Genomic DNA, 72,089 nt, shown 5'->3' on the forward strand with positions numbered 1-72,089 from the left:
CGTCTTATACCTTATGGTTTTTCATTATTACAAGTAATATATTTTAACTCTTAAAACTGTTTGAATTCCAAAATATGGTTAAAAACCACACAAAGTAACTGTACAAAATCTCTGCAGTTAATAACCGAAACACAAAAAAAAACAAACCCGCACCCCAATAATAACCGCCTAACCACACCACAAAAATAACAGCACCAAACGGTTTTGAAAATGGATTAACCGCATTTGCGGTTAGTGGTGATGTTTTTGCTAATAATCATACCGAACCGCACTGCACTCACCCTTAGTTGATAATATTTAACATAAAATATATATACGTCCATACCAACAACATACTTATATTTTCTTTATCTGTGGTTATAAATTGATTGCTACGCAGAGTTATATTTTCTTTATCCATAATAGCAATTATAGCAACACATGTATACATCGATTACTATGCAAGCTTATATTTTCATTACACATATACATTAATTACTGGGCAAGTTGTATCTTGCTACTTGGATTGTCGCCATATGCGATATTGCCAAGTGGTTAGACTAATTTTGGTTTTTGAAATCAAAATTTGACGCTCTCAATTAAGAAGGGTATCTATCTACAGGTTGTTATATTTAAAAGACTACCGGACCAAGTGATGCATCAATTGCAAATGCTACGTATAAGAAACTATTTGTCTTGAAATTCTTACATATTTCAAATTTGACCTTAAAAAGTCAACTTTGTTATGTGGATTACTTGTGAACCTTCACCGTATTTTATAAACATCGAACCACATATTTCGTAAGTTTAAGAAATCTAAAACCTCTTATTTTGTAACTATGATACCAGATACTACACTACATGTTCCGAAATAGTTCTCGGAAAAAAGTATTTCACAATTTATAATGTAGGTCGAAATTGACCAAGTTCCAAAATTGATGATGAATTTCCCTTTAATTAAAAGTCTATAACTGTGCTAATATAATTAAAAAAAAAAAAAAAAAGTTGGTATTTTTGTGAAATTCACTTTTATTAATAACAATAAGCCATTGTTATGAATAAAGTAGTATTAAATTAAAGGATCGGGCACATGTCTTACATAAGAAAACTTGATGCATAATTGCCCAAAGAATTCATGCCTCCGGCGTAAACCGGCTTTATCTCTCCCTCTCGCTTAACCAACAATATCACTCCACTTTTTTTGGTTTTTGTATATGGGTTCTGGTTTTTCAAGCATCTTTTCGGACAACAATGACAAAGCTCCGGCGAGCAGCAGCCTGCAGTGTTTGGGAGACTTGCCGGAGAACTTTTTAGCTATGGTCCTCGAGCACTTTGACCCACCGGAGATCTGTCACTTGGCCCTTGTGAATCGTGCTTTTTATCAGGCTTCTTGTGCTGATTTACTGTGGGAGTCAAAGTTGCCGGAAAACTATGGTGTTCTTATCAAGAAACTGCTGATGTTACACGAGGATGATAGCAGTTTCAGATGTTTGCGTAAGAAAGATATATATAGTAGATTGTGTTATCCCATTCGCATATCAAATGGTACCAAGGTATATATTATTAATTACTTATCAGCTCCATCTCTTTGTATGTATTAATTAATGGTGTTTGGTTTGAATATTAGTGTGTGTTTTGATCGACGTACAGGAGGTCTGGAATGAGAAGAAAAGAGGTGGAATATGCATGCTTGTTTCTTGGAAAGGGATGAAGATAACCGGAATACATGATCGGAGATATTGGACCCATGTCTCTACTCTTCAATCCAGGTTTTAGTTCATTTTATAATTATAAATCTATATTCATCGTTATTATCATAAAATATATCGTATTTTCATTTTTAACGAATGAACTAAACAGAGACAACGTTCAACTACTTGGATGTGCTAATTATTAATGATTATCTTAGTATTTTGATAAAACTTCGATATGTGGAAATCAATTTCTTATTTTCTTTTAAGATTTTCTCCCGTAATTATTTAACGATCGATATGCATGTGAATAGTTCTGACTTCTGATATGCAGATGTTGACAAGATTTAACTTTTCAATTACAATTTTTATTTCTTATTCTTAATTATATGAGTTATATGTTAAACCAAACATCGTATTTTTTGTAAAAATGGAATTTTCGGATGAATTTAATTAGTACAAAACTATTTTGAATTTGACTAGCAATAACTAAACCAAATAAAAAATTATATCTCAAATAAATAAACTAATATTATCTGTTTAATATTCCTCGTAGTTTTCTTTGCCTTCCAACTCACGTTCTTTTTCCCAAACACATACGTATCCTCTTCTCCAATCAATACACAACAAGAGATCTTGCTTCAAAATTAAAATTCTCTTAATATTTTAATGATTATAAATAAGCTAACGCTTTGATTAAATAATGCCAAAAATGCTAACGTATTTATCTATTACACAAGATATATGTTTATTTTGTATGCACCTTCAATAAAAGTATTTTACGGATTAATTAAAAATACTTAGTTTTAAATTCATACACGAGTATTTATCGCTTTTAAGCTTTTATCAAATTGTTTTTATGGTAGTAACCACATCAAGAAAAATCTACAAATAAACACCCGAGGATTATAGTTGTTTTGACTTAAGGTTTTTAATTTATTCGTTATTATTGTTTTTTTTTTTTTTTTTTTGAAGGTTTCATACAATTGCATACCTTAAACAAATATGGTGGCTAGAAGTTGAAGGAGATATTGATTTTGATTTCCCACCAGGGAATTACAGCTTATATTTTCGTCTATATCTTGGAAAAGTATCTCCAAGACAAATCCAACATGGTTCATTTAACAATGATCAAGTCCATGGTTGGGCAATCAATCCAGTATGCTTTAGATTTTGGGTTTCAAATGGTGAGCATGCCATGTCTAAACATTTTCTAAACGAGCAAGGCAAATGGATATGTTATCATGTGGGAGATTTTCTTGTTGATCGTGACTGTAATTATGAATCAACGAAGATCAAGTTCTCAATGACACAAATTGATTGTACTCATCAAAAAGGAGGTTTGTCATTGGATTCTGTACTCATATGTCCTCGGGGAATTAACACGTGTCACTTGGTTTGAGTGAAATGAGTTCGAGCCTCGAACCTTGGTTCAGAAATGGAACACTTGTGGTTTTGTATAGAAAAAACATGTTTGTGAATAGTTTTGCTTGTAAGCATTATAGCCGTCTATCACAATCTGTTTTAATGTAGTATATTTGTTTATATATAAACTTAAGGTCTCTAACATAAAAGAAATAGATCAACAATTGTTGGTATATATTACAACCATCTAATACATAGATTGTTGTGTATTGCTATAAATTGGACTTCATGATTATGATTAACTACGGTATATCCCAACTCAAAATCCCTATTCAAAAACTAATTTTTCTTGATTTATACACTAATATAATCATAAAGATTGATTTCTTATATCAAGATGCATATATCTTTGGGGATTATATAAAAAGACCACTAACATAAGGTTGTGAGTTAGTGTGAACTCGCTTTGGGTTAAGTACAATCATTCTCCTCAATTTATATCAGGCATAACCGTGGGGATAGGACATAACTCTCATTGTTTAAGGGTAAAAGGTTTATAAATAAGGTAGTTGAGAAAAAAATTAGTAGGGGTTGGGAAGGAAAGAGCGAAAGAATTAGAGCTTTTTTTCAATAAGGTTGTAACATTCCGACTCCCAGGTATAAAATTAAAAGTTTATAGTCATGTTCTTAGACCCGAGTTGGATGCCCCAACTCGTCGTGTAGAAACGATTCAGCGCACGTGCATTTAAGGGGTCTACTCGACGAGTTGGAGGACCCCAACTCGACGAGTAGCAGTTGGACAATGAAACCCTAATTTCCAGGGTTTTGCACCCTGTTTAAAGGGTCATTAGCCTCTCTCAACCTCCCTTACCGTCCCTCTTAAGCTCAAAAAACCCTAAGAAGCTTGGAGTAAAGAGAAGCTGGTGGATCTGACTCTACTTCATCTTAGCATCATTTTAAAGGTAACAAGTCGTTACCTTGACTTATCTTTAGCTAGATCCCTTCATGTAAAGGTTTAGGGCCATTTTCTAGTTGGTTGTGGGTTATTTTGGGTATCGGGTATGATCTGAAGTTGTAACTTCAGATATGGACTCCTCTAAGTCCCTATAGTCATAAAGTTATCAGATTTAGCAAGCTTTGGCCCTTCTCCTTGGGTTAAACCTTTTCCATAGCTTGGTTTTGGCATTTAGGACCATGCATGTACATAAAGTTTGCAACTTTATGTGGAAACCATGCTCTAGGAAGTTAGATCTGCAATTTGGAGCTTTGGGGTAGCTTAAAATCGTCTGAATGAGAAATTGATTGAAGGGACTCGACGAGTTACATGGTCGACTCAACGATTCGGATGAAGAATGGTCGTGGTGGGTTTCTACATGGACTCGACGAGTCGGTTAGGGTTTTCCCGACATTTGGACACATATGGATTCAATGAGTTGTCTGGAAACTCAACGAGTCAACTAGGATTTTCACGATTTCTCAACTTCTGGAAGGACTCGATGAGTCAGTGGGCTGCACTCGACGAGTTGGGTCAACATGGACTGTTGACCTTGACTGTTGACTTTGACTTTGACCAAGGGTTAACCAATTTGACTTCTAGGGGTATTTTAGTAATTTGGGAATTTATGGAAGTGGATCATTGGTGGATGTAGGTGTTAGAGTTGGAGCTGTATTTAGAGGAGTTTGACATTATTATTCCGAGCTACTTGTGAGGTGAGTTGTCCTCGCTATACTAACAGGGTCAAAGGCGTCAATGCCGACCCTTTTCAAATTTGTATTCGGGTTCATTGCATGATATGCTTATTGATTTACATCCTGGTAGTTAGGATGTTGATATGTTTCGTGACCTGGTTAGGTCGATATCCTGGTATATAGGATAATGCTATGTTAGCCCGGTTAGTTCGATATCCTGGTATATAGGATAACGTTATGTTAGTGACCGGTTAGATCGGTATCCTGATTATAGGATGTTGCGATGATTAGTGATCTGTTAAATCGGTTTAACGTTATGTTACTAACAATTTTTTGATATATATATTTTTTTGACATTCTCATATTCATTGTGAAAGTTAATTGGCCCTTTTGAGAGATGCATTGAGGTGGTGGGACTTGGAATGACTATTGTGTTGTTTGGTTTTATATTTGATAGTGAATTTTATGAGAAAATTTTATAACTAATTTTTTTTAAACAAACTATTCAAATTGTCTTCAAGTTCCAACAAAACCAATTTATTATGTAAGAAGATAAGGAATTTAAGGTTTATCTAGTTTGACATGTTATAATTTTACCAACCTTGCAATGAAAGCCAATGATGTGTAGAATTCCACACATAAGACCCATTGTTCAAACACTGATATATTTAAGATATTGCTAATATTCTACGATTGACCTCTCATATAACCTTGAACAGGTTGACATGGACCGTTCAGATGTTGTAGTTTATCATTTTTATTATAAGTTTACTATGTGGTTTACATATTTATATTTTTTGCTCATGTTTTAAATTTGCTCCAAATATGTTTTTTACACATCTACTCCAAGCTTTATTTTTTATTTTTTAATTATAATTTGTTAAGACTTTCTGTACAATTTTTATTGACTTTTTAGAAAATTTCTTAAACTTCTTATAGAAACGTTTGGACAAAATATTTAACAACCTTTTGTTAAAAAAATTACAATCTTTTTATAATTTTCTTGCAACTTTTTTTTAATAAACAATCTTTCTAAACGTTTTTAACTCTTTTTAAACTTATTTTACACCAATTTCAAACATTTTTTTTCAATCCTTTTTCACTAACCTTTTTAATTTACTTTACAACTATTTTTAACTTTTTTACAACCTCATAATGTTAATATATATATATATATATATATATATATATATATATATATATATATATATATATATATATATATATATATATATATATATATATAAAATAGAAAAAGTTTAAAAGCTTTGAAATGTTATTAAGAAAACATTAGTAAAAAGGTTAAACAACGAAAGTTATAAAAAAAGATTTTTGAAAATTTTCAAACCTTAATTATCCTATACTAAGCACAAAGAAAGTAAGTAATTTTTATGTGTTTTTCTCGGTGTGAATAATGAATATGATGATCTTGTCAGAAGAGGCAAATGCATAGTAAATTGAATTCAGTAGAGGTTAGTAGTTCACACCACCGAGTAGTGCAACAACAATACTTTGTTGATAGTTGTTCACTAATGACAATGAAATCCCAACATGTTGAGATATTTTTGAGTTGTTTGTTAAATCAAAAGCAGAATTTAGAATATTAGTATTGATTCAATAAAATTGGATATATGTAAACTATATAAAACCAAATATCATTTAACAATTTATTTGGAAATAAATCAGAATTTTCATATGCATGAGTTTTGTTAACAAACATTTTTTAAAGAAAACATCAACTTTTTCGGAGGTATAAGAAGTTTATTGTTTGTCCTTGCCTCAATGTATCTTTATATACAAATTAAATTGTCGACTCATGAGTCATGAGAACATACCAAGGCGCTTTTACAAGGTTTTTCTGAAACATGTTGTACTTAAAGCAATTCTTACGAAAGAAATTGCACTCACAAGAACAAAACGAGTTTATTTTTGGGAAAGAAGTGATTGTTAACGTACAGGCCTTATTTCACAGGATAAGTGGTTTTTTTTTTTTTTTTTTTTTTTTTTTTGATAAATATGACTGATATGGTCATCCTGAAATAGCAACCCTTCGATTTTATAGTTATTGGTTATGCTTATATTTTACAACAATTTTCACAAAGCACGCGACAAAATGACTCAAACAAGCCCCAACAACGTTGGTTTTTGTTTTTTACGTTACATTCACAAGCAAAAGGTCAAGTACACCTCAGCTTATTCATGCCTACAGGGTGATTTTACAGCCCAACTAAATAACAATTTACATAAATTCTGCGTTGGCCACCCCACATGCACAGCGGCCCACATCATTCATTGAGGAAAAAAAAAAAAAAAAAAAAAAAGATGTCAACGTATAAGATGATAATAGTCCAATAGTCAAAATACAAACTGTACATTGATACAATTCCAAATTCAGCCCTTCCAACCACCATACTCCAATTCATCGTTATCAAAAAACCCACTCCCATTAAACTCACTCCCTATATCCCCAACAATATCATCACACAGACTCCCCAAATCTTTCCGATCCCCTACACCTACCCCCACCCCAACTACCCCTACACCCACACCCACACCCACACCCACACCAGCAGACGAATCACTCCGTGAAGCCCCCTTAAAACTATTACTTCTAGTCGGGACAGCTGGCGGCCGTGAAGTACCCGATGATGACATCCCGTATCTCCCCATACTCCCGCTGGCGGCACTTTGCCCAGAATGCGACGGCTTTGCACCATTACCACCGCCACCACCGCTACTCATGTCTTGAAGAAGCTGCTGGATCATGTGTTGCTGCATCTGACTGCCACTGTGAGAGGGTGACTGTTGATTGAAAATAGGCCTTTGTTGTTGTTGTTGTTGTTGTTGGATCATATGTGGGTTAGGGTTTAACAACCCACCCGACCCGGTTTGAAACAGGTAATTCTGTTGGTTTGAGTTGTTGAAAGAAGAAGAAGCTTCTTGTTGTTGAGATTGGGAGTTTGAATTCATTGAGTTTTGTCTCATTAGCATGTTTTGAAAGTTTGATAGTGCAACTGCAGCTTGGGTTTGGGTTTGGGTTTGGGTTTGGGTTGTTGCACCATTATTCAGTGGGGCCCGTGGACCCATCTGTTGTTGACTATTGTTGGTCAACGACACTAGTTTACTCAGGGTGTTTCGGTCTGGAATGCTAGATATTTGCTCCATTTGTGATTTCACTAAAGAGCTTGTTTGTCGTGGATAGCTTTTTAATCCCTCTGTTAAATATAAAATATTAGATTTTGGTGACTAACTGAAAGCAGACAACAAAAAAATAAGAGGACCAAAACTGAAGTTTTTGAAAAAACTCAAGGACCAAAAAGGTAATCTTATCAAGAATCGAGAAAACATTACCGATAGGGCCCGCTTTAGTTTCACGACAGAAATCCATCAAGTCTTTCATGCTATTGACAACCTCAGATATCTAACACAAATCCATGTTCCAAAATATTTAGTATATACCAAAAAAACAAGATTCAGAAAAAAAAATAATAAATTAATAATAATTAGAAGAAGAAGGAAGGTATTTCACCTGTAAGCACCTAACGTATCTTTTGGAAAAACCCAAGTCGTTTAATGATTGCAACTCTAAGCTTCTGGCCAGCTGTCGCCCAGCTGTCACGACCCTGTGGCAGTCATATCACACAAGTCAGCATCTCAAAAGTGAAAACATAACAAAATATTCTTTACACTCACATGTTGCTATTTGTCTGTAAATCTTGCTGGGAGACACCATCAGAACCACTTTCAGCTATTGTAGATTGGCATTTTTGCGCAACTTGTAACAACTGATTCACCTATGAACAACAAAAAAAAAGATATAAAGAACATGATAACACAGATTCATAAATTCAATCGTCAAGTTTTTCATGAAGAGCAAAGATTTAGTACCTGAGGTGCAACCAATCTACGTGGAAGAAGCTCCTCATGTCTTCGTGCACAGAATTCCCAGGTTAATATCTGAAATGATACATGTTATATATAAGTAAAATAAATTACACACCACAAAATATGATGAACAATATTATATATATATATATAATATATCACCTTTAAATCAGGGGTGAAAATAACTTTGAGTTGACCTTCACGAACAACACGAAGTTGCTCATATATACTTTCTTGAACAGCTTGTCCATATTCCAACACCATTATTCCAGAAGGAAATCTATATTCCCGAGGTAAATCAAGAAACAAAAGCTCATCGATTACACCACTTCCAAATTTTATTTCATTCAATCTGGGTAGAACTTCAAAAGTTGCCTCTGTTTCAACAAATAAAATCAACTTAGAAATCTTCAAAGCAATACAAAACTTTATAGTATAACATATTGATTGAATAAAGTGCAAACTACATACCAAATCCTCTTCCAGATTTCGACCCACAAATATCACACTGCCATGCATCCTAAAAATAAAGTCAATAAAAACTTAGTGACTTTTAGTACCACAAAAATAGAACATAACTTGACACAAAATACATACCATTGCTGCTTGTGGGAATACACCCAATGAGTGATGCCCTACATTATCATATAAAGATAAACACCATCTTTTTTTAGCACGTGGAGAGTAATACTCAGCTACAAACTTCCTCCAGTAGGAAATAACATTATCCTGTAAATATATAGATATAAATATTTTAATAATCAAGAAAAAAAGAAACGAGAAGAGAAATGTGACATTGAATTGTTGATAATCATACTCACAGCTGGGCGTTGCCTTTGATGATACAAGTACTGCATCAATCTTCTTGAGCATACACCACCATCATAAGGTCGTTTCACTGAAGATGAAGGTTGCAAGCTCTGTTGTTGAAGTTGTTGTCTTAACTGCAGCTGTTGCTGTTGCTGTTGAAGCAGATGTGCTCGTTGGACAGGTGGCAAAGACTGCAGCAACTGTTGCTGTTGTTGTTGTTGGCGTAGTCTTTGTTGTTGAATCAAAGTTTGTAGCTGTGGATTTGGGCTTTGTAACTCTTGTCTTTGTAATATCTGTTGTAAAACCTGTTGTTGCATCATGTCTTCTTGTTTGATGTCTAATCGAGGTTTCTTTTGTAAGTGGGAGATATTCTCATTATCTTGAATGAATGAACCTGGAATTCGTGGGCCGTTTGGGAGTGAGAGTGATACTTGTCGTGGGGGAGGCAATGACGTGGCAGTTGAAGCTCCCTGACGTGGCACTTGTTGGGATTGGGAGTGTGGATCTTGATTATCGATAACAGAAGAGCCTGAAATGCTAATATTGTTTGAGGAGAATGATAAGGGGGATGCGGGTAATCTCATGTAAGATTCTGTGTTGGCACTTGCACTTCTTTGCATGCGTGGGCCACCACCACCACCTCCTGAAAGCCCTGAATTAGCATCAGTAACCAATGAACTTGCACCAATACTAGGCCCTGAAGTGGCTACATTATTCATGTCCCCAGAGAGAGGTACCATGTTTGAACGTATGTTTCCTCCAAAAGACCCCAAATGGGGATTACCTAAAGCTTGAGACTGCATGTCTCCTTGGAAGAAGATTCCGGAACTGGAATTGGAATGTATCATTCCGACTCCGGCCCGAGAAGGCCCCATTCGTGAAAGAGCCGTTTGCTGGCTGGAATCCAAGTAGTTATCCAGCGCCAGTGCTTTTGCTTGTGTAATCAACAATTAGCAGGTGATTGAAATTGGATCTGTTCAATACCCCCGAAAGAGGCAGATGTTTTCCACCTTTGAATAAATTACACACCACCCTAGAATTTTACAATCACCAGCCTCAATGATGTCCCTAGTTAGAGATTCCAAATATAAAACAGACTCTAACCTCGAAGAATTTACAAATTAAAAGAATTAAGAGAGGCAAACATCAGTAGTTCTTCATACAAAACCTGGAATCAAGAACAAGGAAGACGAACTAGATCAATACCAGCAACAGAGAATAAAGAAGGATTTCTTAAGATCAGAGGAACATATATGATATACCACAAAAAAAAACCCTAATTTGATTCGGAAGAAAACCTAATGTATAGCATAGCAGCTAAAACGCAAAAAAGCATAAACATCGAATTTCCGCGAAATTATCACCCATGGAAGCGTAGAAGCAAAGAAAACCTCCAACTTAACAACTAATACCAAGTAATTAAAAAAATCACAAACAGCTTCATCACATTCATTGGAAACCGTAAAATTAGATCAAATCTCTAAAAAATAACGCTTCCGTATGTTACTGGAAGAGGGGATAGTAAAAACTAAAAACCGCATCGAACCCTACCACTTTAAATCAAAACTAAACAAGAAATTGGAGCTTGAATTCAAATTTTTAAAAAGAAGAAAAGCAAACAGATAAAGATCTGGTTTTTTGCACGGTTTAGGCATTGATCAATAAGTTGAAGCAAACGGCATTGAAGATTAGCACAAATTTAGCAAAATTAAAAGGTAATAAAAAAAATTGCTTACCAATCAAATCAGCTAACTTTCAAATTAATTCTGCGAAACCATAGATATGGAGCTAAAAAATGGCAGTGTTCGATCGGAGTTTATGTATCTAGCGGGAATCGGAGAGGGGAGAGTGACCGGAAGTGCCGGTGGATAGCCCTACGTGACTGTCTGTAGCCGGTTTGTGTTCGGGACGCGTGTGATCTAATAGATCGGGCGGTGATCAGGTGCATCGAGGACACGTGTCAAAATCTGATCCAATTGATGGATGGTTCTTGACAGGGTAGGTCTTGAGAGGAATTATCTAGTACAGGCGTATTTTCGGTTAGATCAGGAACAGCTGACTCGGTGGAGAATGAGTTCAACTCGTTTTCTCTGGCCCAAGACAAAGAAAAAGTTGAAGATAGACCGAGTCAGTCAGAAGTCGGCCTTTTGACTTCACTTTAAAACTGAATTACACAGATAGTCCCTATACAATTTGGATCTGCAACTTTTCTCTATTGAGAAATCTATTTATAATTTTCATCCTTGAGATAATAGTTGAATCTCTTTTAAATCCATCACATACTTCGATGAAAGTTTCAAATTACAACACATTAAAATGTGTCGTCTCAACATTTTTTTTATCTTTGTAACTCATGATTTTTGTATAAATTCAATATATTTTACATTTTTGTTTAAAATATTAAATCAGATTAATCTCTCGTCTCTTTGTTCTATATTATTGTAAAATTTTCTTTCTATTACGCTAAGGTAATATTTGGATTTTGGGTTCAAGTTCAACAGTCAAGAAAATCCATTCTTATTATCATATGGTGGGAAAAACAAATCCCATATAAAAGATAAATTTATTATAAGAAGGTTGTGTTAAACATATATCATCTTTTGTTAATTTTTTTTATAGTTTCCTACATATCTCACAAACAATTAATATAAATATATTAATTGTCAATGTTGTTGAAATTTTTCGTGTCTTTTGTGCTAACTCGTTTAAATTTTTCAATGAGTGAAATCAAATTATTGCAACTTGTATAATCAATGCCAACAAAATCCTCAATTCGGTCAAAATAACATACAAAACAATATATAATGTATAATCATATCTCAAGTGATGCATCCCACCAAACATACCACGATGATCATGAAACAAAATTGTGATTATATGTTACACGAGCAATCAAGGTAAAACAAGAAAAAAAAACATCAAAGAAAATTAACATGATACGGTCAATATGACATACGTCTACACAGACAAGAACCAAATAACTTTTCTATTACTCGATTGTTTTCAAAGTAATACATTGGAATCTTTAATTATGAATATTTATACTATAACCCTAGCAACTATAAAGTCGTACTCATATACATGTAAATCTGAAAAAACTAAACATGACCTATCGTAAGACTCTGCATCCCTACGAAATTGTCATTTAGGCTTCTTTACTTCGTTTTGTGTTATGTAATATCTTCAGAGTTCAGACCACCAAATTTCAAATCTCACTCTAACTTTATTGGCATTTTATTTTTTAGAAAGTTTAATGTGATTCTATTATTAACTAAAATGAACACAAAGATATTAATAAATTATACCAAAAACATTTTTTTTTATCAAGTGTCATTTTTTTAAAATAAATATGTAATATAATCTCCATTAGAGAAATTAAATATTTTTTTTATTTTTTGTTCTTACAAATCTTCATATCCATTAAATGATGACATGTGTTATATTAGTATATTAAAATATCATTAAATTTTTTTAAATAAATTTTAAATGTTATACATGTCACTATTTAATTGAATACACCGATTTATAAATATATATATATATATATATATATATATATAATTTCTCTTACGATTATTATCAGACAAAACCAAGAAAAAATAGCTAATTGGTTGCACAAGAAACCATATTTGTAATACAATTCCCCATTTAAGTATGGAAAATGTAGAAAAAACCTGGAGGGACTAGAAAGGCATATCTGTAATAGTGTAAGGGCTGTGAATATAGTTTTTCTTACTTTCGTTTATTGAATAATTTAATTGGTGGTGGGTCCCAATAAAATAATAACCTCTTGTTATATTATTATTTTATACGATATTTTGTTTGTCAAATCAAAGTTTTATTTATTTATGTATTTATTTTTGGGTACTCCTATATGCACGAAGGATTCGTATATAAAGGTCAGATATGACATTTGACAAGATAAAATTAATTTGTCCCTCAACTTGCAAAGATTTTTCAAAATACACCCTTAATGTTTTATAGTATTTACTTTAAACTTTATTATTTTTTGTTATATGGTTAAAAAAAAAGTTTTATTTTAATTTATAACTCTTTCCTATTTGTTTTCTATCAACCATCACCGTATAAATATATCATATTAGAAAACTTTTTTTCTTTTGTTTTTATAAACCATTTAATATATATTAGTCAATAATTTTTTTTTTTTTTTTTTATGTTTTATAACTCTAACGTTTTCCTAATTAATTATATTATATTTTATTATATTATTAATTTTAATTTTAAATATATTATTTTTTACTATTGGTTATACATGATTCAATGGGGATTGAACTTCTCATTCATTACATTCTAGCTATAATGCATTTTTATTCCATTCAATGTTATAATACCACTTTTTAACCTACTAATCATAAAACCCTCGATGGGGATGATCATACTTTATCATCATTTTTTATTTTAATATATATATATATATATATATATATATATATATATATATATATATATATATATATATATATATATATATATAACATTTTTTAGTTGGTGTTGAACACTTTAAAATTCTCAATCATTAAAAAGAGATAATGTTGAAAATAATAATAATAATTACCATGTGTTTTAGTATATATATATATATATATATATATATATATATATATATATATATATATATATATATATATAATAAGTTTAGTTAATAAAACAAATCAATAAACAAAACAGTAAAATAAAAACTATAAAGTGGAAAGTGGAAAGTGGAAGGTAGATTTTGTTACTTTAATAGAAAATAAGAGGCATTAAATGAAAAATGATAAAATATATTAAAAACTCAGGGTCCTCCTATATACACGAATTTTTCGTGTATTTGTTGCATTGAATTGCGTGCCGAATTATTTTATCGATAAATATGTGTGCCGAATTATTTTATCGATAAAATATAATATTACAATTTTATACCTTCGGTTTACATTGTAGTTTTAGAAAAGACCCTAGATTTTATCAATTTAAATCTTAAACCCTTAAAACTTTATTAATTTTGAAAACTAACAAGTAGAAACATATTAATTATTCATAAAAGTTGTTTAATTAAAATGATCTCATGAATACATTTATAAAAAAAGTAATAATGAATATTATTAAATATTAATAGAAAAAAATTAATTTGTTAAATAAGAAATATAAACTATGAAACATTAACAAAAATAGAAGGGATAAAAATGAAAATTTGGTTACAATTTCTTTCTATATATAGAGGATTCGTATTTCTTATATGGTACACTGAAAGCGACTTGCTGAAAGTAACTTTCCTTAAAAGCAAATATATGATATTTGTTAAAAATATAGATTTTATTAAATGACAAGTTGGAAAGAATGGATGGGTGACACATATTATGAGGTATTTGTACTTAACCTTTATTATTATTATTATTATTATTATTATTATTATTATTATTATTATTATTGTTATTATTATTATTATTATTATTATTATATATTTTTTTCTCTTTGTTATGTTTAGAGAGATGATATTCATCCAATGGAGACAAATGAAATAGATGAAAATAATAGCTTCAATGAAAGTAACTATTTTTTCAACGACACATCACCATTTGAAACGGATATTCATCCAATGGACACAAATGAAACATATGAAAATGAAAGTTTGAACGAAAGTCGTTATTTCTTTGATGACACGTCACCCTTCAAAACAAATAAGGTATAAATTCATTAGTATGTTGTTACTGTAATGTAAGCATCAAGTGGATTTGTCTGCTACTGATAATAATATAATTGTCAGGTGTTCAATTCTCGTCAAGAATTGATGGATTGGGTGCAAAATATGGCAAATACTTTAGGTTATGTCATCGTCATAAAAAATTCTAAACGTAACTTTAATGTTGTATTTCAATGTGACCGTGGAGGTACATACAAAAGTACACAAATCTCCAAAAAAAAAAACAGGGACAAAAAAAATTAATTGTCCATTTAGCCTACAGGGTAAATATTCGTCAGTAGATAATTCTTGGAAGATAAAAATGATATGTGAATTTCATAACCATGAGCCGTCATTATATTTAGAAAAGGTCATTGTGTACCGCTTCATTCAGTAGATAAGTTTTGGAAGAAACTTGATTTATTAGAATGCAAATCGTTAGAAGATGATAAATTGGGTTGTGCAGTTGAGGTAAATATGTTTAATGCTCATTACGAAAAACAATCAAGACCTGTTAAGTTAAGTTTAGCAAGGAAGTTACTAAACTTAATCACGCCGTCAACAACTTCAGTTTCTGAACCTGCTACTCACAAAAATACTCGTGGGCGCCCCTCCTTAAAGAAGAAACTTTTCAAGAAAACCCATATCGATTTAAACCACGACCCACCAACTCAACATCCACCACCTCAAGATCAACCGACTCAAGCGCCACCAACTCAATATCCGTCTCGACGTAGCATTTCTACTTATACGCCTGATTATATGCGGTCTAATTTGTTTGATCTAAACCAGGAGCCGGATAGGCACAGTACATACTCGTTCCGAGAACCTCCAATGTTCAACTTAACTTTTAATCAGGAACAATCGATGCATAGCTCGTACTTCAACCAAGAACAAGTAATTTATAATTCAGATCCACTTATGAATGAAATTCCGTATGAATTTCATCCATATGTCACAAACATACAAAACGTGAGGGGAGATGGAAATTGTGGATTTCGTGCAATAGCTGCGTGTCTCGGTTATAGTGAAGATAATTGGCGTCAAATCCGCTTAGATTTACAGAATGAGTTGTTAGCACACCCAGCTGAGTACGCACAGATTTTTTATTACGATTTAAACACCATACACCACTCATTGAATTTCAATGGATCACATTTCGCACCAACAGATCGTTGGTTGATTATGCTGGTCACTAGCTTTCTCATTGCTAACAAGTATAATGTAATAGTTATTTTTCTAAGCAAAGATAGTCCGTCAACATGTTTTCCACTATGGCTTGGTCCCCAAGACATCTCAACTCATAGAGTTGTTGTTATTGCTCTTGTTAGAAGTGATCATTATGTGAAGGTTGATTTACATGGAGGATATCCAATGCCTACTATTTTACCACTTTGGCGTCACAACAGATCATCACGGTCTGCTGGATGGGAAACTGTTTATGCTGCTCGCCTGAATTCCTACATTTCTCCATTTGCAACACACAATAATTGTAACAATTCTACAGTTATAATATCTGATAATTAGTAAAATCAAATTTATGTTTTGTTGTTTATAATTATTAAGATCTGTATAAATTAAAACAAAATTGTTATATATGTGCGATTCTGATGTTTCTAATATATATATATATATATATATATATATATATATATATATATATATATATATATATATATATAGAGAGAGAGAGAGAGAGAGAGAGAGAGAGATGTTCAAGACTAAAACCATTAAATAATAAAATAAATAAAAAATAAACATAAATTAGTAACTTTCATTAATTATTAAATGCCTTTAATTTCATTAATTATAAGGCTTAAGGAATATGTGGCTGTTATGTACCTAATATTAGGTATAGATCCATTAAAAACAATATAGTTTTAATAAAATACAATCAAATCTCTCTACTATCTTTCTTGTATTCATTTTCCATATAACTCTTACCTATATATATATATATGCTAAAGTTTCAAAAAGTATAAGGTATGATATGAAAATCAACTATAAATATAAGGGCATTTAATGAAAATTGTAAAGTAAACATTGATTTAGTTTAATATATTAAAACTTCCGGTGATGTACATCAAGTCAATCAAAAATTCGTGCATTTGGAATTTAATTCGTGCGGTTAGAATTACCCTTATTTTTTTGCACAAAAGGGACTATTTAATTTTTTCTTTTAAATGACCGAACTAATAAAATTTTCTACATCAAATTATAGAAAGAATTTGAGCTCGAGTTTAACAAAACAATAAGTTATAAGTTAATAGGTAAAATTTTAAAGTTTTGATGCATATCTTTATTGTGTTAAAGAGATTTTCATGAAGTAGAGCTTAGAATTCTATATTAATCTATAAATGCATGCTGAAATCATGTGGATATTTTCTAACCTATTCATTTAGCACATGGTATCTAGAATACATCTTGGAACTTTATTTCGACATTAATCTAAAAAAGGAAAAGAAAAAAAATTAATTGTGTTGGTTTATATCCATTGCAATTTTGTCGAGCAAAATTTAAATGTCTACACATGATGTAACAACATCCTAATATTTCTGTCTTTATGGATTTTTAAAAAAATCTTATCATCAATTGGACAGATTCGAAAAGCTAAACTTCAAATACATATTTGCTATCGAGAGAGTTCATTCAGAAAACCTATTTCTACAAGGACTTCTCTAAGCGGTAAACCAAATTTTGCAAATAAAGAAATAAATGATTAAATTGATTAGAAATGAAGTTTGTTAAGATCGGAATCCTACTTAAGATCGTTTTTTGGTTTGCAAAATCGGGATCAGGATCCTAAGATCCCACAAAATAAAATATAATTTTAAATTATAATTTTTAATCATAAAAAATATTTAAAACATATTATTTTTTGTTCAAAAGTTATAAAAACTTCCAATCCAGCATTGTTGGAACTGGATTGGAAGGCCAAGAGCTCTAGATTCAAGGGTTCTTGCTATAGCCGAACACAAGGGAGAGATTATTTATACCGATACTGACAAGATCCTTTTATCAGGTAATGGGGATACTCTAAGGATTCCATTAGTTATGTATCAACGTTCCAACAAAAATACTTGTATGCATCAAAAACCCCAGGTTCAGCGGGGTAAATGCATTAAAAATGGACAAATATTAGGGTATGGTGCTGCTACAGTTGGTGGCGAACTCGCTTTGGGGAAAACGTATTAGTAGCTTATATGCCATGGGAAGGTTACCACAATATAAAATGATAAATGGTAAATTAGTAAATGATAAAAGACATAAAGTGGTAAAAAATCCATTTGCAAAAAAAAAAAAAAAAAAAAAAAATCAAGGGAAGGTAGGATCGGATCTCGATCTTACGATTCTACCTGCGATCCTACCCCAAATGCGATCATTTTACGATCCAGATCGTTTTTCATACCTAGGATCGTACGATCCTACGATCAGGATTGCGATTTTGACAACCATATTAGAAACAATAAGAAAAGAATTTTCAAGAAATATGGGTCTAAAATGAGTACCTTAAGACGTATGACTTGTCTAATCGCTAGAAAAAAATCTTGGCATGAAACATTGGACATTCGTGATATCGTGTTTGATAGAATACATCTCGCAATCAAAATAAAAATTCAACCAAGGTCCACAATATAATAAAATTACATAAGCTGTATATTTTTTTTAAAATCTAAATTAGGGGTGTGATCTCTTGAACACAATTTGATAAACAGAACAGATGAACAAAAACAGCTTCTTATTATAACTCAAGAAAATAAATCAAATATGGGTTGTAAACAATGGAAAGGAGCTCTCTTAATCAATCACACCATAGACAATACATGGCTCCTATTTATAGGTTCTAATCCTTGCGCACCAAGAAAACTTGATCATTACCATAATGAGTAGTATCGTACTCGAACTAAGATTCCTAAATGTCATTTATACACCGACTTGTGCATAAGGGTATATTCAGAAATTACGCAATATTTACCCCTAATTTCTGATTAGAATTTGAGAGATCCTCTAATCCTAACAACTTGCGCATTTCAGTGATTTTTGATCTTAGCAAGTGCTTTTGTTAGAATGCCGGCTCTTTGCTCCTTCCCGTTAATGTGCTCCACCATGATTTCCTTTTCATCCACCTTTCACGTATGTAGTGAAACCAAGACTTGATGTGCTTACTTCAACCATGAAAAACTGGATTTTTGACAAATGTTATTGCAGAAGTATTCCCAATTCGTAATAACGCCTCTTGTATCTTCTCCCCAATTATCTCAATAACAAGATCATGAAGCCATACAGCTTGATAAATAGTTGCACTTACAACCATGTACTCAGCTTCACACGAAGATAGTGCAACAGTTTATTGTTTTTGTGAACACCACGTAACCGGTGACTTGTTCAAATAAAAAAAAATATATGACCAGTTGTACTCCTTTCATCATCTTCATCAATGTTGTGATTGTTATCATTATAACCAACAATGTTGATAGATCATCCTCAAGTGTAACGTATCCCAAACCCAAGAGTTCATTTTACATAGCTTAGGATCTTTTTGATGGCTTCCATGTGAGACTTCTTTGGTTCTTCCATATACCGATTTGTGATGCCAACTGCATACAAGAGGTCTTGCCTTATTTGAATCAAATATCTTAGTCTTCCTACTAAGCTTCAATATTCAGTAGCATCAACATCTTCTTCACCTTTTCCTTTGGAAAACTTTACATTCGAGTCCATTAGGACTAAAGTAGAGTTACAATCAAACATACATACGTCTTTAAGGACATTCTTCGCATACCCTTCCTGAGTGATTGTAATATCTTTCTCTCTTTTATGCACTTTAATTCCAAGGTAATAGGTAAGAAAGCTAAAATCAATCATATCAAATCTTATAGTCATTGCTTGCTTGAATTTTGATATGATACCAGTGTTTGATCCTATAATAACAAGATCATCAACATATACACCAAAAATGATTAAGTTTGTCTCTGTTTTTCTCGTGTATACAGCCTGTTCTTGTACCCACCTTCGAAACCTCATGTCTTTCAAGATTTTATCAAGCTTCATATTCCATGTTCATGGTGCTTGCTTTAATCCATATAAGGATTTCTCAAGTTTATACACCATGTTTTCTTGTCCTTCTTTGATAAACCCTTTTGGTTGATGAACATGTTAGATAATGGATTGATTATTTCTCAAAAGACAATTACATAATATATATATATATATATATATATATATATATATATATATATATATATATATATATAGAGAGAGAGAGAGAGAGAGAATACCTAAAGCCTAATGGTTAAACCCTAAAAGGTTTGGGCCTAAATCCTAATCACCAACATCCCCACATCCCCTGCAGTTTGATTGGGTGGAGATGATTAAATTGGAAAAATAAACAAAAGAAGAAAACATAAAAACTAGATGAAGATAGTGGCATCGACGATGGTAGAACTCTAACAATGGCAGCTAACATTGACTGCTCGTTGGAGAAAAAGAGAGAAAAAGTAGCAATCATAGGTGATTCTGTTGTAGAAAAAGAGAAGACCGGAGGCATCAACAATGATCATGCAACCAGCAGCAGAAGAGTCCGGAGAAAGGTAGCGAGAAAGAAAAAGGGCAAGCTGGGGCTGGCGGAACCAATTCCAGCGAGATCATAAACTGCAATGTTGATAGAGAAAGAAACGACTATAGATCAGAGGCTGCCTAGCGGAGAAGGTGCCATCGGAGGGAGGCAGCATCAACATCAGAAGGGGCTGAATCTAGAAAATAGATCTAAAGAAATGGCCAGCCGAGGAGGAGGCAGAAGGCTTGGAGACAAGGGTTATCTAAGGATGAGATAGAAGTAGACGAGGTAGTGGAAGAAACTGATGAAAGAGCTCTAGTTTGGTGTCGGTGGTTGTTTTACTATTTAGGCGGAAAGTAGAAGAAAATGAAAATATGGAACATAATGAAAGCACCTTCGATGGCTATTAGATAATATCATCGAAGGTGGAAGGCGGTGACTGTGGGTTGCGGTCACCAGCCGGGTTTTAACCTAGAGCTCTGATACCATGTCATATAATAGATTGATTGATTCTCAAAAGACAGTGACATAAGAATATATAGAGATTACTTAAAGCCTAATAGCTAAACCTTATAGGGTTTGGGCCTAAACCCTAATAACTAACAGAACATACACAACTTCTTATAGTTTACCATAGAAAAATGTTGATTTTACATCAAGGTGATGTAATTCCCATCCTTTGAGTGTTGCGAGGGAAATAAGTACTCGGGTTGTCTCTGGTCGTGCTACTAGAGCAAATACTTCTTCAAAGTCAACTTCTTGTTGTTCCAGGTAACCTTTTGTTACAATCCTTACTTTGAACTTGCTGATGGGCTCGTTTGTGTCTCGTTTGACCTTAAAGACCCATTTCAAACCAGTAATGGATGTATTGTTTGGTCTTGGGACTAGCTTCCATGTTCCATTCTTTTTAATTGAATCCATCTATTCTTTCATAGAATCTACCCATCTTGTATTTTCCTTGGCTTCATGATAAGTTGATGGCTTTTCTTCAAGTAAAGACAGTAAGAATTCGAGATTTTCAATATAAAAACTATCTCAAAGTCTTTAAATCTCTTTGGTAAGTGAGTGATTCGACTTGACCTTTGACGAGTTCCATCTACTTGTGTTGGCTCTTGATGTTCGATTTCTTCATGATTCGTGTTTTTGTGTGTCTCGATGCCACCATCTCCATTGTTAGCAACCTCATCTTTCTCGCTATCATCGATTTCTAATTCTATCTGCACATCGATATTGTCTAGGTTATGTGTTACTGAGTCGTCCCCAGTATCTACCAGATTCGACTAGTGAACCTAAAAAATTTCGGGTTTAAGTGTGGTATTGTCTTTTTCTATCCAATTCCAGCTTGATTGTTCATAAAAAACAATGTCTCTTGACACTATAATATGTTGTTTTTTGGATCATAGAGTCGATATCCTTTGGTTCTTGGTTCTATTCTAAAGTGCATTGTCTTTATCAAGCGATCATCAAGTTTCTTCACATGTGGATCTAATATATTTGAATAAGTTATACAACCAAATACACGTAGATGCTCAATATTTGGTCTTCTTTTGTAGTAAGCTTCATATGGAGTTAACTCCTTTACCTCCGTGGTTAGAAGTCTATTTGTAATGTGGGATGCATGAAGTACAGTTCACCCCAAAATTTATTAGGAACTTGCTTTGCTTTCAGCATACCTCTGGTCATCTCAAGAAGGGTACGGTTTCTTCTTTCCACCATGTCATTTTGTTATGATGTGTACAGTGTTGTGAGGTACATTATCATCCCATGGTCTTTGCACAGGTTGTTAATTTCATGAGAAGTGAACTCGCCGCCTCTATCTATTCGAAGTACTAGCATCGTGTTTTTGCTTTCAGTCTCCGCTATTGTGTTGAATATCTTGAAATGTTGAATTGCATCACTCTTTTTCTTCATCAAAAAACACTACATGCACCATGAGTAATCATCAATTAGTACAAAAATATACATGTGTTTAATTGGGGGTTGGCGGTGATATAAGTCCACATAGATCACCATGAACGGGTTCTAGTGGTATTCTTGCTCAAAAATGTGATTTCCTGGGAAATGGATTGTGAGTTTGTTTTCCAACTAATAATGAATCTTTGAGTCATTTCAAAGTATCAAAATTATGTTTAATCTTATAAACACAATCATATTTACTAAAGCATCAGTAAATCATGAAGAATAGAGTTACCATCCCTTTGTGGTGGATCTGAAGAGTCTATATCAACATGTGCTAGATCCATTAGTCACTCACTTGCCTCACATAAGAGTGTCATCAATGAATTAAGTCATCATTTTCCGATGAACAAGATTCTCATATATTATACAACTCGACTTGTACAACACCAAAGTTCATCTTTCACGATCAGATTTAGCTCACTTCGATTAAGCTTTCTTCTTTATTTTATATCCTGCAACACCGTCAAAATGTGATCATCACATTATGTATTAAGAATCTAAGAATATGAACTTATGGAGTTAGATAATGGATGTACGTGAAGTAGAGTCATACAAATTGACTTTAACATCTTTAAGATCTTTCAGGTAGTTTGGGCAGCTTCACTTCCAATGTCCCTTCAATTTATAGTAGGAACAAATCGATTCATTAGGGTCAACATTAGGAATGATTTCAGAATGATCCTTTGACTTTACCATATGATCAAATGGTTTGACCTTGGCCAACCCTTCAATTGGGAAGATAAATCTTTTCTAGATAACTAATGTTACCATTTCAATGTCCATGGAATTTGTAACGCCCGATTCCTGGTATGTAATTTAAATTAAACTTTCATTTTTGCAAAGGGACTCGGCGAGTCGGAGGCCCCAGAATCATCGAGTAGGAACAAATGACTGGATGCGGAATTGAAGCCTACTCAACGAGTCGAGATGCCTCGACTCTACGAGTAGGGATGCCAGAGTGAAACCCTAATTTTCAAGGTTTGCACCCTATTTAAACACCTTAACTGGCATCAAATACAACCTTCATCACCTCCAAGCCTTATTTACAAAACCCTAATCCATTTTGAGTGTTCTTGAGCCTTTTTTTTGTGTTCCTGGTGACTTTAAGCTTGAGAAGGAAGAGGAAAGCTTGGGGATTCAAGAGGAGGTAAGTAGATCTAGAGTTTGTGCTGCATTTCCAGCTCATTGGAGGTATAAAGTTTATACCTTGTCTATTCATCTATTAGATCCCTTCATGGAGTAGTTTAGGGCTTTAAGGAACCATTTTTGGAACCAATCATGGATGCAAGCATGTTTGGGGTCAAAAATTTAGATCCAGAGTTTTGAGGGACTCCATGGCATAAAAGTACCAACTTTATGACCATGGGAGTCCCATGCATCATAAGAACCACTTTTTAGGGCTATTTGAGCTAAATAGCCCATGCATGAACATAAAGTTTGTAACTCTAAGTGTTATATCGAACCTAGGAGGCCATAACTATTTTTTGGATGCATTAAGTCCGACTAAAATCGGTTGTATGGAATTAGACTTTCGGGGACTCGACGAGTCGTTCTTAGGACTCGTCGAGTTGGGTCGTGGTTCCCAAACCTTTTTTGTTACTGGACAAACTTGTTGAGTCTGGAATAGTACTTAGCTAGTCGGACGTATTTATGGACTTAAGGCTCAAAGAACTCAGCGAGTTGAGAGAAAAATGTCCCAACTGATATGAAGAGGAACTCGATGTGTTCAAGAATGAACTCTGCGAGTTATGTGTAAAATACCTCGACTCTGTATGAAGGAGAACTCGACGAGTCCAAGGAAGGACTCGACGGGTTCAAACAGAAAGTCTCGAATCTATCATGAAGAGACACTTGGCAAGTTAGAGGGTAACTCGACGAGTTAGATTGCGAGTTCGAGATTCTATGAAACACGAAACTCGATGAGTTGACGAACCAACTCGACGAGTTGAGTCAACCAAAATGTTGACTTGGACCAGAAGGTTGACTTTGACCAGAGTGTTAACCTTTGACTTGACCATTGACCAGAGTTGACCCTTAAAGGGGTTATAAGTTTGAAAGAGTAATTAAATAGATGTTATGTGTAGGAGTTTCAGGAGAGTTTATTCTAGCACCGAGGACAGTTCGGCTACTTCACGTCATTGAGGTGAGTTAATTTCCAATAGAAATGGCTCGAAGGCACCAATACCGTCCCACTAGTAAGAGCTATAGTAGAGATGATTGTCTTTGTGAGAATTATTTGGTATGTATCTATCTGTTATGTTCATGTGATAGTATGTAATGATGTTTTGTGATATGTGATAGGAGGGTTAGGATAGACCCAAGTACCGGTCGATGACCGAAGGGGTATACCAACACCCGGATAAGCTAGGTTGTATATGACTTATATGTTTATGCACTAGGATGCTATGTAGTAGAAGTAGGGGTGAAATAGTCCCCGATACCGGTCGAAAGGACTGAAGGGGTAGGCCAGCACCCTGATATGCTAGGCGAGGTACTGGTCGACAGGACCGAAGGTGTAGGCCAGCACCCTAATATGCTAGTCAAGTTACCCATTGAAAGTGACCGAAGGGGTAGGCCAGCACCCTGATATACTAGGCAAGTTACCAGTTGAAAGTGACTGAAGGGTAGCTAGTACCCAGATATGTTAGACAATATGTGTTATGTATGGTATGTGGTATGATGGGGGAGCGCACTAAGATTTATGCTTACGGTTTTTAGTTTTGGTTTCAGGTACTTTTTCTGCTAAGGGAAAGGAGCCGACACGGTAGCAGCGCATCGCACACACGTATTTCCGCATATGAGATTCTTGGGATTTGTATTCTGACATTGTTACTATTTTATGATATGATTTTGAGACATATAATCCATGGTTTAATGAAATGAAATAACTTGATGATGTTTCCTTTAAATTGTTTTATGAATCATTACATCAAAAATGAATTTTTTGGTCTTGAATTTTGGGATGTTACAAGTTGGTATCAGAGCCTTGGTTTGAGGGATTCAGACACAACTTCGGGGGTGTCTGGAATCAAATCAAGGGTTTGAAAGATTTTTACAAGAAAATGATTTTTCTAAAATTTAAAACAAAGATTTTTGAGAACGAACAAGGTGTGTGATGCGTGCAATCGGCCGAGCTCTAGTAAGTTTTCCCCAAAATACCCATACATGTTTGTTAAGATATATGACATGATGATGAGAACTGCATGCTAGATTAGGGCTAAGGATCTAGGAAGGATGCCTTATATGCCTATTGTATGTGTATGATAACTGCATGCTAGATTAGGGCTAAGGATCTAGGAAAAATGCCTTATATGCCTATTGTATGTGTATGAGAATCGCATGCTAGATTAGGGCTAACGATCTAGGAAGATGCCTTATGTGCCTACTATATGTTCCTATTGAATTACATGCTAGAACTGATTAGTCAGTGATATAATGGCACGATTAGGATATGCTTGGTTTTCGGTTACTTAATGCCCGAATGCTGATTGCTTTGTGATTATAGGAGTTCTAGTTATCTTTAACTAACTAGTAAACGAATATGTTAAGCTACATATTACGCGGACTAAATAATTTTAGAAGGTTAGGTTTAGCCCTATTTTGCAGCTTTCGTTTGAGTTTAACTGCTGTAGGGAGAGACCTCTCGTTCGAAGAATTATCTGGTCTTAGTAATATGTAATAGTATTCGCGAGCTAGTTAGGGAAAGGTAGCATGGACTTCTTATGCAGCTGATGACGGAGTGTGGGTCAGAGAGTTACCCTAGGGTAAGCCTATGATGAGATTAGTGCAATAAGTAGTAGTAGTAAAAGGGACTTGGTGAAGTCAAGGCAATCATTGAGGAAAGTACGGATAGATGTGGAAGGTAGTATGGGCCGTACTACTGAAAGTAAAGGATCCGTACTCCAGTCAAGGAGGGCTGAGATAGAACCAGGGAATGTGTAGAGTGTGTGTGAGACCTCTCAAGATTATGTATGACCCTGACGATTATGTGTTTTGTTTCAGAATGGTGGTGACACATTTCGGAGCAGGTGGTTCAGGGTCAAGATCAGGTTCAGGTTCGGGTGTAGGTTTTGAGCCAGTTGATGACAGACTATGCGAGTTCATTGCGTCAGAGATTACGAGAGGCATCCTTGAGGCAACCCCGGTGATTTTCGGGTCAATCAAGGAAGGGATCATTGAGCTGACGGGGGAGCATCTCAGGGAGTTCAGGAGCAACATGACACCTGGCCAGACAGGGACACACACACACACTATCCTTCAAAGACTTCAGGGGATGTGGTGCGCCAGACTTCCAAGGGGTGAAGGACCCCATTGTTGCCAGGAGGTGGATTGCAGACATCGAGTCTTCACAGTTGACGAGCTTCTGCCCTGAGGGGTCGAAGGTATTGTATGTTACAAGTTGTTTTTCAAACCAAGCTCGAGATGATGGGAGGTCGTAAGTGATTCTTTAGGAGCCCCAACCATTGAGGCTATGACTTGGTCGGATTTTGTGACCAAGTTTAGGGTTAAGTTCACGCCATCTGTGAAGATTCGGCAGCTGGCCAGGGAGTTTATTGACATCAGACAGACGACTGAGTAAGTGGAAAATATTATCGCCAAGTTCATGGAGAGGGCCTTACTGGTACCTCAGAACGTGGGTGACGATGAGATGAGGAAGACCCAATACTATGACATGTTGAGAGCTGACATCCGAAAACATGTCAGCTACTCAGCATGCCCGACCTTGGAGAACATGATAGCCAGGGCGAGAGAGAGGGAGATTTATATTGAGCACATCCGGAAAAGGAAGGCATAGGCTGGGCAGGTTACTAGGGTTTTAGGGAAGAGACCCAAGGGATCCAACACAAGGTCGAAGGGCCAAGAGGGTTGGAGCCGTTGCGGGAAATGCAGAAAACTCATGAGGGAGTTTGTAGACTGGGATCATCAGGCTACTATAAGTACGGCAAGCTTGGGCACTTTGGTAGGGATTGTACTCCCCTATCCCTACAATTCAGACATCAGACCTGATTTTCTTCCATTGCAATCAAAAGGGCCATAAAAAGGCCAACTGCTCGAGGTTGACATCGGGAGCGCCAGTGCCGGCGCCAGCTCCCACGACCCTGCGGATCACGGATGGCCGACATGGCAATACAGATGCTCCAGTGGTGAGGAGCCGAGTCTTCTAGCTAACTAATTAGGAGGCACATGCCACACCAGATGTGTTGGTGGGTATGTTTTCTTCTCCCTAAATCTTGTTATATGTCGTTTATGATATTTATGTGCTATGTTTTATGTGTTGTTTAGGATCGTTCAATGTGAATGGTATCCCAGTTCAGGTGTTATTCTATTTGTGGGCCACTCGATCATTTGTCTCCCTTGCACTTAGCAAGAGGGTTTATGAGTCTTCGGGGATGTTGGATTTTCCTCTAGAGGTCGAGATTGCCGATGACCGATCTGTCCAGGCATCAGAGGTTTTTAGAGTTTTCATCTTGAGGTTGTACGACGAGCGATACCTAGTGGATTTGGTTCCCATTCCGTTTCATGGGAACAAGGTTATCATAGGCATGATTTAGCTAAGCCCTAATAGGGCGACAATCGACTATGCTCAGCAGTTGGAACGTGTTAGGACCCCGAGTGGGGGAGAGCTGGTGATCCAGGGTAAGAGGCCGTAGCGTGGACTAGCTATGTGTTCAGCAACGAGGGTTAGGCGCTACCTTCAGCAGGGTTGTGCAAGGTATGTCGCCTACGTTTTGGATACCTAGGAGGCGGGTAAGGCGACTGTGAGTGATGTATTAGTGGTGTGATAGTACCCAAACGTATTTCCATAGGATCTGCGTTAGATACCTCCGAAGAGATAGGTGGAGTTCAGGATCGACCTAATCCCTGGTGCAACTCCGATAGCCAAAGCACCATATCGGTTGGCTCCTCCCGAAATGCAGGAGTTGTCCACACAGCTGCAAGAGCTGTTAGACAAGGAATTCATTAGGCCGAGCAGTTCGCCCTAGGGATCCCCGATCCAGTTTGTGAAGAAGAAGGACAGATCGTATCTGATGTGTATAGATTACCAGGAGCTAAAAAAGGTAACGGTGAAGAGCCGTTACCCACTCCCAAGGATTGATGATCTCTTTTACCAGCTGCAGGGGGCATCTTGGTTTTCCAAGATAGATTTGCAATCAGACTACCACCAGATGCGAGTTAGAGATAAGGATATACAGAAGACTACTTTACGGACTCGCTATGGCCACTACGAATTCGTGGTGATATCCTATGGTCCCACCAATGCTCCTACCGCGTTCATGGATCTTATGAACCGTGTATGCAGACCGATGTTGGATCAGTCTATGACAGTTTTTATTGATGGCATCTTGGTTTACTCCAGGATGCATAAGCAACATGAGGAGCACTTGCGAGAGGTGTTGGATACCCTGAGGAGGGAGAGCATGTACGCCAAGTTCTCTAAGTGTGAGTTTTGGTTATGCGGGGTGCAGTTTCTTGGGCACCTTTGTCAACTAAAACGATATTTTGGTCGATCCGGCCAAATTGGAGGTCATGATGAGATGGGAGGTTCCGAGCTCTCCATCTGAGATTCGTAATTTCCTTGGGTTAGCAGGCTATTACCGGAGATTCATATAGGACTTCTCCAAGATAGCAGTACCCTTGACCCAGCTGACGAAGAAGGCCGTAGTTTTTCGGTGGGGGCCTGAGCAGCAGGCAGCGTTTGAGATGTTGAGACGGAGGTTATGCAAGGCACTTATCTTAGCCCTGATGGAGGGTATAGAGGATTTTGTAGTATTATGTGACGCATCCATCTTTGGTTTGGGTGCGATATTGATGCTGAGGGGGCACGTCATTGCTTACGCCTCGAGGCAATTGAAGCCTTACGAGGCGAACTACCCGACACACGATCTGGAGTTGGGGGCGGTTGTTTTCGCCCTCAAAATTTAGCAGCACTACCTCTATAGGGTCCGTTATACCATTTACACAGACCACAAGAGCTTGAGGTACCTCATGGATCAGCCGAATCTGAACATGAGGCAGCGTCGGTGGCTAGATGTGGTGAAGGATTACGACTGTGAGATCCTTTACCATTTGGGGAAGGCCAACGTTGTGGCCGCTGCACTCAGTCACAAGGCAACCTCGATCAGATACATTTTCTTGAGGATGACGGTGGTGACTCCACTTTTGGAGTGGATCCGAGAGGCACAAGTTGAGGGTATGAAGGAGGAGCGCCAGAAGTGCGAGCGGATCATAGGCCATGTGGCCTCGTTTGTCGTGGGTTGTTGACCGTGCATGGGAGCATCTGGGTTCCATAATGGGGCGGAGTGCGACAAATTTTGATAGATGAGGCCCACAAGTCCAGATTCTCAATCCATCTTGGGGCGATGAAGATGTATAGGGATCTTCTCCCTGACTAATGGTGGCCCTACAAGAAGCGGGATGTAGCATGATACATCAAGAGATGCCTGACCTGCAGGAAGGTCAAGGCGGAGCACCAGAGGCCTCACGGCAAGACGCAACCGTTGTATATCCCTATGTGGAAGTGGGAGGACATTACTATGAATTGCATCATGAAGCTTCCCAAGACCGCATGGGGAGTGGATTCGATTTGGGTCATCGTGGATCAATTGACCAAGGTGACCATTTCATTCCGATCCATGAGAGCATTTCAACTGAGAAGCTGGTTGACATCTACATCAGAGAGGTAGTAGCTCGACACGGAGTGCCAGTCTCTGTGATTTTTTATAGAGATGTGCAATTTACTTCCAGATTCTGGAAGAAATTTCATGACGGGTTGGGTACTCATCTGCACTTTAGCACGACTTTCCACCCGCAGACGGATGGTTAGAGCGAGCAAACCATCCAGGTGTTGGATTAATGTCTAAGTCCATAACTATAATTGGTAAGACTTGACCCGACCCGACATGGTCCATTTGGGTTGCATGGCATCATGCACTTGGATAGACTATAATGAGAGAAATAAGACACTTATGGTTATTAATATATTATAAGTTCTAGTATATTAATAATAAGAATAATGAGATTATTTAATTAGTATTGATCAAGAATTAATCTAGGATTAATTAAGTGATCAAAAGAAGACTGATTAAATATATGGGTTAATTGTGTAAATCATCCATACTTGTATAGTGGGCTAATGCTCCATGGTGTATTTGAATGCGAAATCTTCGACTCCATCGGGTAGAGAAAGTATCGGCGCTTCACATAACTTCTTCTTTAGCTTCTCGAACGCCTCATCATGTTTCTCACTCCATGTATACGTAGCTCCTTTATGGGTCAAAGCTGTTAATGGAGCAGCTATCAAAGAAAAGCCTTGGATAAATCGTCGGTAATATCCGGCTAATCCTAGAAAGCTTCGAATCTCCGTGGGATTCTTCGGACGTTCCCACTTCATTACAGCTTCGATCTTGGCAGGGTCAACCATTATTCCTTCTTGGTTAACAACATGACCCAAGAATTGGACTTCCCGTATCCAAAAGTCGCATTTGGAGAACTTTGCAAAAAGCTTCTCCTTCTTTAACACCTCCAACACTTCTCGTAGATGCTTGCCGTGCTCCTCCTGGCTTTTCGAGTATATGAGAATGTCGTCGATGAACACTATCACGGATTTATCGAGGAATGGTTTACAAACCCTATTCATCAAATCCATGAATGCTGCGGGAGCATTGGTTAGTCCGAACGACATAACCAAGAACTCGTAGTGTCCATATCTTGTTCTGAATGCAGTCTTCTCAATATCCTGCTCTCTCACCTTCAGCTGATGATATCCTGACCTAAGATCGATCTTTGAGAAGTAGCTCGAACCTTGCAGCTGATCGAATAGATCATCAATCCTCGGTAATGGATACTTGTTCTTCACCGTTGCCTTATTCAACTCTCGGTAGTCTATGCACATCCTCATGCTTCCGTCCTTCTTCTTCACGAATAACACCGGAGCTCCCCAGGGTGATGAACTAGGTCGAATGAAACCGCTATCCAACAGCTCCTGAAGTTGCATCATGAGCTCCTTCATCTCCGTCGGTGCTAATCGGTAAGGTGCCTTTGCTATCGGTGTTGTTCCTGGTAATAAGTCTATACGAAATTCTACTTGCCTATCAGGTGGTAATCCAGGAAGATCTTCGGGAAAGACTTCCGGATAATCGCACACAACCGGTATATTCTGCACCTCTTTCTTTTCTTTCTTAGCATCGATTACGAATGCCAAGTACGATGCACATCCCTTGGACAAACATTTCCTAGCTTTCATCAAGGATATGATTCCAGAACTCACTCTGCGTTTGTCCCCGTACACCATAAATGATTCCTTTCCGGGTGGGTTTATCCTAACTATCTTCTTTCGGCATAATATCTCGGCATCGTTGGCGCTAAGCCAATCCATACCCAAAACGATGTCGAAATCGTTTAACTCTATGGGTAATAGTTCCTCCTGGAATTCGTTTCCGTTTAGGTCAATGACGATGTTCCTAATACGATTACTAACAGGTACGAATTTGCCACTGGCAACTTCTACAATTAGGGCGTTATCAAGTTTTTCTACAGGTAATGCTAATTTCGCACTAAATTTATGCGACACAAAGGAGTAGTTGGCTCCGGAATCAAACAATATATTTGCAGGCAAACCATTTACAAGAAAGGTACCTGAAGCGACGTCTGCTGCCTCCTTTGCAGCCTCGAGCGTCATCTGGAAGGCTCTCGCCTTCGGCTTTGGTGGTATGTTGGGTCTTCCTGCCTCCTTCTTCTTCGGGCAGTCCTTCAAAATGTGCCCTTCTTCATTACACCCATAACAGGCCTTCTGGTTAAGGGTGCATTCGTTGGCATAGTGCCCAGGCTTTCCGCATTTGTAACAAGTGACCCCTCCATCACACTTCCCAGAGTGCTTCTTCTTGCACTTGTCACACCACTTTGCTTCTGATCCTCCTCCTCTCGAACTAGACTTCGAGAATCTACCTTTCTTACCGGACCTCGAGGATCCGTCAAATTTCCGTTTCTCTCCCACTTCCGCTCTCTCCAGACCCTTTTCTCGTATCTGGGTCTCCACATTCTTAGCAGCCCAGATGGCAGCTTTTAGAGTGGTAGTTTGCTTGACCATTGTACCGAAGTCCGCTGGTAATCCGAGGGCAAATTTGTTAACCTTGGAGAGTTCAGTTGGGACGAGGTGAGGAACAAGCTTCATTTTCTCAGTAAAGCTTGCAGCGTATTCAGTAACGCTCATTCTTCCCTTCTTCAGATTCTGGAATTCGTTGCTGATCTCCAGAAGATCCTGCTCAGAGCAGTATTGCATCTTCAACTGTACCAGAAAATCCTCCCACGACATTTTGCTTGCTTCACCTTTGGGCATTGAATCAGCTAATAGCTTCCACCAGCTTAGTACTCCAGATTTCAATAGAGGAACTGCAAGAGCAGTCTTCTGCCTATTGCTACACTCGCAACTCTCAAACATTGTCTCCATCTCAGAGATCCAGTTCATGACTTCCACCGGCATCGGGCTTCCGGATAGACTCGGTGGCTTGGATGCCATGAAATCCTTGTATTTGCATCCACGTCCATCATTTCCTCCATCCTGGTGGTTTTGCCTAACTATCGGTGGGTTGGCTTGACCAATAGTCCCACTGTAGTTTCCTTCTTCAGTCTGCCCTTCGTTCAACTCGGGCTGTTCGAGCTGAATAGTCGCTTCCTCTCGATTTTGCTGGAGCAAACGCCTGGTTTCCTCCATTTGACGATCCAACATTGCCTGGATCATCGCTTGCACTCCGGCCATCGTTATTGGTCCGGCAGCGGCTTCCACAACTGGTATTTGCTCGATCACGGGGGGTTGGTGTCCGTTCCCATTTGCGTTTACGTTTCCACTACGGGTCCTTACCATCTTGATCTATATACCGAATAAGGTGGATTTAGATCTTTATTTAGGAGAGACGTTTTAAATCGTCCTTATCACTCCGAAACGTTCACATGCTAGTTCTAATATCGTAGTCGTACGTTTAGAATCCTAAACACATAAGGTTCCAGATCCGGTCGGCAACAGACCATAGATCCCGAACAAAATAACAGCATATCATGCATAAAACATTTAGCACATAAAAGCATTTTAGGCACAATTCCTAAAATAAGCTAGTGCTCACACCTCACAATCATCGCTTAGCATTCTAAGTTTAAGTCTAGAAATCCTACAAATTCCTAGTTCGCTTAAACTAATGCTCTGATACCAACTGTGACATCCCCAAAATCACGGCCAGAAAAGACCGGTTTGTTTATGCTTTGTTTAAAAATCAGAGTAACATTTTAAATAAAAGTGTTGCGGAATTTGTCCCAAAACAATAACATGATAAAGATGTATCAAAAGCATTTCCATAGAAATGTATTTCATTAAAAGACTCGGGATGTCATGTTCGTACAGATCAAAAGCATAAACAGTACAATACAAGCCTTACTACATTATTTCATATCTACAGGCCTATATCTGTAATCCCTCGTCCAAACATCATATATATGCTCAAGCGCCACTACCTGTAATACATAAAACTGAGTGGGTCAGGCTTGGGAGCCTGGTGAGCACATAGGGTTTTCAACCCACAATAAATAAGTTTATTAATTTCATCAATCAACAATAACCCGATTACCCGTTCCCGTTATCCTCACTTTACGTCCCTAAACACCTATCATAAGGGACCTAGCCTAAGGATTATCATCGGGACGGACACTACTGCTAAGGGGATTCCTCAGCAATAAATGTCCTAATAGGCAACCATGTGGGGGATGGAGTACACCGGTGAACACATCGTTCACAATACCTACAGGTTGCGAACCTGCTAGTGTTCCACTGGACTGTCTAGAAGAGTCCGTGGTCGTCATCTATACTCCGCTAGATGACTGGATCAACAACAACAACATCGAGGCCTCTCATCATTTTATCACACATCACCTATTACATCTACCCATGTTTTACCCCAACATTTTCGTAGATATAAAATACATATACAGTTTAAATCATTGAAAACATGTATAACAACGTTCATCTAGCATAGATAGCAAGTATTCAGATAATATGCACACATAGCACGTAATTTATATAAAATACTTCATATCTATGTGTAAGTTGAAGGTAACTATGCACTCACCGGAAAAGGTGGTGATTCCGAACTCAGACAGCGCTTCGCTTCTTAAAAAGAATTTTTTTTTTCTTCGACGAAACCTAGTATTATTACCACTAGAGTTTAGTTTATTATTCGTCGAGACTAATTAATAGTCTAGCTATTATTATTATTATTATATAAGCGTCAAAAAAATACTTATATAACCCATAATAATAGCCCAAGTATTTATTATAAGTTCCTAATAACGTTACTATAATTAAATAAAAGTTATATTAAAAATAGCGTAGGCGTAGCTCACTTACAGCGGGTTTTATAGAAAACCGGGATTTGCTTGGAGCAGCGTTCCCGAGCCGAAAAGCTATTCTTCTCGGAGCCTTCAAGCACTCCGGGGCTTCCGCCTCGTGCTAGGGAGGTTCCCTAGGCTTTTCGGGGGATTTCGGGGCTAGAGAGAGGTTCTAGAGAGAGAGAAAGAGTAAAGAGAAGAAAGAATGGGAAAGGTGTGAAGAAAATGAGGGTGGGAGAGGTGGTATTTATAGGGTGAAATGTGGCTGAACTTGGTGCCACATGTCACCATCTGGTGGCAAGCCTTGGGGAGAAAGCAATGGCCAAGATTGTGCCACATCACCCATTTTCGCACAGCACACTTCCGACTTCTAAAATCCGTAACTTTCACATACGACCTCCGTTTTTGACGTTCTTTATATCCACGCGTAGGTAATAATAAGATCTACAACTTTCATTTTGACACCGTCAGCTAATTCTCGACCGATCTTAAATTTAACAGTACAAGGAGATTATACTGTTAAACGTCTGCGTAAAATTAATAACTTCTACATACGGACTCTGTTTTTGTCTGTCTTTTTACCGTTGATTTCCTATTAATGAGATCTTCAACTCTCATTTATGTTGCGTAAGCCAAAAACCGCTCGAACTAAAATTCGAGTTTCAGGCCGTGCACTGCTAAGCCGAATCTTAGAAAAATCATAACTTCTTCATACGAAGTCAGATTTGGGCGTTCTTTTTATCGATGTTCTTAGTTTAACATATTCTACGACTTTTGTTTAAATTGCTAAGGCTAAAAAGTCTTCTATCGTAAATTCACTATTTACGTCTCCCGGTGTCGTGCCGGTTTTGTCGTAAAACTTCGGCGGGCCATAACTTCTTCTTTATAGCTCGGATTTCGGCATTCTTTATATGCACGGAAACCTTGAGACATATTCTACAACTTTATGTAGAGATATTGGGATTATCTCACACTTTAATTTTGACGCTCATTTTTTATTCTTTATTAATTATACAATAATAAACACATAAACACACATAATTCACATAATACTCAAATATTTCTTATTTATTACTTCAAAAAGAGTTACAATAGTTGACCTAGACTATTACATTGACAAAAATGCTTAGCCCTGAAAACCCGGGCGTTACAATAGATATCGGCCAACTTTTCGGCCGAGATACTCTCCTGAATCGGAATAAAATGGGTGCTCTTGGTCAATCGATCCACGATGACCCAAATCGAATCTACTCCTCGCGCCGTCGTGGGGAGCTTCGTGATAAAATCCATCATAATATCCTCCCATTTCCATAACAGGATATCCAACGGCTGCATCTTGCCGTGCGGTCTCTGATGCTCGACCGTGACCTTCCTGCAGGTCAAACACCGCTCGACGTACCACGCCACATCCTGCTTCATGCAGGGCCACCAATAGTCTAGGCGAAGATCCCGATACATCTTCGTCGCCCTTGGATGAATAGAGAATCAGGATTTGTGCGCCTCCTCTATCAAAATCTGGCACACGCCTCTGTGATACGGCACCCACATCCTACGGTGTAGTGTCAATAACCCTCGGCTATCATAATCGAAGGAGGTGACTTGACCCACTATATGCGCACTCTTCCGATGTTCCTCCTTTATAGCCTCCTGCTGAGCTTCCCGAATCTGTTCTAACAATGGGAGTCACTACAGTCATCCTCATGAAAATATCCCTGATCGGTGCCGCCTTGCGGCTAAGTGCATCGGCCACCACATTGGCCTTCCCCGGGTGATAAAGGATCTCGTAATCATAATCCTTCACCACATCTAACCACCGGCGCTGCCTCATGTTCAGATTCAGATGATCCATGAGGTACCTCAAACTCTTGTGGTCCGTGCAAATGGTACATCGAACCCCATAGAGGTAATGCCGCCATATCTTGAGGGCGAAGACCACCGCCCCCAATTCTAAATCATGCGTCGGGTAGTTCGCCTCGTGAGGCTTCAGCTGCCTCGAGGCATAAGCAATGACATGCCCCCTCTGCATCAATACTGCGCATAAGCCCGAGATAGACGCATCACAGTACACCACAAAATCCTCTACGCCCTCGGGTAGGGCAAAGATCGGCGCCTCACACAATCTCTGCCTCAGAATCTCGAACGCTACGTGCTGCTCAGGCCCCCGTCGAAAGACCATGGTTTTCCTAGTCAACCGTGTCAGGGGTACGACTATCTTGGAGAAATCCTGAATGAATCTCCGATAATATCCTGCTAATCCTAGGAAACTCCGAATCTCGGATGGAGACTTCTAAATCTCCCATCTCATCACGGCCTCCACCTTGGCCGGGTCTACTGAAATCCCGTTCTGGTTGACGAGGTGCCCAAGAAACTGCACCTCGCGCAACCAAAACTCACATTTGGAGAACTTGGCGTACAAGCTTTCCCTCCTCAAGGTTTCCAAAACCTCTCTCAAATGCTCCTCGTTCTCATCCTGCATCTTGGAATAAACCAAGATGTCATCAATGAAAACTATCACTGACCGATTCAACATCGGTCTACACACGTGGTTTCATGAGGTCCATAAACACGGCAGGAGCATTGGTGAGCCCAAACGGCATCACCACGAACTCATAATGGTCATAGTGCGTACGAAACACGGTCTTCTATACATCCTCCTCTCTGACCCTCATCTGATGATAACCTGAATGCAAATCGATCTTGGAGAACCAAGATGCTCCCTGTAACTGGTCAAAGAGGTCATCAATCCTCGGGAGTGGGTAACGGTTCTTCACCGTTACCTTATTCAGTTCCCGGTAATCTATACACATCCGATGTGACCCATTCTTCTTTTTCACAAACAGGATCGGGGCTCCCCAGGGTAAACTACTTGGTCGAACAAATCCCTTGTCTAGCAGCTCCTGCAGCTGCGTAGACAACTCCTGCATCTCAGGAGGAGCCAACCGATAGGGTGCCTTGGCTATCGAAGCTGCACCAGGAACTCGGTCGATCCTGAACTCTACCTGACACTCCGGAGGTATTCCAGGAAGCTCCTACGGAAAAACTTCAGCGTAGTCTTGCACCACTGGAACCTCGCTCACCGTCGCTTTACCCGTCTCCCGAGTATCCAGAACATACGCGACATATCCGTGCAACCCTGCTGAAGGTAGCGCCTAGCCCTCGCTGCCGAACATACGGCAGGTCCATGCTGCGGCCTCTCACCGTGGATCACCAACTCTCCCCCACTCGGGGTCCTGATCCGTACTAGCTGCTATGCTCAATCTATCACCACCCCATTAAGGCTCAACCAATCCATGAATATAATCACCTTGTTCCCCCGCAACGGGATGGGAACCAAATCCACCAAATAGCGCTCCTCGAATAACCTCAGAACACAATCCATGAACACTGTTGTTGCTCGTACCGATCGATCATCGGCAATCTCTACCTCTAAAGGGCAATCCAACATGCCCGAAGACTCAGTAAATTTCTTTCTAAGCGCAAGGGAAACAAATGACCGGGTGGCACCCGAGTCAAACAACACCTGAACTAGGATACCGTTCACATGGAACGATCCTGACGCATGAACACAGGGCACATATCAATAACACAACATCATAAAAATAAAGATAGAGGGAAAGAATCATACCCGTCACCACATCCGGTGCGGCGCGTGCCTCCTCTGTAGTCAGCTGAAACGCCCGGCTCCTCACCATTAGAGCCTCTGCCTTGTCATGCCGTCCATCTGTAATCCGCAGGGTAGCTGGAGCTGGCGCCTTAACCGGCGCTGATGCTATCAACTGGGGGCAATTGGCCTTCTTGTGGCCCTTCTGGTTGCAATGGAAACACAAAAACTCAGCCGCCAGCATCACAGGTGCAGGGGCAGTACAATCCCGGATGAAGTACCCTGACTTGCCGCACTTGTAGTAGCCTGACGATCCTATCTTGCACGCTCCCTCGTGCGCCCTACCGCATTTCTTACAGCGGTCCCGTCCCTGTTGGCCTTTCGGCCCCGCACCCAATCCCTTGGGCTTCTTTCCTGAAGCCCCCATAACATGCCCCTCTTCCGCCTTCCTCTTCCGAATGTACTCCAGATCTATCTCCCTCTCCCTTACCCTGGCAATCATAGAGTCCAGGGTAGGGCAAGCTGAAAAACTGACATGCTCCCGAATATCAACTCGTAGTAAAACATATCTAAAAGGTGTCACATCATTCATTATCCCAAATATTATGTTGGATACTTATTCTACAAGCCTATTGAGAACAAGATCTTTTTTTTTTATCATAGGGCAGTGTTCCATGAAAGGGAGCTGATATTTCAAGAAACTAGTGGGAGCCCGATTTATGAATCAACTAATGAAGATGTAACACCCATTTTCCAGAATGGATTAGCTGATGACTTTATGTGCCATCCCCAAATTCAAAACTATTTTAAAAAATATATTTATATTTATTTAAAAATCAGAGTCCCTTTTAAAGAATGATATTGCGAAATTTGTTCCTACAAAACATGATAAATATATTATTAAAGCATTTCTGAAGAAATATATATTGTTTATATTAAAACTTTGGGATGACATCGTCAATACAAAAACATAAGCATTAACATACATTACATTTATATACACTAATGATCTACATCTATGTTAATCTCTCAGTGTAATGTAGCTTCATATCGACACATGTGATACAAATAAACTGAGTGGGTCAGGTTGGGAAATATGGTGAGTACATAGGGATTTCAATCCCACAATGTTATATATATATATATATATATATATATATATATATATATATATATATATATATATATATATATATATATATATATATTAGAACTCACAATACATACAATTTCATCTCATATAAGCAATTTTACCCCCACCCCGTCGATCCCCACAACGACACGATCCATACTCTTGGATCTAAAATTAATAGCTTTACTTAATCCATACTCCCAGATCAAGTATGTCTAATCCATGCTCCCGAATCAATGACAAATTACTATGCCTACTCCATACTCTCGGACTAGGGACGAATGACTATGTTTAATCCATGCTCTCAGATTAATGACAATTTTTAAAGTTCCACCCTCCGTGTATATCTCACCCGTACTCATAATAAGATACTACCCAATACTCCTCTTAATTAATTTATGTTTACTTTGTATCCTAAATCATCATATATTGTAAGGTATGCTCTTAACACGTAATTCAGGCAATATCAAATATTTCACACATAAACACATATTTATCAGTTTAATTAATTCTTGTATTAAAATCATATTCGTGAAAGGGACTACGCACTCAATTGTTAAAGTGATGACTCCAAACTCAGACAACTTTCCTTCGACGAAACCTAATATCAATATCACTAGATTTTAGTCTAATATTTAATGCAACTAATTATTAGTCGAGAAATATTTTTTTTCTTGTATTATATAAGTGTTAAACAATACTTTTCAACTATTATATATAGACAGGGGTCAGACATGAAAAACCAGAGGGCAAGACCATTTTGGCATTTAAGCTGTTCTGAAATCCAACAATCTTATGCAGCCATTCAAACCAGATTCCCCGTATCGTGAGCAGTTACAAGGTATTATAAAAACACTTTGTATAATTGATAATACTTAGCAAATATATTGTTTATAGATTCATAATAACGATAATGAACTTATACATAAGCTATACTTAAAGTACGGTATGTATAACTTACTTACAATGGGGGTTTTAACTAGGAGCCGGGCTCTGCAGGGGCAGAACTTCGTCGCTGAATCTTTCTAAAAGTATTCTCGTAGAACTTTAGCGCTCAACTTACTATACTAAAACTACAGAAAGAGAAGTCGAATCACGAGGGACCGAAATGCTCGGGAGATAAGAAGAGAAAGACTCTTGAATCAAGCAAATGATGCAAAAAATATAAGAGCCTACAGCATTTTATTTATAGCAATTGAATTTTAAAAAATCACCATCTATAGTTACTTAACGACTTTATAGTTATTTAAACCACTAAAAACCCCTTTATACTACAATTTCAAATAGATTTAATGATATTTGTACTAAACTAATGTCGAAAGTACTAACATAGTCTTATAACGACCGCATCGTCAATACCTTTCTAATGAGATATATATATATATATATATATATATATATATATATATATATATATATATGTATGTATATATATATATATATATATACACACACACACGCATATATGATTTATACATTATTTTAATACATAAATATGCTATTAAAAATTATAACTCGTTCATACGAACTATGTTTTTTACATTCTTTATATTCACACATAGCTATCGACAAAATTTACAACTTTCGTTTAGAATCTGTCGGCTAATTTTGAAATTATTTTTCGTCCATATTTTTATAAAATTAAATGATTTTTCTAAAACCATAATTCTCTCGTACGGACTCCGTTTTTGATATTCTTTTTCTCAAAATTCTTATTTTAAAGAGTACTACGATTTTCTTTTTTGTGGCTCGGTTTTCTTTTTTTACACTGTACATCCGTTGTGACCGACTGACTTTTATATCTTATAAAAATCATATCTAATTCATAATATATAGTAAGACATGTACTTTCCAAATATATAATAATATATATTTTGTGGCACACTTATTTTTACGATTTAAGGATGATTCGACTTACTTTTCCTATTTTATTATATTATAATAATAATGAAACACATAATATTCATATAATTCTTCTTTATTACGTAAAATTGGTTACAATTGTTGACCCTAATTATTACTTTCGTTAAGATTATTTCTACTAGATAATATTCTATAAAAAAATCATTTGTAACGCTTAATATATCGTAATTGACTAGCCCGCATGTAACAACCCGAAGTTGTCCAACGCCAAAAACCCGTTCTACCCGTAAAAATGCAGCGTTTATCAATTCGTTTTGATTTTGTTTTGGGTTAAATTATTTAAACTTATATGTTATTATAATCTAATGAGTGTCCAAACCCCTTAGGAACTCATGAAATTAGCCCAAAATGTTTATTTCAGAAATTATAGAAACGTCCCCGCCGGGTTACGAAAACTTAATCGGGTGCGACCAAAAGCCCCGTTTAATGCCGGTATCGGGTAGAATTCCACCGTGTCCAAGTTTTGAGACCTATTTAAACGTGTTCAAGCTTTCATTTGAAGCTTTTGCTTCATCTCTCTACTCTCTCTCTAACCTCTCTCCTCAAACCAAGTTTAAGGGTCCAAAATCATCAAATTTAAGCTCCAAATCACCAAGGTAACTACCCTAACTCCTAGTATAACATCTTAGGCCTTCAAATTCGAGTTTAAATAATGGAATAGGACCATATTCATGAGTTTACAGCCCTAGAACAGTCATAGGCCGTGAACTCACATAAAATGGGTTTTGGAGCCCAAAAACCCTTCCAATCGACCTTTGGAGCTTAGATATGGCTTAATGGCTTAATGGACTGGACTTAGAATGCCTTAAACGTGGATTTTGAAGAGTAAACATGAGTTTACTGTCCAAGAGCATGCTTGGGCCGTAAAGTCATATAAATGGGGTTTTTATACCCTTAAACTCTTCCAAAACTCCATTGAAGCTTAGATATGAATTTTAGAATATTGGATTTAGCCTTGGAACACCTTGAACATTAATTTAGAGGAGTAAACTTGAGTTTACTGCCCAAGAACATGCTTGGGCCATAAACTCATTATCTTGGGGAGTAAACTCCTTTTAATGTGTTAAAATGCCATTAACACACACCATAAGCCTTGGGATAAATTCTAGAAGTAACTACAAACAAGATTTGGACCTTAAAACATATTAAATCCCCCATCTAAGGAGTTCACGGCCATGAGGGGGTTCATGGGCCGTAAACTCCTAAATCCATGCCAAAAGTCCCTAAAAATCCATACAAGGCTTGGGAAAAATCATTGGAATCACTTGTGATTGTTTAAGGACCAAAACATTAAGGATTCTATGTGTGGGGGAGTTTACAGCCGTAAACTCCAAGTTTACTGCCGTAAACTCCAATAAATGGTCCCTAAGTGAGTTTTAATTCCTTCCAAAGCCTAAAACCCAAGCCTAGCATTAATCCCAAATGTTGTGAAGCCATTTTGCACCCAAAAACACCATCTATGAGTTCACGGCCATGAACTCATATGGATGAGGTGTTAAGGGGCCGAAAACTCCTCTATGAGTTTACTCTTGAAGAGTAAACTCCATATACAAGCCTTATGTGACTTCAAACGCCACCCGGGTCCTTCCAAACACTTGTAATGAGGTGTTTCCGCAACTATAAGTGTTTGTCCCTAACAAATTAATAATCTAAGTCCTAATTAGATACAAATGTGCATCTTTTCATAATTCATAGGAACCTCATGCGTTTGCAAACCCAGAAACGACGTTTAGCATCCAAACCGACACATTCCGCGATTGGTGAGTTCATACCCCTACCCTTTTTAAATGGTTTTTCAATGTTTTCAGGGGGGGGGGGGGGGGGAATACAAGCAAATTACAAATGTTTTCAAAACATAACATTGATAAATTTCAATAAATATCTGGAAAATTATAAATATCTTTACCTCTTATGTATTATGCTGAGCATAAGGGATGATTTATCAACCACAACTAAATGAATATGCAGTTAAGGAAATAACCAAACTAATCAAATTATTATGGGAATAATTTGGGGTTCTTTAGTTCTTGTTTAATCATGTACTGATATATATATATATATATATATATATATATATATATATATAAAGTTATTAGATAAACTATGTCTGATTCAGTTTATCTCCGTTTCGTTTAAATGTATTGCCAGATAGTTTCATTGTATGTATTATGTTTCGTAATCTTTTGTATGTTTGATATCATATGAGAACCCTGTGAATAATTTAGTACTAGCTTGTGAGTTTCGTCATTACCCTTTGGGTTATCAGTAAATCCTCCCCGGAAGTGTAACCAGAGTCTCCTGGAGGGAGAGCGAGGAATTTGTGAATAGATCTATTCGGGACTGACAATCCCACACCTTAACTGCTAGCTACAGTTAAGCGGGCACGCCTGGGGTGACAAATTCTTGGGTAGAGTTTCGACGTCTGACAAACGTCAAGGAGGTCTCTTTGTTATATCAGCATGGTTACCCGACTCACAATACGTATTAATATAAGTTTATTCACCGTATCGCTTTGGGTTTGGTTTTGACTTTGTTTCGATTCCATATCTACTTTTTATCTATAGTTTCCATATCTAGTACGAGATGATAGTCCCATGGTTTTCAGTCTATTGATCTTATATCTAGTACGGGATAATAGTCCCATGATTTCAACCTATATCTTGTACGGGATGGTAGTCCCATGGTTTTGAAACTATATCTTGTACGGGATGATAATTCCATGGTTTTGAATCTATGTCTAGTCCGGGATGGTAGTCCCATGATTTTCAATCTATATTTTTCATGTATATCAAACTATCTTATATGTAGTACGGGATGTTAGTCCCAAGGTTTTCAAACTACTTTGCATCTACAATTCACGTATATTAAAGTATTTTATATCTAATTCGGGATAGTAATCCCATGACTCTCAATATATAGTTTTGTGTATTAAACTATACTCTGTGATATTCAATCGGTCTTGCATTTAGGAAAATATGGGATTTTCCTAGGGTAACATATAACACATAATTGAACTGGTAATGAAAGATAACTAAACTGTTTTACATAAGAAAATATGGGATTTTCTTGGGTAACAAACCTTTTCGGAAAACTAAAGGAAACTGGTACATTTTTCAGAAAACAAACATCTTATGGACTCACCAGCTTTATGCTGATTTTCAAACTGTTTGTATTCTCAGGTCCGCATTAGACAGGTACCCGATGATCTCTTTTGGTGAAGACGGAGTGCGTAGAAGACACATCTTTCTTTTGTTCATATATACTATGTATCACAATTGTACAACTTACTTTTGAAACAAATGTAAACTTTCATATATGTAACGTAATGGTTGTTTACTTTGATTACTATGTGCATTGGATTTGATACTCAACGTGGAGTCAACCCCGAAAATGTTTCCGCCTTCGGTTTTCGGGGTGTGACACCGCATATGTGGGTGTTACACTTTAAGGGGCCAAAGTTAAGGTTTTTGAGGAAAACCTTATGCCACGACATGGTACATGGATGACCAGGACGTGACATGACATATAATGGAATGCATGTTCTGATGGACACAACAAAGTAGCATGAGGCATGCCACTATGTGGTGGTTGTTGCAGCTCAAGCCTGCGATTTGTTTATGGTTTGTTCCATATTTAAAGCCTCAAAATCCTAGATTAGGGCATCCTATTTAGCCTCCAACCTTCCAAAATGAAACCTTAGCCTCCTTTGAGTGATTCTTGTTGTATTCTTGATGTTTGAAGCCTTGGTTTGCATTTTAGGAAAAAGAAGAAGGTGTGCTTGCTAGTTGGAAGAGCGCATTTACTTCAGATCTTGCATCTCCTGCATCTTTTGGAGCTTGGGACGGTATAAAGCTTCCACATTTATCATTCTCTTCTCTTATTTATGTTGGGTTTAGATACAAAACAAAACCACCAATGATCCATTTATAGAGGTTAGAATGATATTAAAACCATCCATAGTGTGTTTTAGAATGACAACCTTTGGAGACTTTAAACAAACTTGGTTTTAGGGTGTCGATGAAGATGAAAAGATATATTAACATGGACCATCAAACGTGACTAAAATTGTTGTGATATTAGGTTTACTTAAGGGATGATGGTGGAAAGACTAAGAGGTCAAGAGCCTATAGACTTGGGTTTTGACTAAATGATATGTAGATCATAAGTACACAATGACTCTTGTTGACGAAATGACATGTAGGCTGTAAGTACACATAAAATTGTGTTGACGAAATGACATGTAGGCAATAAGTACACATAGACATGTGTTGACAAAATGACATGTAGGCCGTAAGTACAAATAGACCCGTGTTGACGAAATGACATGTAAGCTGTAAGTACAAGTAAACCCGTGTTGAAGACGAAATGGATGTGGCGTAAGTCTAAAATACACATATCATTGGATAAGTAGTATAGACTAGTTCTTTGAATACAAACAATTAAAGGAAAAAAAGGAAAACACATTACAAAAAATTAAAATGGTCCGGTCGATACAACATATGTCTACGGACAAGAATCGAAGAACTTTCTATTTCCTTATTGGTTTCAAAGTGATACATTGGAATCTTTAGCTATGAATGCTTATAACTGGAACCCTAACAACTATATGATTGAACTCATATACAAGTAAATCTAAAACAACTAAAGATGTCCTATTGTGGGATTTTGTATCCCTTTGGAATTTTCATTAAGGTTTCCTTACTTCATTTTGTGTTAGGCTACTTATTTGGATCGCCAAATTTTAAATCGTACTCTAACATTATTCGTATTTTATTGTTTGGAAAGTTTGTATTTTATTGTTAACTAAAATGAATGGAAAGAGGCTAATAAATTATACCAAAAGCATTTTTTCTATCAAGTGCCATGTTTTTTAAAATAATTATGTAATACACATTTTTATCCGTAAATGACATAGTGAATGTGACTAAACCAAGAAAAATAGCTACTTGATGTTGAACAAGAAACAATATCTGTAATACAATTCCCCATGTAAGTATGGAAAATGTAGAAAGATTCTGGAGGGACTAAAAAGGCATATCTGTAATAGTTTAAGGACTGTTAATATACTTTTCTTACTTTTGTTTATTGTATAATTTAATTGGTGATGGGCCCCTATAAAATAATAACCTCTTGTTATATCATTATAATGTTTTCTTTAATTTTTTAGATAACTTAATGAGCTTGGGTTGAACAAAAACAATAAGTCATACGTTCATTGGTAAAAAATTTAAATTTGATGCATATCTTTTTGGTTGTAAAGATATTATTAATTTATTATATACCTTCATATGTTAACCGTGATATCGCTCGATTAAACGTCCGATGATGATGTTTGAATTAAACTTTTTTCATGAAACAGAGCTTAGAATTCTATATTAATTTATAAATGCATGCTAAAAATCGTGTGGATATTTTCTAACCTACTGGGATTAGCACATGGTATCTAAAATACATCTTGAAATTAACTTTATTGCGACATTAATCTAAAAAAGGAAAAGAAAAAGAATTTTTTTATTATGTCGGTTTATATTAATTGCAATTTGTCAAGCAAAATTTAAACGTCTCCATGATGTAACAACATCCTAAAATGTCATTTTTTAGGATTTAACAAAAAAAATACTCACATCATTTGGACAAATTCAAAATCCGAATTTGAAATATATATATTTGTTATCAATAAGTGAACTTCATTTAGGAAACCTATTTCTACAAGAACTTCTCTAAACCATACACCAGATTCTGCAAAGTCAAGGAAAAAAAAATAAAAGATTGGGTCAATTAGTAGCAAAAAGAAATTAATTTTAAGAAATTAATGCGGGTACATAATGAGTACCTTAAGACGCACAACTTGTCTGATCGCTAGAATAAGTCCTGGCATGAGACATTGGACATTCGTGATATCGTGTTTGATAGAATACATCTGGCGAGTTTTAGAACAAAATTCAACCAAAGTCCACAACATAATAAAATAACACAAACATACACTTTTTTAAAATCTATATTTAGGTATGGGAAAATTCAACCAAATCCCACTACCAAATCTACTTTAATGCAAAATACCTCTCCAGATCCCGAAAAATAGACCGCTGTACTAGACACAAGCCCAGGAAGAACTAAACTATGCACACGAACCCCATCTTCTCCTAATCGTTGTCCTCTTGCCTGACACAAATAAGATCTTATTAAGTTTACTTTTAGTCGTTTAACTTTGGAATAATTAGGAGAAATAGCTACTCCTTTTACCAATATATGCAATTGTTTTTACCCATGACATCAACTTTCTTGTCTTTCTTTATCCATAATAGAAACATAATTGTTGTATTTGCGGATAAAAGCAATTTCTTTTAACTTTTTTTTAACCGTACTTATATTTTATTTGGTATTCTTTATCAATAGTATAATTTTGCTTGCAATGTACTTTATTTGTATTTTTCCCTAAAGAAATAGAACTATATTGCCATTATTTATGGGTAAGTGTTTGTATTATAGGTAAAAATAAGCAAATTATATACTGGAGCATCGGTGTCAAGATCATCTCTATTGTAGAGTTGTCCGAGGTTGGAAAGGTTGTTGGCGATCTGCACAGAATCTTGCGATGGGAACACCTGTCAGTTTTCAAACAAATCATTTCTTTTAGAAACTGAAAGGATTAAGATATTGAATGTGAATATCATTGACTTACTCCTGCATTAGCTTTAGATTCAACAATCTCAACATTGTTATAATGAAAAGAAGCTGAAATTGCAGCTTGCTGGAGTAATATCGATCCTATTGACAACGTTGGTGCAACCAGACAACCCTGAAATTTAAAACCCAAAAGATTTCTTTTATCATCAAACCCTAAAGCTTCATAATTCTCAGTTTCTCACCATGCTGGCTTTCTCGCAGAAGGCTGATAATGCTGCTATGGTTTCGGGTTTGATTCGTGGTACATATACCACACTATTCATGCCAAATGCTGTTGCCTATTAACATCAAGAAGACAACAAAACATCAGCTTAAACACTCCATTAATGGAGGTTTAAGATTAGAGGAAAACGAGGACCTGCTTGACATTGTCGTAAACTGTTGAAGGCTCTGTGAAATCAACTACAACTGATGTCGCTTTTAACTGCGGGAAAAAATTCATTTAAAATGGTTTGCTAAAAGAAGTTGAGTCTCTAAGATTTGATTACCTGAGATATGGAACCTAGTACCATGGTGAGATCGCTAATTATTGGTATCTCTAGAGCTTCTTCCATGCCACAAACCAGTCCTATATCTTCTCCGACTAGGTGTGAATCAACAGCTCCGGCGACTTCCATTCCTCTGGCTTTTGTGACTGCTAACACAGCAGCCATTCCGATCTCCTTAGCTGCTCCATTGATCACCACCTGTCTTCGTACCCATCAATCAATGGTTTGTTAAGAATTATATATGATTAATATACCTTGATGTTGTTTTGAGGAGGTTGCTGCATTGAGCAAGAGATGGAAGGAGGGTAAGTTTTGAGGTAACGGGAAGTCTTGTGGTTTGTGGGGTGGATTTGGATTCTGAGGGCTGCCATTGTTGCTCCTGGAAGCTTTTTGTGTTGTGTAGTTAGTTTGGTCTTGCATTTTTGGATAAGTTAGTTTGGTCTCATTTCAAAGATAAGGTTTTTTAAAAAAATAAAAATAAAAATAAAAAAATAAGTCTTGCATTTTTGTTATGTGGCCAAAACAAAATTATCACAAACAGCTTCATCACATTCATTGGAAACCGTAAAATTAGATCAAATCTCTAAAAATTAACGCTTCCATATGTTACTGAAAGAGGGGACAGGAAGAACCTCATCGAACCCTACCACTTTAAGTCAAAACTAAACAAGAAATTTGAGCTTCAATTCAAAATTTTAAAAAGAAACAAAGCAAACAGATAAAGATCTGGTTTTTTGCACGGTTTAGGCATTGATCAATAAATTGAAGCAAACGGCATTGAAGATTAGCACAAATTTAGCAAACTTAAAAGGTAATAAAAAAAATTGCTTACCAATCAAATCAGCTAACTTTCAAATTAATTCTGCGAAATCATACATATGGAGCTAAAAAATTGCAGTGTTTGATCGGAGTTTATGTATCTAGCGGGAATTGGAGAGAGGAGAGTGACCGGAATTGCCGGTGGATAGCCTTACGTGACTGTCTATAGCCGGTTTGTGTTCGGAACGTGTGATCTAAGGCTGTGAGGGAGTGGTGCGGTCTCTACCGCACATTTTGCCACATAAGCAGGGGAACACTACCCCCTGAGTGCGGTCTAAACTGCAATACGGTAGATATTCACCGCACTCTCCACTCTCTCTCTCCTCTTTCAACTAATCATCACTTTTTTTTTTCTCTTTGTTTATGGTATTTCTACTCCTACCATTCTGATAATATATGTTTTTTCCTTCTTTAATGGTTATTTTATATATGTTATGATAAATTAAAATTCAAAAATCAAACAATTTGTCTATTGAGAATTAATGTTTCAATGCGTGATATTTGTGATTTATAATTAATAAAATAGGAAAAATAGTTAATATTTTTAAAATGTAACTTGCAAATTAAATCCTATTTTTATATGAGATATCAATAGTTTAAATTCAAGATAATAATTTTCAATTTGATAATAGAATAATAAAAATATAATAAGAATCGGATTCTACAAAAAAAAAAAGGTTGTTATAAATATAAATTTGATATATATATATATATATATATATATATATATATATATATATATATATATATACAAAATTTCAAATTTATAAAATTATATAAATGGTTCTTGAGGTTTGTAGTAAATTGCAAATTTGGTACAAAGGTAAAATAGTATTTTCTTAAAAATCTAAAAACTAAAAGGTTAGATTTAATAACAGGAGAACCATTCATGAATTTTTGCAAATCACAGAGACCAATGGTGTGATGTTTTCCATAAATGTCTTCAAAGTGAGATATTTTACAAACCACAAGGACCAAACATACCACGATGAGTAATCAATGAAAAAAAAAACATCACGGAAAATTAACATGGCTCACTCGATATGACAAGAATTTAAGAACTCTTATATTATCGGATTGTTTTCAAAGTGATACATTATAATCTTTAGTTACGAATACTTATAAATATAACCTAGCGATTATAAAATTGTATCTATATACAAGTAAATTTGAAACAGCCACACATGTCCTACTGTGTGGCCTTGCATCCCTTCGAAATTCTCATTTAGGTTTCTTTACTTTATTTTGTGTTAGGTTGTTTATTCGGACCACCAAAATCCAAATCACACTCTAATATTATTCGTATATTGTTAACTAAAATAAATCAAAAGAGCTTAATAAATTACACCAAAAACATTTTTTTATCAATTGCCATGTTTTTCAAAAATAAATATGTAATATAATTATCATTTTTATCAAAAATATTAACATATGACAAAACCAATAAAAAAATAGCAAATGGGGTTGCACAAGAAAGATTAATGGAGTTGCACACGAAATCGTATTTGTAATACAACTTCCCATTTAAGTATACCGACCCGACCCGAGAACCGAAGTTGGCCGAAATTAAGAACCGAACCTGACCGCCGGTTCTACCAGTTCTTGTTGTGTCTTCAATGTTGGGACTGGTCCTCGAGAAATAACAACATATGGTTCCAATTTTTTCCGGTTCCACCGGGTTTTGTTGTTTCCACCTGTTCCGGTTCTACCGGTTCAGGTTCCTACCGGTTTCCGGTTCCATAAATCCACAAGAATATCGTCCTGGTTCCGGCCCAATCTGTTCTATCAGATTCCGGTTCCGGTTCCAGTACTGGTTCATGTGGTTCTCCGATCCAAATGCTCATTCCTAATATGAAAAATATAGAAAATTTCTAGTGGGCTAGAAAGGCATATCTTTAACAGTGTAAGAAGTGTTATTATAATTGTTCTTCCTTTCATTTATAAATAAGACAAAATTTGATAACCAATATTTATGGTGTTGATAATTGATCTCATTTTAAGGATTTTTATGGAAAATATAATACCACCGGTTCCTATGGTTTCCAAAATTTTATGAGTTGTTTTTGTGCTGTTAAATTTAATTTTTCAGGTGTTAGATTTTTATAATAACATTTTTATAATCTTTTGACATTTTGTTTCTATTGTTATTTTATGGTTTTATTTATTTATAGCTTTTTAATGTTTTTTTTTATTATTTTGGTCCAAATAAATAAACTTAAAATTGATAAACTATGTCGAAACCGTTTTTTCTTTAATTTTTCTTATTTGTAAATTGAAGCGATAATAATAACTTTTTTAATTTTATGCCATTACAGTTGATATATATATATATATATATATATATATATATATATATATATATATATATATATATATATATATATATATATATATATATATATATATATATATATATAACTTTGATTCTTCATAGTTAATATCGTTAGCAACTTTATGTTTGCATTAATGATTATCATTATTTCACATTTTGTTTGTTTGTTGTTTTTTTATTTAATTATAATTTTAGTTGTTTATTATTATTATTATTCTTTTTTTTTTTATATTTATTTTGATTAAAGTAATAAAAAAATAGAAAAACAAAAAACTCAAACACCAAAATTATAATATACTCTAATATATTAATATATTTTACACTTTACTACTTTTTTGTTTTTGTTTTTTTTTTTGTTTTTTTTTTTTAATTTTTCCTTGTTATTATTATTTTTTTTCAAATTATTTTTTTCATTATTTCGTTTTATTTTTCATCAATTTGATAACTTTTTTTTTTGATATTTTTCAAAAAGTGTAAAATGTATGAATATAGTAGAGTATATTGCAATTGTGGTGTTTAAGTTTTTTTGGTTTTCTATTTTTATTAATAATTTTGGTAATTTATGGTGTAACATCTCAAAATTTCAAGATAACAGTTTCATTTTTAATACAATCAAAACAATCATTTATCTTACACTCAAACAATTAGAAGTATTGCATAATAAACAATTATTAGTATACAATCCCAAAATCACAAAGTTGCGGAAAAACATGGGTATATGCGCTGCGATCAAGACATCAAGTCGAACCCTTCTCTTTCTAACTGGAAGTACTTGAAACCATAACCAATAATCCATAAGCACAAAACTTAGTGAGTTCTCCAAAATACTACATATCATACATATAATAGAGAATGCTATGTGTCATCCATAGTCTTGCCATTATGCCATGAGGCATATCATGGTATTTCCTTGCCAAGATGGGGGCTAATACCCTGGGTCTTACAGATAAGAGCCAAGAGCCACCTCCTAGTCTTCCATGCAAGCCTCACAGAGACAACAATCATACAATCTACAACTACCAATCTACTTATCTATCAGGGTCTGAACCCTGGTCTTGCATACAAATTTGCCAGGAGTCACCTCCGGGTCTTACATATAATGCCAAGGGCCACCTCTTGGTCTTCCAATAATACATAAGCCAATGGGCCGACATTGGTGCCTTCGACCCATAGTACAGTGAAGAGACTCACCTTAAACAACTGAAACCCACAGATAAATCCCTAACTGCAAATCCGCTAAAAAAATCTTTGCGCTATCAATCACAAAATAACATTCAGTTAATAACATCCCGACTCACACTAACAGTCCAAATTAGGCTAAAAGATATTTTTACCCTTCCCCAAACTTGACCCAAGGCCAGGCCCAATCCTATTATCCAAAAACCTCAAATTACAAAATAATCACCTATGGCCCAAATATGGCCCAATTTTCCAAATTGGGCCCAAACTCTTTCATGGACCTTCACCCAAGAGAGTCCAATAAAATCTCAACAACCCAACAATAGAATTCAGATGGCCCAACAAGGCCCAAGACAACCAAAGTCCAACATAGCACAAAACCAAAGCCTAAAAAGACCGAAGCCCAATCTGCTGAGTACGTTGTGCGTACTCACTACTCAGGTCGTATGCTCAACGTACATGCTTGAGGGGTTGTACGCGCAGTGTACCTACTTGTACGCCCAGGGTACTTCACCATCTTGACCACTTTCCCATTTTCATCTCTTAATCGACTAAGACTTCAACCCAAACCCATATCTGACTTCCTTAAGGTGGTTTATCACGTAAAGGTGCCAACTTTACGTGCATTCATGGCTTAATGGGGCCTTAGAGCTCAAAAGAGCTTAATAAATGACTTAGCACATGCATGAGACGAAAACCACCATAAAGTTTGCACCTTTATGCTTAAGAAACCCATAATGAGTCTAGATCTACAAGGATAAGCTCCAAAAAACAACATTAACTCACAACCACCAACCAAAGGGACCAAAATAACCAAAAACAAGCCAAGGAGTAGATCTATGAAATGAGATGACAATATTTGAAGGTTATACCTCAAAAGCCACAAAATAAAGGTGATAAAGTTGGATCCCAAAGTTCTCATCCAAATAATGAGTCTTCAAGCTTCTTCTTCCCCCTCAAGATGCACAAAATCCCCCACAAAAGCTTTACAAGAGATTAAAAGCACCACACAAAGGCTAAGAAATGAATTAGGGTTTTCAAGGGTAAAGAGGTTGGTTAAACAAGGCCAAAAGAGGCTATCTTATGCTTTATATAGGGTACAAGCCCTAAAATTAGGGTTTCTAATCTACTCACTTACACTAAGCGTACTCCACATATGCCCATTATACGTGGATGGGCTCCGCGACCAAACAAGCTTAATATGCCCAACATACTCCAATTTTCCCAAACTTGGCAATTCAGTCCCCTATCTATCAATTTTGCAAACAATACACCCCCCCCCCCCCCCAAAGGGGCTAAACCAAAATGTGCAAAGAACCAAGCGTTACATATGACTTTTGTAATTTTTTTTATTTTGATTCAAGTAAATAAAAAAGTTATATTTATATTTGTAGTTTTGGTCCAAATTTATTTATTTATATTTTTTTTTCTTCTTTAGTGGTTATTTTATATATGTTACGACAAATTAAAATTAAAAAATCAAATAGTTTTTCTATTGAAAATTAATGTTTCAATATGTGATATTTGCAATTTATAATTAATAAAATTGGAAAACTAGCAAATAATATATTTTAAATGTAATTTGCAAATTAAAACCTATTTTTATATGAGATATCAATAGTTTAAATTCAAAGTAATATTTTTCAATTTGATAATAGACTAAAATAAAGAACAAAAAAAAAAAAAAAAAGAATCGGATTCTACAAAGAAAAGGTTGTTATAATAATTTAAATTGATTTTTTTATCGTTTATTTAAATAAAAAAATATTAGAAAAATTATATATATATATATATATATATATATATATATATATATATATATATATATATATATTTATATATATAAAATTTACCTATATACAAAATTTCAAATTTATAAAATTATACAAATGGCCCTTGAGGTTTGTAGTATATTGCAAATTTGGTACAAATGTAAAATAGTATTTTCATAAAAAAAATCTAACTAAACAGTTAGATTTAACGGTAAGAGGACTAATTATGAAATTTTGCAAACCACAAGGACCAATGACGTGATGTTTTCTATAAAAATCCTTAAATTGAGATATTTTACAAACCATAATGACTATACATTTCACAATGACTGTAAAACAAAATTGTGATTATTTGTTACACGAGCAATCAAGGACACTAAAAAAATCACAAAAAATTAATATGGTTCGTGTTGTATGACATACGTCTATGGACAAGAATTGGAAAACTATTATATTACCCGTTTGTTTTCAAAGCGATACATTAGAATCTTTAGTTATGAATACTTATAAATATAATCCCAACAATTATAGAGTCGTACTCATATACAAGTAAATTTGAAACAGCCATACATGTCGTACGAAACTGTCAATTAGGTTTCTTTACTTTGTTTTGTGTTAGGTTATTTATTCGGACCACCAAAATCCAAATCACAGTCTAATATTATTCGTATATTTTTAACTAAAGTAAATCAAAAGAGGTTGATAAATTATACCAAAAGCATTTTCATAAAATGCCATAATTTTCAAAAATAAATATGTAATATATGTATCATTTTTTCAAACATATTGACATGTGACAAAACCAAGAGAAAAATAGGAAATGGGTTTGCACAAGAAACTCTAATGGAGTTGCACAATAAATCGTATTTGTAATAAAGGTTTTAAATAACGTAAGGAGTGATTTAACAGTAATGTCAAACCTTAAGATTTTCCAAGCCTTGACGAGTTATGATGTTTGTAAGACATAACTTAAGGCGGTAATTTTGTATAATTAATATTTTTATATGTATTTTTCATCATTATTCAATTTTATACACATATGATTTAAGGTGCCATTGAGCCATGATGCGCTAGAACCTTGTTTGTAATACAACTCCCCATTGAAGTATATTGAAACTACAAAAATTTTCTAGAGGGGCTAGAAAGGCATATCTGTAATAGTGTAAGGACTGTTACTATAATTGTTCTTCCTTTCGATTATAAATAATTTAATTGGTGGTGGGTCCTGATAAAATAATAACCTCTTGTTATATCATTATTTTATATGATATTTTTTTTTGTCAAATCAACGTTTTATTTTTTCTAAAAATGACCGAAATAATGAAGTTTTCTACATCAAATTACATAAATAATTTGAGCTTGAATTTAACAAAACAATAAGTAATAAGTTTTTATTTATTATTTTTGTTTTTTTTGGAATGATAATTTTTTATTTATTTAGACTTGAACCTTTAACCTTAAAAAAAAAATATAATATATGATACCATTAAGCTAAAATTTAATTATAGTTTAATAGATAAAATTTTAAAGTTTTGATACATATATTTTTTGTGTTAAAGATATTTTAAAGAAATAGAGCTTAGAATTCTATATTAACTTATAAATGCATGCTAAAATCACGTGGATATTTTCTAAGCTATGCAATTAGCCACGGTATCTAGAATACATCTTGCAATTAACTTTATCGTGGCATTAATCTAAAAAGGGAAAAGAAAAAAGAATTATTCTGTTAGTTTATATTTTTTTTAACCAACAAAAGGAGATATATAAATAAAAGGAAAGCAAACCCCACATAGCAAGAAGGCTAAGGAAAAATAGAGTACAGAAAGTAAAACAATGATCATTTATGTTGGTTTATATCCATTGCAATTTTGTCGAGCAAAATTTAAACGTCTCCATGGTGTAACAACACCCGAAATTTTCATCTTTTGGGATTTAACCAAAAAAAAAAAACAACTCTTGTATGGAGAGAGTTCATCCAAGAAATGGTTTGATCGATTAGGTACAAAAAGAAAAACATTTAAAGAAATTCGGGTCCACAATGAGTATCTTAAGACGCACGATTGCCTGATCGCCAGAAAAAACCTAGACATTAGATATTGGACATTCGTGATATCGTGTTTGATAGAACATATCAGTCAAATTCAAAATAAAAAATTAACTAGGGTCCACAATATAATAAATAAGCTATACATTTTTTAAAATCTAAATTAGAGGTGGAACCCACTATAAAGTTTACTTTAATTCATAATACATTTTCAGATCCCGAAAATGGACCGTTGTATTAGACACAAGCCTAGGAAGAATTAAACTACGCACACAAACCCCATCTTCTCCTAATCGTTGTCCTCTTGCTTGAAACAAATAAGATATTATATTACTTTAAGTCGTTTAACATCGGAAAATTGCAAGGAAGAGCAACATACGCTACAATTTTTACCAATATGTACAATGTATTTTATTTTTACTCATAATAGCAACATACTTATATTTATTTATCCATAATAAAAACATTATTTAATTAATCTTCCGATAAAAGCAACGTGCTTTAATCTTAATTCTACTACCAGATTAGCAGTGTACTTTAATTTTTTTTTTCTCGTAGTATTTATATTTTCATTATTTGTAGTAGCAAAGTATCATTTCGCTAGCAGTATGAGCAGTTTACTTTATTTGTTACATATTTTTAGTATCATTAAATAAATAGAACTACATTTCCATTATTTATGGGTAAGTGTTTGTATTATAGTTAAAATAAATAAATTATATTACTGTAGCATCTGTTTCGAGATCATCCCTTGTCCGAGGTTTGAAAGGTTATTAGCGATCTTGCACGGAATCTTGCGATGGGAACGACTGTTATTTCCAATTAGGTAAGTTCTCAAACAAATCATTTCCTTTAGTAAGATCTTAAATATTATTTCGATCGACTTACTCCTATATTAGCTTTAGATTCAACAATCTCAACATTGTTATAGTGAAAAGAAGCTGAAATTGTAGCTTGCTGGAATAATATTGATCCTATTGACAATGTTGGTGCAACTAGACAACCCTGGAATTTAAATCCCAAAAGATTTATTTTGTCATCAAACCCTAAAGCTTCTCACCATGTTCTCTTCTCGCTCACTATGCTAGCTTTCTTGCAGAAGGCTGATAATGCTACTATGGTTTCAGGTTTGATTTGTGGTACATATACCACATTGTTCATGCCAAATGTCGTTGCCTATTAACCTCAGGAATACAATAAAACATCAAAAATCGGATGCTTAAAACCCCCATTAATGGAGGTTCAAGATTTGAGGAAAAGAAGACTTGTTTGACATTGTCGTAAACTGTAGAGGGCTCTGTGAAATCGACTACAACTCATGTCACTTTTAACTGTGTAAATATTTCCTTTAAAATGATTTGCTAAAGAAAATGAATCTCTAAGAATTGATTACGCACCTGAGATATGGAGCCTAGTACCATGGTGAGATCACTAATTATTGGTATCTCTAGAGCTTCTTCCATTCCACAAACCAATCCTATGTCTTCTCCAACTAGGTATGAACAGGGCCGGTCCAAAGCTATGGTGGGCCTAGGACGAAAAGAATAAACGGCCTCTCCAAAGTCATAAATACAATAAAAATTAGTTCGAAATAGAATGCTATAAAATTCACTATTAATATTAAAAAACACAAATATGGTCACAACATTATAAAAATAACTAATTTAAAGGAAAATATTTCTCCTAGCCTTTCTAGATTCAAAATCATTAATAATACTATCCAAATCAATTTTATCTAACATGTCTTTCTCTATACATAACACTGTCAATCCGTTCAACCTTTCTTGCGACATCGACGTTCTTAGATAATTCTTCAGTAACTTTAACTTTGAAAACTTCTCTCTGCAGATGCAACAATGACAGGAATGGTTAACAAAATGCTATACGCAATAAGAGTATTTGGGTAACAATCAACAGCTTTAACAAAGTCCAAGATTTCAACAGTAGAAATTATATCATTAGTTAAATTCATTTTCAACACTTTCAATTCTGAAAAAAAGTTCACTTGAATCCATATCAGAAACATTTTCTTTAGAAAAAGTAGTTGCGAACTTTATACAACTTTCTTTAAGTTCACTTTCACTTAATGACTTTAATTTCTTTGAATCATTTAAAAACCCAATAATACTTTCAAAGTATTTTAATTGTTCAAATCTATTTTTTAATTAAACAATTGTCTTATCCACAACAACCAAAAAATAATTAACTTTTAAATACTCTTCAACCGATTGTGTTTCTTTTTCATGATCACTTTCATCAAATTGTTTTTTTTCTAACAATATGACATTTTAATGGAAATGTAGGCTCTACACCCATATCAAGTGCAATCGTTTTAGCAATATTCATACTTGATGTAAAACCTTCATTTCTATAATTTTCAAAAAACTTCATAATATTTTATAATGGTAGTATCAATACAAATAGATTTAGATTGCAACTTTTTACCTACAATATTAATTGCAAATAAATTCAAATTTCCCAAAAGATATGTTTATTAATATATTAATATGAAGTTATGTTATTTAATTAATATTAGTCTTAAATTAATTATGAATTAATTTAGAGATTAAAAGGAAGACTAATTAGATTATGGGCTATTGGTTTTATATGGTGTGGGCTAAGACTCATTTGTTAATGGGCTAGGCTTATATGGAAGTCCATGGATGATCCATGGAGCTTTTAACCCATGGATCCTTGGAAAGGAAAAGACATGGGTTATTAGGGTTTCACCCTAACCATGCACACTATATAAACATGCTTATGGAGCATGAAATGGCAACTAGTGAACTAGTGTGTGTGAGCTTGTGTGTGGCCGAAAATATACAAGTAACCATACAACTTCATACCAAATAACCATACCAGCTAAAAATTCAAATTTCCCAAAAGATTTAAGTAAGCTTTTAGCTTCACTTTTTGACTTTGGGTCATGACATGTTTTACTTAATTTTAGAAAAAGCAACCCAAGAAGATTGAATTTAAACACATTTTATAACAATCAACTAGCATTTTTGACATATTTTTGGAGTTATGATCACATATGCTACATTCAATCACATTGGGATCATGGGCAAAATGTTCCATGATGTTATTGGATTTTCTACTTTCATTTAGTTTGTGTGATTTTAGAGATGTTCTTTTAACACGATATGAGTTACATGTTAGCATTCCAATGGTTACATGTTGTACCTTAGATGCAAGACACAAAACAATGTAAGTTAATAACATCTTTTGCCATTATATGTAAACTGTTGGATAAGGTGTCTAAGTCCATAACTTATTTGGTATATACTTGACCCGACCGGCATGGTCCATTTGGGTTGCATCTCATCCAAACTATTATGGATAATTTTATGAGAGTTATACACATATGTTTATTAATATATTATAAGTTATAATATATTAATATGAAGTTATGTTATTTAATTAGTTTTAGTCTTAAATTAATTATGAATTAATTTAGAGATTAAAAGGAAGACTAATTAGATTATGGGCTATTGGTTTTATATGGTGTAGGCTAAGACTCATTTGTTAATGGGCTAGGCTTATATGGAAGTCCATGGATGATCCATGGAGCTTTTAACCCATGGATCATTGGAAAGGAAAAGACATGGGTTATTAGGGTTTCACCCTAACCATGCACACTATATAAGCATGCTTATGGAGCATGAAATGGCAACTAGTGAACTAGTGTGTGTGGCCGAAAATATACAAGTGTGTATACTCTCTCAAAGTTTTCCAAGAGTTTGTGGTGTTTTGTGATTCCATTTGAGGCATTCACACTATTGGTGCTTGGCCCTCAAACTCCTTAGAACCAAACTCGTCAAATGGTATGTAATCTTTTCTAACTCTTTTATGTTGAAATGTTCCCCATGCCATGTTAGATAGGTTATAAACCTTGGAAAATTTATTATTTTGCATGTATTTAGACAAACATAGATCCAAGGTTTATTAGGGTTGCATGCACACTTAGGAAGTGTTAGATTACTCAAAACCCAACAGTGGTATCAGAGCCTAGGCTTGCTTGTTTGATACTTGATGCAAAATAGAAAAAAAAAATTCGAAATCGTTGCTGTCTGCATGATGGACTCGGCGAGTCCATGGGGGGGACTCGACGAGTCCAAGGCAAACTTCAACCTACTCGTCGAGTAGGTTCATGCACTCGACGAGTAGGATCGAGAGAGTGCATATTTTCGACTTCTGCTGCTGGAAATGGACTAGAAACATTACCCTAAACTGTTTTGGTGTTATAAAACTTATTTTAGTTGGTGTAATGGTTGTTCTAATCCATTTACAATAGCGTATATCAAAATTCCATGATTTTATGTGTTCATATGATTCTTGAAATTTTGAAGATCATGTTCATGTTCTTATGAATTTAGGAATTATTTGCTGAATTGTTTAGAATTAATTCTTGATCATTTATGTGTTTTAATGGAGTCCATAATTTGTCCTCAAGTTATGGATTTCCAAAGGTCACTTTTATTTAACACACTTAAAACACATAAGTTACATGAAAATGAAGAGTCTTCATTTTTATGAACCTTTAATTCATAAGTTATGAAATGAAGAGTTTTGCATAGTTACAAAACTTGCCCTCAAGTTTTGGAATTTGTAAAGTTTCACATACTTTAATAAACTTTAATTCCAACCCTTAGAGTTTTAATAGTTAAAATTCAACCCTTATACTATTTATAACATTAATGGTTAATTATTATTATATATATATATATATATATATATATATATATATATATATATATATATATATATATATATATATATATGTATGTATAAGAATAAGTCGTTTAACCCTTAGTAGGCCTCATTCACAAAGCCGGTCTATAAGGTAGGTATAAGGTTGTTGCCTATAAAATGGCGACTTAATGGGTGTCCATTGTCACCCACCGTTTGCTTGACTGGTGGAGGGTCGTTAGCCGAACGGGTAGGACAATGACTTTAAATCCTCATTAAAAGTATAATGAATATTATAAAGTAACTAAACCTTTTATTTAATTCCCAATCTTAGTTATTTTAGGAAAAATGTGAACATAGTGCTAGTCCATGGAATTCACACTTTGTACCTTACCAAGTCGTTGGTGGAGCGTGTGTGGTTAACCGGCACACTAACTTGGACTAGTAAGGATCACGAAGGGTGACTTAATGTTTGTCATAGATCAATGGAGCGTGTGTGGTTAACCGACACATTGATTAGGTGATAATATTAAGGGTACCAAGTGAATTAGCATGGTTATTCACACCTTGTTTTGTGATCCTCGGCATCTCAGTCACAAAACTTGAAGGGCACAATCGAGATTGAAACATGCCATTGAAAAGTTCAATGAATCTCAAAAGAATCTAGGAATTTCAAATCCAATTAAACCTAATAAATCATTTCGTTTTCGTGGTGGAAATTGGTGAATCGTCATTCACCTAAGTATAATATATTGTGATTACGGCATTCAAATATATTATTACTTAGATTACGGCATCCCTCTTCTAAGTATAATATATTGTGATTGGGTCCTAGCCTTAATATTACATTTGGGTGTCTTATGAAGGATCCTATAACTCTAATCTAAACTTGCTTTCTTCTTTCAGATGTCTTCCAACACTAATGGTTCAGGCTCTAACCCAACTGGTTCTTTCTCTCTCATGAATCTTTGTGGGAGGGTCATCTTTGATGGTTCCAACTTCATGGATTGGATTAGGAACATCAGGATGGTTACTCGTTATGAGGACAAGGAATATGTCCTCGATAAGGAGTTAAAGGAACTTGATGGGTCTACTGCTACTCCTGAGGAGATTGCTGAATTCAGGACTCATGAGAGAGAGATGCTACTAAGGTGGCATGTATCATGATGGCGACGATGACAGCCGAGCTCCAAAAGTCGTATGAAGATTTCTACCCTTTTGAGATGCATCAAGACCTGATGGAAAGGTACCATCAGAGTGCTCGTCAGGAGCGGTATGAAATAATCTCCTCCATAATAACTACCCGCATGAAGGACGGTGAATCCGTCACAGCCCACATGCAAAAGATGCAAAGGTATGTGGACCGTTTGCTGAAGCTGAATGTTAACATCCCTGAGGAGTTGGAAATTGACATCATTTTGCACTCCTTGCCTTCTTGTTATGATCATTTTTGAATGACATATCATATGAACAAGGAGGAAGTTACTCTCAGCAAGCTTCAAGGACTCTTGAAGACCGCTGAATCTGGTCTTAAGGGCAAGGCGGTTGTTACCTCTCCTACTTCTACTCCAACATCTACCCCTGTTTTAGCTATCGGGCAAGGCAAAGGGAAAAAGAGGAAGCACCCTTCGAAGGGTACCAAGGGAAAGTCTCTTGAAGGCTCTTCATCAAAGACCACGAGCGGTTCTGTCACTCCTTCTTCCATTCCCAAGGATGCTGAATGCTTTTATTGCCATGAGAAGGCACACTGGAAGCGAAACTGCCCTAAGTACTTGCAGGATCTAAAGGATGGGAAAGTGAAACCCACCCATGCATGTATTTACACTATATTGTCTAATTACTCAACATATTCTAACTCTTGGGTGCTTGATACAGGATGTGGTATTCACATATGTTCTGATTTGCAGGGCCTAAGAAGAAGTGAGGATGTGGAGCACGGGAAGATAAACTTAATCATGGGGAATAGGAAGGCTTCACCTGTTTCCAAGATTGGAGTTTATACTTTGTTGCTGAATAATGGGTTAAAATTAGATTTGAATAAATGTGTGTACTCGTCTGAAATGGCGAGGAATATTATTTCTTTTCATGCTTTGTACAAACAAGGTTTTACCTTTTCGTTTGATAATGAATGTGGTGGTATTGATGCTTTCTATAATAATGTCTTTTATTTTAAAGCGTTACCTTGTGATGGTGTGTATGAAACTGTGTCGATTGTAGACAACTTAGGAAATAATGTGTTGTATATTGATTCTTCTACTAGCCTAGATAAAGCATCATTGTGGCATTGTCGTCTAGGACATGTAAACAAGAAACACATATGCCAACTCCAAAAGAGTGGAGTCTTGGAATCATTTGACCTTAAATCGGATGATAGTTGTGAATCTTGTCTACTTGGAAAGATGACAAAATCACCCTTCACTGCAACTTGTGAAAGGGGTGAGGGTTTGTTGGACCTAATACATACTGATGTATGTGGACCATTCAAAACCGCCACAAGGGATGCTAATCGGTATTATGTGACTTTTATTGATGATTTTAGTAGATATGGATATGTCTACTTAATCAAACATAAGTCAGAAACCTTTGAAAGGTTTAAGGAATTCAAACACGAAGTAGAAAATCAATTGGGCAGGAACATTAAGATGCTTCAATCCGATCGAGGTGGTGAGTATCTTAGTACCGAGTTCCTTGACTATCTTAAGGAGTGTGGGATTGTCTCACAATTGACTCCTCCCAGGACACCACAGCTGAATGGTGTAGCTGAGAGGCGTAATCGAACTTTGTTGGACATGGTTCGCTCTATGATGAGTCGAGTTTCATTACCAATCTCTTTCTGGGGGTATGCCTTAGAGACTGCTGCCCATATCCTTAATCTAGTCCCTACAAAGAAGGTTACCAAAACAGCTAATGAGATGTGGACTGGGAAGGTTCCCAATTTGAACCACATCAAGATTTGGAGTTGCGAGGCTTTCGTGAGACGTGTGACTCATGATAAGCTCGAACCCCGAAGTGAAAGGTGTATTTTCATCGGCTACCCACAGAAATCCTTTGGTTACCTCTTCTACAGACCCAGTGAGAATGTGGTCTTTGTAGTAAGAAGAGGAGTCTTTCGTGAGAGAGAATTTATAAGCCAAGGAGACAGTGGGAGGAAAATTGATCTTGAAGAAATTCAGGAAGCAATTGGTGAAGGAACCTCAGACACTAGCAATCAACCTGAGGAGGAAACTCCCGTTGAGCAAGCTGACATGTCTGTACCTCCAAGGCGTTCCACACGGGTTAGGAACACACCTTCGTTTTATTATGGCTTTCATATTACTACGGAAGGTGATACATTTATCAGTGATAGTACATTGGTAAATTTGGATGAACCTAGCAGTGTTAAGGAAGCCATGGCAGGCCCAGAGTCTGCTAAATGGAAGGAGGCTATGGACAGCGAGATACAGTCCATGTATGACAATCAAGTTTGGAACTTGGTTGACAATGTGCCAGGCCGTAAAACAGTCGGGTCCAAATGGATCTTCAAGAAGAAGACAGACATGGAAGGAAAAGTGCATACTTATAAGGCTCGACTGGTTGCGAAGGGTTTTACTCAAACTCAAGGCATTGATTATGATGAAACCTTCTCGTCGGTAGCAAAGATTAAGTCTATTAGGGTTATGCTAGCCATCGCAACATTTCATGATTATGAAATATGGCAAATGGATGTCAAAACCGCTTTCCTTAACGGAAAGTTGGCTGAGGATGTGTACATGAATCAGCCAGAGGGTTTTGTCAGTGCAGAGTACCCCAATAGAGTATGCAAGCTTGAGAAATCCATTTATGGATTAAAAAAAGCATCTCGTAGCGGGAATCTTTGTTTTGATGAGAAGGTAAAAGAATTTGGCTTCTCGAGAAGCGAAGATGAGTCTTGCGTGTATGTCAGAGCTAGTGGGAGTATAGTTAGCTTCTTGGTACTGTATGTGGATGACATACTACTTATAGGAAATGACATCCCAACCTTGCAGGAGGTTAAGTCCTGGCTTGGGAAGTGCTTTGCTATGAAGGACCTAGGGGAGGCTGCCTATATCCTAGGGATAAGGATATTAAGAGAAAGGAGTAAAAGACTAATTGGACTTAGTCAGAGTATGTACTTGGATAAGGCGTTGAAAAGGTTCAACATGGAGAATTCCAAGAAAGGAGATTTACCGATCCAAAGCAATACCAAACTGAGTAAGACTCAGAACCCGAGTACAGAGGCAGAGATAGCTGAGATGAGCCAACTACCGTATGCTTCCGCTGTTGGCTCGATCATGTATGCTATGACTTGTACCCGCCCTGATGTGGCATTTGCTTTGAGCATGGTTAGCAGGTATCAGGGGAACCCTGGCAAGGCTCATTGGACCGCGGTAAAGAACATTCTCAAGTACCTATGGAGGACTAAGGATTGGATCCTTACCCTTGGTGGGAGTGATGAATTGAGAGTATTAGGGTATAGTGATGCTAGTTTTCAGACGGATAGGGATAATTTCCGCTCTCAGTCGGGCTGGATCTTTACCTTAAACGGAGGGGCAATTTCTTGGAAGAGTTCCAAGCAGGAGACGGTGGCTGATTCGACTTGTGAATCAGAGTATATAGTAGCGAGTGAAGCAGCGAATGAGGCGATATGGCTAAATAACTTCATCGGAGACCTTGGAGTTGTACCAGCTATTAAGGAACCTATGGAGATTTTTTGTGACAACAATAGTGCGGTTGCCTTAGCCAAGGAACCAAGAGATCATGGCAAATCCCGACACATTGACAGAAAATATCACTTCATAAGACACAAGGTTGAAGAAGGACTCCTCGTGGCAAGGAGGATATCGTCGGATGAGAATCCTGCAGACCCCCTTACGAAGGGACTGACAAGGGTTAAGCATTTTCAGCATGCGAGGCGCATCGGGCTGAGGGACGATATTAGTTTTACAGATTAGATAGTTTTCCTGAAACTTGTAAAATGTAATCGACGTTTGATGATGAATAAAATTTGTGATTTATTTATGAGTAAAGTGTTACTATCATTGTCAATTATTTACTATTGTTTCGGTTTTGCATGTTTTGACTTCCAGAATAATTAATTTATTCAAACCTCCACAATCGATCATACGTCGGAAGTAGGTATGAATCAAGATTGTCATGAATTGGGTTTGTAGATGGCTAAAGGTGTTTAGACATGGCAATGGTTGCTGCAACATTCATGAGTACTCATAAGTTATGAGTATTAGTATAAACCCATGCTCACTTGTATCACTTCATGGAATTTATCTCGAGTGATCGTGAAACGATAATATCATATAAATCTTTAAACCTTGAGATATGAGTTGTTTCCTATGAGTTGGTTGTGCATTGATTGCACGCAAACGCATCAGTAAATTGATGTTATAAAACGTGCCTTTGTGTACAATTCAATAAGTAGTATAACAAGCATATCAGTCGAAGTTTATCTGTTCCTTCTAGAAATAGAAGCGATATCTAGGCCCCTCGATGATTTTGTGTTGACCCATGTACCAGGCCCGGTCAGAACTAAATTGATGTGTTCAGTGAAGTTCTTTGTCAAACAAATCGGAAAATCGAGAAACAACTGCTAGACAATAAGCAAGACATAGTTCCATGTGTTTGTCCGGCTGATATCATGAGAACAGAGGATTGTATGATCACTTGTCTTAAAATGGCGCTTCATAGTTCGACGGAGTTTTCGAGAGCTACGATTGCTGGAAGGTTCCTGAAGTTATATAGGCAAATACAGTTATTAGACTTATCCAAGTGGGAGTCTGTTGGATAAGGTGTCTAAGTCCATAACTTATTTGGTATATACTTGACCCAGTCGGCATGGTCCATTTGGGTTGCATCTCATCCGAACTATTATGGATAATTTTATGAGAGTTATACACATATGTTTATTAATATATTATAAGTTATAATATATTAATATGAAGTTATGTTATTTAATTAGTTTTAGTCTTAAATTAATTATGAATTAATTTAGAGATTAAAAGGAAGACTAATTAGATTATGGGCTATTGGTTTTATATGGTGTGGGCTAAGACTCATTTGTTAATGGGCTAGGCTTATATGGAAGTCCATGGATGATCCATTGAGCTTTTAACCCATGGATCCTTGGAAAGGAAAGACATGGGTTATTAGGGTTTCACCCTAACCATGCACACTATATAAGCATGCTTATGGAGCATGAAATGGCAACTAGTGAACTAGTGTGTGTGAGCTTGTGTGTGGCCGAAAATATACAAGTGTGTATACTCTCTCAAAGTTTTCCAAGAGTTTGTGGTGTTTTGTGATTCCATTTAAGGCATTCACACTATTGGTGCTTGGCCCTCAAACTCCTTAGAACCAAACTCATCAAAAGGTATGTAATCTTTTCTAACTCTTTTATGTTGAAATGTTCCCCATGCCATGTTAGATAGGTTATAAACCTTGGAAAATTTATTATTTTGCATGTATTTAGACAAACATAGATCCAAGGTTTATTAGGGTTGCATGCACACTTAGGAAGTGTTAGATTGCTCAAAACCCAACATAAACAAACAAAAAAAAGTAAAAAGCGTTTATATTAGTCCAACTGTTGGTAAGGGCAAAATGGTCCAACTGTTATCTGTTGTGATTACCACATGATACAACAGGTAATAGTTGAACCATTTCCCCTTGCCAACAGTTGGACCAATAACGACATCCTACTTTCAATTCTACATTTGGTAAAAGACCAATACCATATGAACTAAAAAAATACAAAAGGGAAAAATGGGATAGTAATTGAAATGGTCCATACATTTTTCACATGGCAGCAGGGGAAAAATAGGATTGTAATTAAACAAATACAAAAGGGAAAAATGGGATTGTAATTAACAACGTTTGTTTTTTCACCATTGATTGATGGGTAAGAGGACAGGTGGTCATCAATGGAGCAACTAAGGATATCATAATAGATGTTGTATTAGTAGACTACTTCAATTATGGACAATTTATGGGCCATTTCAAAATACATTCCCATTTTTCCCTTTTGTATTTGTTTGGTTCATATGACATTGGTCTTTTACCAAATGTAGAATTGAAAGTAGGATGCCATTATATTGGTCCAACTGTTGGCAGGGGCAAAATTGTCTAACTATTACCTGTTGTATCCTACTGTAATCACAACAAATAACAGTTGGACCATTTTACCCTTGCCAACAGTTGGACTAATATAATGGCTTACCACTTTTTTTTTTGTTTTCATATAATGGCAAAAGATGTTATTAGCTTACATTGTTTTGTGTCTTGCATCTAAGGTACAACATGTAACAGTTGGAATGGTAACATGTAACTCATATTGTGTTAAAAATATTTCTAAAATCACACAAACTAAATGAAAGTAGAAAGTCCAATAACATCATGAACCATTTGCCCATGATCCAAATGTGATTGAATGTAGCATTTGTGACCATAACTCCAAAAACATGTCAAAAATGCTAATTGATTATTATAAAATGTGTTTAAATTCAATTTTCTTGGGTAACTTATAAAGTACATTCAAGAATATACAATAAAGAGCAAAAAATAGATATAAATGCCCTTGATTTCGTTAAAGCTACAAAAGCAACCCCTTACTAAAGCATACAAATACATATTATTATATGATGATTTTCACTACAAACATAACAAAAGGCATCCACATTAACCATTTTTGAATCATCAATTTCCTAGTCATTTCATCGAATTTCTTTCTAAAACTCATAGCATCCTCATATGTCTTCATCTTGTAAAAATTCAAATCATTTTCCAATATTGAAATCTACACTTCCATTGATCTTGCTTCTGGTTCTTCATCATTTATCTTTGTCTTGTTTCTTGGTTCATCAACATCAACCTATTTCTAGAACTTACAGCTTTTTGTATTTGGACCCTTCATATTTAAAAAAAATTAACTCACATAACCAAGAAATTATTTACGAAATTGATATAAAAATCTTTCAGATACACATACTGTGACATCCCCAATTTCACGACCAGAAAAGACCGATTTGTTTATGTTTTGTTTTTAAAATTAGAGTAATCTTGTAAAGAAAATGGTTGCGGAATTTGTTCCCAAAACAAAATATGATAAGAATTTATCAAAGCATTTCTTAAAGAAAAATGTATTTTCATTATATAACAAAATCTCGGGATGTCATGTTCCGATACAGACGCATAAGCATAAACAGAACATACATTTATTTACACTAATGATTTACATCTCCTTTAATCTCTCAGTGAAATATGTCTTCGTATTGATACCTGTGATACAAAGAAAACTGAGTGGGTCAGGCTTGGGAGCCTAGTGAGCATATAGGGTTTTCAACCCACAATGTTATATATATATATATATATATATATATATATATATACACACACACACACACACATATAGGACTCGCAAACTTATATAATTTCACCATATAAAAACAACTCTTATCCTACCCCATCGATCCCCACAACGACATGATCTAACTCTCGTATCTAAAATTTTCCTCTTTACCTGATCCCTACTCACGGATTTAAAACTAATCTCTTTACCTGATCCATATTCCCGGATCTAAAACTAACCTCTTAGTCTGATCCATTCTCCCGGATCTAAAACTGTGCCCAATCCATACTCCCAGACTAGCGATATTTTACTATACCTAAACCCTGATCTGATCCATACTCCCGGATCTAATAACAAGTTTATCTTGTTTATGTTGGATTAGTGTCTAAGTCCATAACTATTTTGGTATGTACTTGACCCGATGGTGCATGGTCCTTTTGGGTTGCCTTCACCAAAGCAACTTGATTGGAGAAATGAATAAAGAGAGAGAGGATAATATGATTTATTAATATGTTATAAGAATAATATATTAAAGGAGAAATCATATTTGTTTAATTAATATTGGTCAATAATTAATTAAGAATTAGTTTTGTGATCAAATGTAATTAATTAAACTAGAGGGGCTGATTTGTAATTATGTGATAGTTACAAAATAAGGTAAGGATTATCTTATTTATATGGTGGACGAATTTAAGGTTGGAAAGCCTTAGAATTCGAGTATGATAAGGATTCAAGGATTATCTTATTGGTTGCTTAATGGATAATCAACTAGATAAGGATAATGACTGAAACCCTATCTCTACACCTATATAAACACCCCTAGGGCCATGAATTTGTGTATCCCTTCCCAAGAGGTCCTAGATACGAATTCTAATCTCTCACCTCTTTCTTTATACCTTCTCCATTTGCTTATGGTGTTTGTGAGCCATTAGAGGAGTGACACTTGTGACTCTAAGCATTCCAAAGTCAATCCAAGGTGGAGTTGTGATTGTTATTGCTATATAACAATCAAGGTATGTTCTTAAACCTAATTATATGTTAATGTCGATTTCCATATGTTAGAATTAGGGTTTATAGTCTTGGATTCAAAGCATGTACAATAGAGAAACCTAGATCCAAGCATTAGGGTTTGTATGAGCACATAGGATGTCTTATGACCAAAACCCATCAGTGGTATCAGAGCCTAGCTTGGTTTCAATTGTATTGATGCATTGTATAACTGGAAAATTGTTTTTTGGGCTTTATAGCTGAGGAACTCGGCGAGTACCACAGTGTACTCGGCGAGTAGACCTCAACTCGGCGAGTACAATGCGGTACTCGGCGAGTTCGAGCGTCAGATAATGCTTATCTCGGAATTTCTTGCTGTTTTTGCATATGGATAGTTACCTTATCATGTTAGATCAATATAAATCCGATTTTATGATATATATGACTATATTCTTGATCTAATTAAAGATAATTATCAATTAACAAGATAATTGTTTCCTTATAAGATAATTGATTAATTATTTTGAGTAAATTGATAAATTTTTTTGCAAGAAATCATTAAACAAATCAAATATGGATAATTATGTAACTAAATGTTAGTTTAGATTATTTGTTATTTGATCCTTGTTGTTATGAAAAATTTCATATTTTTCCCTTTAGGTTTTATAGTTTAAATTTGAACCCAAAAGTTTTGAAGTTTTGAAATTTAAATAGTTAAAACCCTAATGTTTTGATAAAGGTTTCAAAACTTGCCCTCAAGTTTTGGAATTTAAAAGTTGATTAAAAGGTTTAATTAGAAATATTAAATTCTAAAACCCTAGTAATGTTTTGAAAAGTTCAAATCACTCCCTTATGGTTTTATTAATTAATTAAGGAGTATAATTAAAAGAGGTTTAATAAATCCATAAAAGTTTAGGTTAACCTTTTAATTGAATTAAAAGTGTAATTGTTAGAGTTAACCATATAGTATTTTAAAAGTATAAAATACACTCTATACTATATATAACATTAAAAGTCTAACATTATATATATGTATGAGTAAAAGTCAGTCTTACCGTTAGTAGGCCTCATTCACGAAGCTGGTATATAA

At 35.6% G+C, this 72,089-nt stretch overlaps 3 protein-coding genes and 1 pseudogene across 5 annotated transcripts; 1 reads left to right on the forward strand and 3 right to left on the reverse strand.

The window, feature by feature from the left end:
- The first annotated feature begins 1,062 nt into the window (after nt 1-1,062).
- Nucleotides 1,063-3,250, forward strand: LOC145011604 (F-box protein PP2-A12-like). The gene is made up of 3 exons (XM_078970344.1): nt 1,063-1,532; nt 1,630-1,748; nt 2,646-3,250. The coding sequence occupies exons 1-3, from the start codon at nt 1,194-1,196 to the stop codon at nt 3,070-3,072; spliced, it is 885 nt and encodes a 294-aa protein (XP_078826470.1). The 5' UTR covers nt 1,063-1,193; the 3' UTR covers nt 3,073-3,250.
- Nucleotides 3,251-7,045: 3,795 nt separating this feature from the next.
- On the reverse strand, nt 7,046-11,283 carry LOC145008845 (putative transcriptional regulator SLK2). Of its 2 annotated transcripts, XM_078967466.1 has the most exons (11): nt 11,156-11,283; nt 10,204-10,587; nt 9,431-10,062; nt 9,207-9,338; nt 9,081-9,129; nt 8,772-8,986; nt 8,613-8,681; nt 8,418-8,518; nt 8,254-8,347; nt 8,076-8,145; nt 7,046-7,939 (listed from the first exon to the last, which is right to left on the reverse strand). In XM_078967466.1, the coding sequence occupies exons 2-11, from the start codon at nt 10,292-10,294 to the stop codon at nt 7,116-7,118; spliced, it is 2,277 nt and encodes a 758-aa protein (XP_078823592.1). In that variant the 5' UTR covers nt 10,295-10,587; nt 11,156-11,283; the 3' UTR covers nt 7,046-7,115. The 2 variants fall into 2 exon arrangements, with proteins under 2 accessions (XP_078823592.1, XP_078823589.1); XM_078967463.1 differs by having other exon boundaries at nt 9,431-10,587.
- A 35,932-nt stretch (nt 11,284-47,215) lies between these two features.
- Nucleotides 47,216-49,254, reverse strand: LOC145013247 (dihydrodipicolinate reductase-like protein CRR1, chloroplastic). 2 transcript variants are annotated; one of them, XM_078972055.1, is made up of 9 exons: nt 49,073-49,254; nt 48,819-48,997; nt 48,689-48,754; nt 48,513-48,608; nt 48,326-48,442; nt 48,156-48,248; nt 47,704-47,805; nt 47,477-47,563; nt 47,216-47,382 (listed from the first exon to the last, which is right to left on the reverse strand). In XM_078972055.1, exons 1-9 carry the CDS (start codon nt 49,236-49,238, stop codon nt 47,350-47,352), a joined length of 939 nt encoding a protein of 312 aa, XP_078828181.1. In that variant the 5' UTR covers nt 49,239-49,254; the 3' UTR covers nt 47,216-47,349. The 2 variants fall into 2 exon arrangements, with proteins under 2 accessions (XP_078828181.1, XP_078828182.1); XM_078972056.1 differs by having other exon boundaries at nt 48,819-49,016; nt 49,073-49,252.
- A 7,347-nt stretch (nt 49,255-56,601) lies between these two features.
- LOC145009370 (dihydrodipicolinate reductase-like protein CRR1, chloroplastic) lies at nt 56,602-58,939 on the reverse strand (annotated as a pseudogene).
- Nucleotides 58,940-72,089: the final 13,150 nt, after the last annotated feature.

Source organism: Lactuca saligna, chromosome 8 (assembly GCF_052625555.1).
Source record: "Lactuca saligna cultivar CGN05327 chromosome 8, ASM5262555v1, whole genome shotgun sequence".
Classification (NCBI taxonomy): Eukaryota; Viridiplantae; Streptophyta; class Magnoliopsida; order Asterales; family Asteraceae; genus Lactuca; species Lactuca saligna.

What these genes read in the sequence shown, in the direction of transcription:
- LOC145011604 (XM_078970344.1), top strand. Translation starts at nt 1,194, where the DNA reads ATGGGTTCTGGTTTTTCAAGCATCTTTTCGGACAACAATGACAAAGCT. An exon ending in GCATATCAAATGGTACCAAG is followed by an intron (nt 1,533 to 1,629) that starts GTATATATTATT and finishes ATCGACGTACAG; the next exon opens with GAGGTCTGGAATGAGAAGAA. An exon ending in GTCTCTACTCTTCAATCCAG is followed by an intron (nt 1,749 to 2,645) that starts GTTTTAGTTCAT and finishes TTTTTTTTGAAG; the next exon opens with GTTTCATACAATTGCATACC.
- LOC145008845 (XM_078967463.1), bottom strand. Translation starts at nt 10,294, where the DNA reads ATGGGGCCTTCTCGGGCCGGAGTCGGAATGATACATTCCAATTCCAGT. An exon ending in ATCAAAGGCAACGCCCAGCT is followed by an intron (nt 9,339 to 9,430) that starts GTGAGTATGATT and finishes ATATATTTACAG; the next exon opens with GATAATGTTATTTCCTACTG. An exon ending in TATTCCCACAAGCAGCAATG is followed by an intron (nt 9,130 to 9,206) that starts GTATGTATTTTG and finishes CTTTATTTTTAG; the next exon opens with GATGCATGGCAGTGTGATAT.
- LOC145013247 (XM_078972055.1), bottom strand. Translation starts at nt 49,238, where the DNA reads ATGCAAGACCAAACTAACTACACAACACAAAAAGCTTCCAGGAGCAAC. An exon ending in TACTAGGTTCCATATCTCAG is followed by an intron (nt 48,755 to 48,818) that starts GTAATCAAATCT and finishes TTTTTCCCGCAG; the next exon opens with TTAAAAGCGACATCAGTTGT. An exon ending in TCTGCGAGAAAGCCAGCATG is followed by an intron (nt 48,443 to 48,512) that starts GTGAGAAACTGA and finishes TTTAAATTTCAG; the next exon opens with GGTTGTCTGGTTGCACCAAC.